Genomic DNA, 53,108 nt, shown 5'->3' with positions numbered 1-53,108 from the left:
AAGTAACTTATCCAGCTTTACACAGCTGGTCAGATGTGAAGCCTTGCCATCTGACACCAAATGAAGAAACTGAAGTTCTGAAATGTTAAAGAAGTTGCCTAAGGTCACACATCCCAAAACTGAACTCATCAATATCTGATGCCAGAAATGTAGCTCTTTCCAAGAGTCCCAACATGCTCCCCTTGGACTTGAAAAGGTGGTACCACCTCTCCTATATCCATGACTCCCAGCAAGTCTTGCCTCAAAGGAAGGCCAGGCAGAAAACTCAAATGGGCTCAGGGATTTCAAGTCATCCCAGGGTGGGGTGAGATACACCCTGGGGTCACTGAAAGGTAGTCGGGATATTGGAGTTACCCTTGAGGTTAGAAATAGTCCTAGAAAAAGGCTACCCTGATTGGTCCTCACTTTTGATCACCCAAAGAACATGTGCTAGTCCTTTCCATCTCACCAGACTGAAAAGTGGCCAGCTGGGCCCAAGCACCAGCAACAACTTCATGGCCCTTTTGGATTATCTCCTCCTGCTTTGGGCTAAATCTGGGACAGAGGGGCCCATGAGCCAAAGGTACCTTCTCCCAGCCCCCAGACCGCAGATTAATGACAGGAAAAGGCCTGGGGAAAGAGCTGCGATTAGAGGGCAGCTGAGCCATGAGTTTACTCTTCCCTAACAAAGCCTACTTCTGGCCCCAGGCCTGCCCTCCTGCTTGCTTTCCAGCCTCACCAGTCCCTGGGGCTTAAGGGGCGACTCTCAGCCTCCTGATCTGCAGATCAGGCTAAAGGGTGGTGAAGGGAAGGTCACAATAGGCCCCATCTGCCTATAAATAGCAGGCCAGCCTGCCCTCCTTGGGCCCAGGCCAGTCTAGTGCCCACCCCTCTCTCTGTTCCCTCTTTTCCATGCACTAAGAGGAGGAAGTTATCCAGGCAGCTGCATCCTACCATACAAGAGGAGGAAATAAATGGAAGGTGGAGGAGAGAGGGGAAAGAAAGGGAGAAAAGGAGGAATGAATAATGGCAGGGGAAAACCTAGGAAGGAGAATAGAGTTAATGTATGAGAACCACAGCAGTCACCCCATGGTCATGTTTCCCCCTCTCTATATCTACTCACAGTCCCCTTTTCTGGGTCCCCAAGGTAGTACAGAGGAGGCTTTCTGACTGAGGCTGCAGATGCCCCACCCATGAGGTCCTGATCCTTCTAGAGTCTGCTTGACCTGACCATTGACCTAGTTTTTGGTCAGTTACCTCTAGAAATGTGTGGTTCCTGATGCTGGATTGTTGGCAGCTTTGGTCAAGACTAGCAAAATACTAGACAGCTATATTCTTGTCCCCAGGAGTTGGGACAAATTGTGGATGTGTTGGGGGGCAGGTGATATTGCCTCTGCCCTAGGGGCTTACCACTGGACACATATACCCTCATTTACTAGGAAAGAGGATGTGAAACCTTTAGTTTTGTGTGGGTTTGGGGCTTTGGTTCCTCAAGTCCTTATCTTGGGTGTCTGCAGTCTATCCCGCGCTATCTGTCTGGCCATCTGTGAACCCCGGTTCCTGTGTATATCTTTTGGTCTTGACTGTTTATCTTGATACAGACTCAGCCTCAACTTCTTGTGTCTATGGCCTGCCCCCCTTACCTGTCTTGCCCTGGTTTCTGGCTGCTATCTTAGCATATTCATGTACATACAGTGAAGAAAGCTCATTTCCTGAAAATAGTCTCATCAACACAATAGGGCATGCCTTAAAGTCCAAATACAAAAGTGTTTGGCAAAAGTCAAGAGTTGCCAGCTCATCACATGAGTGGCTAAGTTTAAAAGCTGAAATGAATAAAGAGAAAAATGGCAGCTTGCTTTAACTAAATTAGCCCCAATCATTTGTGTTCTAAATTTATAGGCACCTTCTATGAGTGAGCTTCTACTGTAGTTTTTCCAGAAAGTCTAATAATAGGTCTTTCTGGCTTCTGGTGGGATGGTCTTGCTCTTCCTGAGACAAGTTCATTGAGCAGGAGGCCAATATGTTTACCCCAATCACTAGGGTTGCAGAGCTGGCTCAGCGTGGGCCCAGGGCATGAAGGCCAGAGCCAATGAGTGTGGGAGGAATTTGCTCTCAGTTAACTTGTGGTAAGGTTCTCATATGTGCTGAGGTACACATTTACTCAAACCCATTCATTCTTTCACTCAGTTATTGGTGGAAAGTTGAGCTTAGTCTGGGGCTTTACTGAGATCTGAGGCTCCTGAGTCAGGAACTTGATCAGTGGCCAGGGATAAGGTGAAGAATAGGATGAAGTCACATAGCTCAAAGGAAGCTTGGCCCTTCACCTCATTAGCCCTGGGCTTTTAGGGCACAGGTGGCTCTGACCAGTAGAGAGAGAGAGAGAGAGAGAGAGAGAGAGAGAGAGAGAAGATATCAGTCCTGGGGCAGCCATTTTAGTGCCACTGATTGCAAAATGTCTGTTTCTTCCAGCTTTCCCTTCAGCGCTCCAGCAGCTTCAAGGATTTTGCCAAATCCAAGCCCAGCTCCCCTGTGGTGAGCGAGAAGGAATTTAATCTGGAAGATAATGTGAGTTTCAGAACTTCCTTGAGGGATCTGTCTAAAACCCCTGGGTGGAGAATAGGGGTGAGAGGGAGGAGAGGGAAAAGGAGATAATAGGATTGTCCAGGCAAAGCCTCCTTTAAAAAAAAAAGTTTAGTTGAAGATGGACACAATGCCTTTATTTTATTTATCTTTTTATGTGGTGCTGAGGATCAAACCCAGTGCTTCACACATGCTAGGCAAGTGCTCTACCACTGAGCTACAACCCCAGCCCTGCAAAGCATCCTTCGACACAGAAGACCTACCTGCCCAACATCAAACTTATGAGCTCCAAGTACCTGCCAGTATTCTTTTCTATAAGAAATTACGTAGCAATAATTGCAAATTAATAGGACTGAGGACAGGGCTGGGGCTAAGGGGGGAAAAGATGGGAGAACCCTATCTCCTTCCCACCTTTACAGTGACCCAAAGTATCTCTTTGTACTCCAAGACCAGGACCCAAAGAGGTCACCTCCTCTTTTATTGTCACAGATTCCAGAAGATGACTCCAGTGTCCCCATCCCAGAGGATGCTGGGAAGAGTGGCAAAAAGCTGGGGAAGAAGTGGAGGGCAGTGATTTCCCGAACCATGAACAGGAAGATGGGCAAGATGATGGTGAAGGCCTTGTCAGAGGAGATGGTGAGCCCTGGGGATCCAAGAGAGGGGAGCCAAAGAGGCTGGCTCTGGCAGGGGGTGACAGCAACTATTCAGGCCTGGAGGAAGGGCACATGGGAGGGAGATCTCACAATCAGCCATGAACAGTGTAGCAATGCAGTCCTCGGGGCTAAGAGGCTGGCTAGGAAAGGGCTAAGGTTTGTGGAGGGATGAAAGGCTAGGTTAGGCATAGAAGCTTCCTGCAAAGGTAGGCCTGTGGGGAGGGGCAGCTGAAAGGGGCATGAGATGACCTGAGGCAAATCCATCTACCTCAAAGCTTTGCTTGGAATTAGTCCCTGGGATTGGAAAGACCTGATTATAGGAGGATATAGAGAAAAATACAGATCTACTTAATTTTTGATGGGGTTACATCCTAATAAACCGTGAGTTGAAAATATCATTAAGTCAAAAATGCATTGAAAACCGGGTTCGTGGTGCACATCTGTAATCTCAGTGGCTCGGGAGAATGAGGCAGGAGGATCACGAGTTCAAAGCCAGCCTCACAATGGCAAGGTGCTAAGTAACTCAATAAGGCCGTGTCTCTAAATAGAATATATTAAAAAGGGCTGGGGATGTGGATCAGTGGTCGAATACCCCTGAGTTCAATCCCTGGAATTAAAAAAAAAAAAAATCAGAGCTTAGCGACACAGTACACAGTCAAGTGTCAGTTGTTTCCCTTCATGATCTCATGGCTGACCGGGAACTGCAGCTCACTGCCACTGCTTAGCATCACCAGAGAGGCTCATACTGCATAGTGCCAGCCTGGGAAAAGATCCAAATTCAAGATTCAAAGTGCAGTTTCCACTGAATGCATAGTGCATTGGTGCCATTGTAAAGTCAAAAGATTGTAAGTCGAACAATCATGAAGTTTGAGACCATTCATAGAGAAAATTGAGAAGGTTGGATTCAGCCCAGGGAGGAAGGTGACACAATGGTGGGGCAGCACAGTCCAAGGAACTTGTAAAAGCTTGTGGCTATTACCAAAGGCACCAAGCAGTGGTGTACTAGAGTTGGCTCAGATTGGCTTGTGAGAGCAGTTGTTCAAATTGTGAGGAATTTTGCAAGCCAGTTGTTAAATTGGATCATTATGAAAAATAATATTATATAAATTTACAATTAAATAAATTCTATTAAAGGCAAGAACAAGGGCTGAGGTCATGGCTCAGTGGTAGAGTGCTTGCCTCACATGTGTGAGGCACTGGGTTCAATTCTCAGCACCACATAGAAATAAATAAAATAAAGGTCCATCAACAACTAAAAAAAAAAATTTAAAAAGCAAGAACAATACCATAAATCTTCAAAATTCAGCACTTCCTAATCGTAACACTACCTGTTACTCTCTCAGTGTTGTTCATATTTGTGTCTATGGTTATCTGTGTAGTGGAAGTAACGTAACTATTTCTTCAAGCAACACATCCAGTGGCATCACAATGGTGGCTTGATGTTGGCCATGGTAGGGAGAATTTACAGTATGGGAATAGACAAATCTTGGGGCTTTTATTCCCAGAGAGCCAGCTGTTAAACAGCACCACAGAGATGTGGTGAGATGGGAGGAGCTCTGGAGTCAGGTCAACATACTTGTGGGTTCCCATGGATCTTGGCAAGGTCACTCTTCATCTGTGAACTCAAGCCAACTATATCACTTATCTTCTAGAGGCACTGTGAGGATAAAATGAAATGGCAGGCAGGCCTGGCTCATAGAAGCACAGGCAAAAGGTTTGCTCTCCAGCACCACTGTTTGCTTGACTGGGCCATAACAATAGTCCTGAGTCCAAGCTTGTTCACCCTTGGCCTTTTCAGCATTACATGAGCACTTGAAGCTGATAAAGCATGTTCACTGGGCACACTGGTGAGCCTCGTCCTGTGAGGTAGGCAGGATAAAGATTGTCATTCCCATTTTTACCAAAGAGGAAACTAGGGCTGGAGAGTGTCACTGAGCCTATAGGTAACATAGCTGGAGTTTGAGCCAAGCCCAGGTCCAGTTCCTCTGCACTTAGGTTGGACCTGTGTGCACCACAGCCAGGTCACTGAGGGCTTTCTGCCTAACATCCCTGCAGGGAGACACGCTGGAAGAGGGCTCAGCCTCCCCTACATCTCCAGACTGCATCCTGGACAGTCCTGGCCCTGAGAAGATGGCTCTGGCCTTTTCTGAGCAGGAAGAACGTGAACTCCCAGTGCTCAGCCGCCAGACATCAACGAGTGAGTAGGGGAGGAGGGAGGACACCTGCCCAACTTGGAAGAAAGAGCTGGGTTAGGGCCAGGCAGATGGGTCTCTGGGAAGGGGAGGTAAGAGAGATGAATGTTTACTGTCTGCCTGTTGGGAACTTCCTCAGCTCTCTTCATATTAAATCTTCACAACCTCATGGGATCACTACTATTATCTGCCACTTTATTGATGTGGAAACTGAGGCTCAGGGAAGTTAAGTGACTCACTCAAGGTAACCCAGTACCGAATTTGGATCTGACCCAGAGAAGATGCCCTGCCTGGAGGAGGGCTGTGAGTTCTGGACTGCAGCTCTCAAGAGACTGCTTTTTTTGCCCTTTAGTCCCATTCCAAGTTTTCTATTCTTTCTGTGCCTCCACAGACACCTTCCTGTCACCCCCTCCAATTGAAAGCCATCTAAAATGCCCATCATTTTACTCTTCCAGGAAGAAAGTAGCCATCTGAGTTTCCATGGGACGTTGTAACTAAATATTTAATCTTATTAAGTAAAGAAAGTAAATTATTAACATAAGGTGTGGCTTCCTGGGTGTAAGAAGCGATGGAATGGAGTGAGATCTGGTGTATAATAGACCCAGTGCTATCAAGTATAAGGTGAGAGGCATTGGGCAGGTCGCTTAGCCCATCTGGCCTCTGGTTTCTTCATCTATTCCTTGAGGTGTTGGCCCAATTGGGCTCCAGAGGCCCTCCCAATTTACCCATTCTTTGGTCTGTGAGTCATTTCTCTTCCTATTGTCAACTCTTCATTATCTGAGGCCCCAGAGGTAAAGCTGTGCTTTTCCAGAGTGGCCAAGGTGATGAGTTCCAAATTACTCCTACAGTGTGAGGATTACTCAGCATGTACCCTTGAGATTTCTAGGATCTCTGGGAGGTACCTGCTGGGCACTGCCCCGGCTCTCCTGGGACAAAGGTGAGCCTCCTCCCTGCCCCATCTCCTGCAGGCAGTGAGCTCTACAGCCCCAGCCCTGGCTCTGGCAGCTTCGGGGAGGAACCATCTGCCCCCCAGTACACAGGGCCCTTCTGTGGTCGGGCACGAGTCCACACCGACTTCACTCCCAGCCCCTATGACCACGACTCACTGAAACTGCAGGTAAGGTTGGCATCCGGGCCCCTTCAGAGCCTAACAGACTGCAGCCATAAAGGAGGCTGGACTGAGTCATGGCAGGACAGTATCAGCAGAGGCCAAAAGACTCCCTCTCCTCTTTCCTGCACTCCTCTCTCCTGTCCTCCTTTCTCCTCTCCCCCCACAGAAAGGAGATGTGATCCAGATCATTGAAAAACCACCTGTGGGCACATGGCTGGGCCTGCTCAATGGCAAGCTGGGCTCTTTCAAATTCATCTACGTGGATGTACTGCCAGAGGAGGCTGTGGGGCCTGCCCGCCCCAGCCGCCGACAGAGCAAGGGCAAGAGGCCCAAGCCTAAGACTCTGCACGAGCTGCTGGAGCGCATTGGCCTGGAGGTTTGAGCTTGGACCTACATTAGTATCTAGGAGCAAGAGAGGCACAGTTGCCCCTGGGATGGAGATCGACAGCCATGTGTAAAGGGGAGGTTCTAGGCTGGGATGGCTTATAAGCAGCAATGTCACTGACCTACCTCTGCCCCCAGGAGCACACATCCACCCTGCTGCTCAATGGCTACCAGACACTGGAGGACTTCAAGGAGCTGCGGGAGACACACCTCAATGAGCTGAACATCATGGACCCACAGCACCGGGCCAAGCTGCTCACGGCTGCAGAGCTGCTGTTGGACTATGACAGTGAGTGGCTTTAGGAATGGGGTGATAGGCACAGTTGCCAGTTGGCATTCTGGAGAGCAAAGGTTTGCCTTAGTTCTGCCCCTGACTATACTCTGCCCTGGAGCTCCCTGCACTAGAAACTTTCCCCACTTGAATTTGAGTTTCAAGGAAAGTTTGTGGGGAAAGGGGTTTTAGGAGTGATTGGACCCAGCTCCCTTTTGGATCAAAGGAAAGACTTAAGGCCAGAGAAGGTAGGGCACTTATACAAAGACTTAAAGCTGAATAATACAGCCAGGATTGAAGCCCAAGTTGCCTGGCTCTAGTTCAGTGCCAAAGACTCATTTGATCTTGATCTCCTGGGCAGAGCAGACCTGGAAAAAAACTGGAAATGGTGAGAAGAGGGGCAGGAGTAGTTGAGGGGGCAGAGGAAGTGCCTACAGGAGACTTCCCATGGTCCCTACCCCCATGAGGGGTCTCCTTGCAGCCTCTGATTCCCCACCTTAGGACTAACCCCTCCTCCCATATTCTGTTTTCCTCCCTTATCCTTGGCAGCTGGCAGCGAGGAGGCAGAAGAGGGCGCCGAGAGCAGCCAGGAACCAGGGGTGCATACAGTGTCAGAACCCAAGGTGGATATCCCACGGGACTCTGGCTGCTTTGAGGGCTCAGAGAGTGGGCGCGATGAGGCAGAGCTGGCAGGCACTGAGGAACAGCTGCACAGCCTCTCCCTCACTGGGGCACCTTGAAGTGGAGGTGGCACAGGCCAAGGCTGGGCCTGAGCTGCAAAGGCCACAGAGATGGACCCAGCCTCCTATATGGCCTGGGCCCAGAGGACTGGTGCCCAGCCTGGCCCTGCTTCCCCAGTCAAAGGCCTGGCCAGGACGCTACAGGATCAATTGGAGTGGATATGGAGCTGCCTAGAGGCAAATCCCTTCTGCCAGCCTCCCTCCCTCCACCAGCGACTGACAGCACAGCCTCTCCTGGTACCACCCCCCCATCAACAGCAAACAGGGCACTAAGGGACCTGCCAATGTCCCTAACCACCAAGGCCCCTAAACCCGCCTCATCCGCACACCATCCATCTTTGTTATGCTGCTCCTAAAAAGGGCACCAAGTCAGAGTTTCAGAAGTCTCAAACTCCTAGAGAAGTTGACTGTTTCAAAGGATCCTAGTTGATCACAGATGAATCCAGAGGTTCCAAAATAAGTTTTGAAGAAAGCTGCAAGTATCATTTCTACTTCCCTTCTCCCTAACCTTCATAGAGGTTTGGCGGCTAAATCAGTATGAGTCTTTTTTATTTGTTCTACTATCTACATGATAGTAGAATGTATTTGGACATATTATACAATATATGGAGTATAACTTCTCATTCTTCTGATTGTACATGATGTAGAATTACATTGTGTAATCATATATGCACATAGGATAGTAATGTCCAGTTCATTCCACTGTCTTTCCTATTCTCATGCCCCTCCCTTCCCTTCTTTCCCCTTTGTCTAATCCAATGAACTTCTATTCTTCCCCTCCCCACCCCACCCCCTTATTGTGAATTAGCATCACATATCACAGAAAACACTTGGCCTTTGTTTTTTTGGGGGGGGATTGGCTTATTTCACTTACTAGACAAAGGCACCACAAACATACACTGGAGGAAAGATAGCCTCTTCAACAATGGTTCTGGGAAAACTAGAAATCCATATGTAGCAAAATGAAATTAAATCCCTATCTCTCATCCTACACAAAACTCAACTAAAAGTGGATCAAGGACTTAGACATTAGAACAGAGACCCTGAGCCTAATAGAAGAAAAAGCAGACCCAAATCACTATGAGTCTTGAACCAAGTGCCTCCTCTCTCCAAGCTTAGAATTGATCAGGGTTAGAATGAGTAGTCACCGAGGGCCTTAAAAACTCTGACATTCAGTGACTTTAAATATCTGCTCTCCTGCTACCTGTGGCTCAGGACACAGTGGAGCTTACCAAGGGGGTTGGAGGGGTCCTGGGGATTTCAAATGAAATCTCCTACTTTATACCTTCCCATGGGACTCAGGCTGAGCTTCAACTTCCTCCAGCTTAGTCCATACCTCATACAGTATGTGTCCCCCTTCTGTTCCTGACCTCCTCAAATAGATTTCCCACAAGGCTGATGGCAGGTGGTCATATCTGACTTCCAAGGGCAAAACTGCCCCTCAGAAGCCAGATGCAAAACTGGGTGTACACACCTGTAGTCCCAGCAACTCAAGAGGCTGAGGCAGGAGGATCACAAATTTGAGGTCAGTCTAGGAAACTTAGCTAGACCCTGTCTCAAAATAAAAAATAAAAAGGGCTGAGAATGTAGCTCAGTGGTAGAGAGCCCATGGGCTCACTTTCCAGCATCAAGAAAAAAAGAAAGAAAAAGAAAAAGAAGCAGCAGCCAGTGCAGGTCTGGGTCCAGACTTGGCCACTTGTATGGGTCCTTCCAAGCAAAGAAAGCACTAAGCTTGACACTGGGAAGTCCACTGTCCCTACATTGCTTCACTAATGATTTTGGTGTGCTCTGAGCCCCAGAAAGTGATAAAAGTATGTTGTTGGGGGCCTCCCTTGTCCCCAGTAGCAAGTCTATGCCTTGAGTCTCACAGAATAGCCCATTCCTGGTGCAAGTCAAACAGTGCCCACTACATCTAGGACTGCCTGCTTAGTGGACGCATTTCTTGACCTATTTCCAGGAACTTTGGCAAAAGTTAGCTTTGGGGAAGGGGTTATGTATAGATTTGAGGGGACAGACAGAAGCAATTTGGTAGCAATAAATGTCGGTCAAACTAAATTACTGTCTCCTCTTGTCTTTCTTATGTTGGGAGGGTAGACCAGTCTCTTTCAAAGCTAGTCTCAACAAAGTGTACCTCTGTGGTCCTTTCAGGGTCATCTTTCCCCTCCATGAGGATGCCCAGTGCCCTTGACTCTGCTAACCTAAAGCTCCATCCAAAGCCTAGCTGGCTCTGTACTTCCCTCCTCAGAACAGGGCTCAGGATCCCATGGCCACAGGCCTTACTGGGGTCTGAGAGTAGTCAGAGAGGAAATTATTTCCTTCTTCATATAACAGCTCATTTAAACAAAGCCCTTAAAGATCTTCACCCCTGCGAAAAAGGGCCTACATTGGGGGGCTGTCCAGGGTACAAGTTAGGGAGAGTAACATCAGCAGGACCTTTCCTCTTGAAGCACTCTTCCTGGGACCTAACCTGGGCCCACTACACTACACCATCTCCTGGGAGGTGGGATGGAATCAGAGACCTCTGGCTTCCTCTCTGCTTCTGCAGCATTAACTGCATTAGGAAGAATACACTAGAATGAAAACCATCACCAGAGTTAGAACAAGATCACGCTGCTTCCAGACTGTTCTCAGCAGCACTCATCCCACTGTGGATAGTGACTGTGAGCATCAGGAAACTGCAAGCATTATTTTCACTCAAGAAACAAGAGCCCTAAGGGGACTGGATAATTGCTTCAAAGTCCCAAGGGGACTGAATAATTGCTGACTTTTGTGAGTGCTGACACTGAGCACTTTACATATATTATCTCATATAATCCTCAGTGTCCCTCTGAGTTAGATACCATCCTCATTCCAATTTACATAGGAGGAAACTGAGGCTCTGAGAAGTTGAAGAGGTAGACTAGGAAGTGATGAGAGCAAGGAGTCTGCCTGACTTCCCAGCCCATATTATTTTATTTATTTTTTTTAGTTGTAGATGGACAAATACCTTTATTTTGTTCATTTATTTTTATGTAGTGCTGAGGATCGAACCCAGGGCCCCACACATGCTAGGCAAATGCTCTACTGCTGAGCCACAACCTCAGCCCCAGAGCCCATAATCTTAACCCCTATACTACATGGCTTCTGAAAGACCTTATCCAATGAGCTTTTCAAAATCTGTGGGCACTTCTCAAGGCAATTTGACCCTTTGACAGCCTTTTCCCTTCCAAGATTTGTCTGTTAGCAAGAGCCACACAAGTTTACAAAGATATATGGACAGAGATGTTAATAACAGCTCTCTCTGTAACAGTAGGAAATTGGAAACAACATAAATGGTGAATTAGGTAGATACATTAGGGTGCATGGGGATACGAGGCAACCATTAAACACAATATTGTGGAAAACTAATGATGGGGACAAGTCTTCATGATTTTTTTTACTCTTAAATTTTAAAATTATATAAATAATGTACAAACATTTTGTTACAAAAGAAGTTCATATAATATCAAGAGGAAAAGCAAGTAATTAGGCATTTTTATAGGGTGATTCTGTTTCTATCCAAGAAAAGGAAAATGTACATGGAGAATACAGTGGAAAGATGCACACCAAATGGTTATAGGTGGTGGTGTTTTGTTTTGTTTTTAAGAGACAGAGAATTTTTTTTAATATTTATTTTTTTTGTTTTCAGCGGACACAACATCTTTGTTTGTATGTAGTGCTGAGGATCGAACCCGGGCCGCACGCATGCCAGGCGAGCGCACTACCACTTGAGCCACATCCCCAGCCCCAGGTGGTGGTGTTTTGAGGGGAGTAGGTAGGACTGTGGCAGTGAGAGCTAGAAGTGTTCACTTTTTACATTCATGTTTCATTAGGATGAAACAATATCTGATTCAAAAATATCTGTTACTTTTGTTATCTATCCCCAGTTCAGAAAAAAAGGAACAATCTTTGAAAAACTAAAGCTAACAAACAAATAGGGCCAAAACCTCTGGTCTCTAATCTAGGGTTGTAGCAAGGGATTCTGGAAAGATGGGGAAGTAGGGTTTAATAATGCCCAAGTGCTTTAAAATCCATACACCTCAAAGGGCACCTATTAGAGAAGATTCTTTGACCTTTTAAAACTCCTGAGTAGGGCTAGGGGTATACTAGGTAGTAAAGTACTTGCCTAGCATGCACAAGGCCCTGGATTTGGTCCCCAACACCACTGGAAAAAAACATGTGGGTAATGTCTATCTAAACTGAGGAAAGTAAAATATTAGGAAAAGAGAAATGCCTGAGAAAATGGTGTTTTGAAATCCTCCCAAGTCCTAGGGAGGGGGTTGGGAAGTAGGAGGATGTCTCTAGCTATGGGGCTCAGTTTGGCCTAGAGGGCAATTACAGGCTTCAGGTAGTTAGCAATACAAGGGCTCCAGTGCTCACAGGAGTTTGAGAGGGGCAGGTGAGGAGGGGCTTCAAGGAAATGAAGACACCAGGCCAGAACCTCAGGGGCAAGAAAGGCACTGCTGAGCAGGGCTACAGATCAGCCTGAAACTCTTCTTCTAGTGAGTAGAATCTCCTCTAGGGCAGGTGAGGCATAGCATTCAGGAGCTCAGGACAATTTGAGTTCAAATCCTCACTGTAACACCTCTAGCTGAGTCACCTTGGACAAGTCACTGAACTCCTTAAATCTCAATTTCCACATCAATAAAAAGGGGATAATAGTACTGGTCCCCAGAGATATTATGAAGAATTACTAATGCCTATACTTAGCACACTGTCCAGCACAAATTCCCAATGAATGGCAATGTCTTATACTTCAATTTGCACCACCCTCCATTTCACTCCCTTCAAAGCATCTCACTTCTGATCACTAGTTAGTACGGTGACCAGGAACAAAGGCTTTGGAGTTGAAATGTTTTCAAATTCTGGCTCCACCACTTACTAATCACATGACTTCAGGCTAGGTTACATGCATACACATTTCTTTTCTGTAAACTACTGTGATCTAACAATACCTACCTCTTGGGGTTGTTAGAGAAATAAATGAGATAGTGTATATTAAGTTTCTAGCATACAGTGGCAATAAGCAGCTGCTATTTGACCTTTCTGTAACCTCCAGGCTACTGTGCTCAATGCTGGGCACACAGGTGATCTCAATATGTGCTTGTCTGCATACTGACTGACATTAGGACCTTCCATAGCTCAAAGACAAACCAATATCCAAGCCCCTAGATGGTGTGGGAATTGTTGAAGGGCTGACCGAGAGTGTCACCTCTGGTGCTCAGAGAGGCTAGTGATGGAGAGAAAGCTGACCTAAAGACCTGGGACAGCCCTGGTTCTACCCATTTCCTAGTAGGATGGTCAACCCTGGGCATTAGACTCCCATTAGACAACTCCCCTTGGACTTCTTTCTGCTAGAAGGAAGAGGAAACAGGCCCGATTCAAGAAGAATTAGGATTCAACCAGCTCATCCCCAGTTCAGAGTGAGAGCCATTTTCACCCCCTCCTTCCCATCAGGGAAAGCAGCTTGGGGTAATGGCATATCCCAGCCAAACTCGCTCCCCTCCCATAACACTACCATAGACCATCCCAGGCAGGTTCCCTCCACGCATTCCCTCTCCTTCCACCCCTTCCCTCTCCTTATACCCCCACTGCCATGGCTATGTGATCTGATACATGGCACTGAGGCTCCAGCCCCTGCCTGTGGCCATCCAACTTCTCACTCATGGAGCTTCCTACTCAGGCTTCTCACAGAAGTGGAGGCTACAGTTGGGCTATCGGTGACCAAAGGCATTAAAACAAAAGCTAACGACTGTTGTTTGTCAGGGGGGAAAAAAAAACCACACTGACCATCATAGTCCCAAAAGGGCCCAACACCTTCCCCCTTCCAAGTCAGGAAATTCAGGATGAAGTATGAGGTTTCCCAGCTGGGAAAAGAAGGGCTCTCCCAGCCCTCCTTCCTTCACAATAGAAGCTCCCTTTGCTTCTCACACAACAGTGGCCACCTTACATATTATTCAGCCAACAACACAATCAAGTGGGAAGGAACTGCCTCCCCTCTAGTCCCAGCCAAGACTCCTCCTCCAGGAAGGACCTAAATAAATGGAATTCTATAGTACTTGATATGTAGGCTTCACCTTTTCCTATAACTTCACAGTGACCAATATAGCATTTGTATACCACTGCCTCTGGGACCTGCCTGGGATAGCGTCAGAAAGTTAAAAAGAGCCCAGGGCAATGGCCCTCACAAAGGGACAGCCAACTTGACTGTGGGAACCTGGCAAAGCAACTTCCTGACTTTCTGTGCTAAAGAAATCCCACCATCAGTTCAATACAAGTGCAGGGTTCTGGAAAGAGATTTACATTTAAAACAAAAACCCAACAACCACCCCCATGTCAGCCCTACTATATATAGTCAGCCTTCTGCATGCCTAAAATGGACATCAACAGATATATTAATCTAAAATGGCAAACAATCCTAAAATCATTGTCGTTCCTCAACTTACTTACAAGATAGCATGGTCAGCAATGCAATTTCTCCTAAAGTTAATACTAGCACATGGTCAACATTCAACAAGTATTTATTGAATATGAAATAAAGAAAAGGATCCTTCCATTAAGATGAAAAATGACATTTGCAGTTATTCAAACTCCTTCGTCTATACCTGCTTGGAAGAGGGGCAATGGGTAACACTGGAGAGCTCTCTAAACTGGAAGTAAGTGCATCTTCATTTTGGTCTTGGCTGTACCAGTAATTCTTTATGTGACCTTGGATAAGTCATTGTACTTAATTTGGAAAGAACACACACACGTGAGCACAAATGAGCTATATGGATTATATGATTGATACATTCCCTTCAGCTTTGTTGTTCAACATAACCTATATTTTATGACAAATAACCATCATGTCTCTTATTTGGACACAAAACTCTAATTATTTCAGCCAAGTTACAACAGCCAAATAGCTGTTGATATATAGCCAAAGAGATAGGCAGTAACTGGCTGAAAAGACAGTGGAAAATGAGGGTTTAAAGAAAGCAAAGGGGCATGGAATGTAAAGAAGATGATTCCACTCCATGTTATAGAGTTGTAAAACCACTTCTAAATTAAGGGTCTCCTCATTCCCTGGCCCATGGTGGAATGTGAGCTCTAAGTTTTAATTTATTAATGGATTAAAAACCACCTAATATCAGAAGAAAAATATTCAAAGGTCTTGGACAGACAATTCATAGAAGAAATAAAAATTGTAATATAGGGCAGAGAAGAGGGGCAGAAAATGTGTAATTTCATGATTAATCAAAGATATATAAACTACATGGCACTAAGATATGTTTACAGCTATCAAATTACTGTACCAAATGTTTGCATGAGATGGACTGAAGCAGGTTCTCTGATACACTGCAGGCAGAACAAACTGCGACAGCCTTTCTGTAAAGCAATTTGACCATATTTACCAAGAGCATTAAAATAGCATTTTTTATTTATTTAAAATAGCATTCTCTTTGACACAATAATTCCACTTCTAGTAATCTATCCTAAGGAAATAATCACAGATATGTCCACATCTAAGGGAGTTCTCACAACATTACTTATAATAATGAAAAACTGGAAACTCCTTAATATCAGATTCCAGGGGGAAGGTTATGACTGTTTTGTGGAGTCATTAAGAAATATTTTCAAATAATTTCTAATGATATGGAAAATACTAAGCAAAAAAGCAGATTTATAAAACTATATTTTATAGTTGAATTCCAGTTATGTTTAAATGTTTACATGCCAAAAAGACTAGAAAGAAACAACCAAAGCATAACAGTGATTACTATATCTTGGTGATAAGTTTATAGATGATTTTTAAAAAATATATTCTTACTTTTCCTGTACTTTTCCAATGTTCAACAACGAGCATATATTACTTTAAAAATTTTTTAAAGCATATTAAAGGTGTGAGGTGAGAGACATGTTCATTTATTTTCTGCTTGGTCTTTATAAATATTTTGAGTGAGAAAGGAATCTCTGAGGGCTGGCAGCATAAGTCACTGGTAGAGTGCTTGCCTAGCATGCACCATGCCCTGGGTTTGATTTCCAGCACCACTTAAAAAAAAAAAAAAAAAGATAATCTGGTCCAATGGTTCTCAATCCTAGCAGTCCAATGCTTCCTTGCTAGTTAATAGTATTTTAAAGCACCTTTTACCCCAGCCCAAAATGAACTTCATTGTTAATATAATCTGATTATACTTATAATTTAAAAAATACCAATGTAATGTATAGTTAGGACAATTGGCCCCATTGTTCCTTCCACATCCCAAGAATACCAAAATCTATAAATGCTGGCATATGGAATAGTATTTGTATAGGAATTAATTATCCACATACTCCTGTATGCTTTAAATCATAGCTAGATTACTTCTGTTACCTAATACAATGTAAATGCTACACAAATCATTGTTATATTGTTTAGGGACTAATGACATGAAAAAAAATGTTTGAATATTTTCCATCCAAGGTTAGTTAATTTAATCTATGGATGTAGAACCCACAGATATACAGGGTTGACTGTACTAAGAAAGTAATTTATAGTAAGATTATATGTATTTTAATATATAAATACCTAGGCAAGACTACACTAAAACATACAATAAAGTGTGAAATTCTCCCATCTATCTGTAGAATCCCTGTTGAATGCAGGTGCTAGAAATGTAGGATCATTCAGATAGGCTGTGCTGGCAACTTAAATACCCACGAATGGCACTACTTATAGTGGCATGGTTTTTGAAAGTCATGAATAACTCATAGTAAAGTTTTGAACAAAGTAAAATACCATCTTCCCCCAATTCATAAGTTTGCATTCCTGGAAATTCTTATATATGTGAATTTTGTGTTTATTTGTGAAACAATTAAGCTCAGGTAGTCATTCCAGTTTTTTCCACCTACATACTTTGTAGGACATTTGAAAGTTTTACAGATGCAGATTTATATCTCCCATTCCCCTTTCATATTTATCCAAAACAAGAAACCCACAAAGAGTCACTTGCGCTCTCTCTCTCTCTGAGTTGGGCTCGCATCCTTTAAAACTAATGATATTCAAAGTTTGAGCCTTTGAGACTATTTCCAAAACCTGTCACCTAACAACAGCAAGAAGTTCCTAGAATGTATTCTCAAAAGTGACACAAATGCCTTTTGAATTATTGAGAATATGACTTTCCTTTAGTAGTACCAAGTCATGAGAACAAATTATCATTTTTTTAAAAACCGCTTACTGTGATCCCTGAGTGATTTTCCCTAGGCTGGCCTCAGCCTCAGGAGTATAAAATGAACTGAGCCGGAAGAAAAGGACTAACAGGGCCAGAACATGGGGAGTGGGGGATCTCAGTTGCTAGGTTACCACTTGAACCAATCCAAATGGTCCCAGAGGGGTATCAGACACAGGCCAGGTTCCTCTCTCTGGCCCACTAAGTTGAGGGCCCTCTCAAAGGAAGGGGGTCAAAAAGTGGGGGAGGGGGTCCCGATCACTCACACTAGACACAAGTAAAGAAATGAGGCAAAAGCACAAAGAAACAGACAGCCCTGTATTTCTAAGACCATTCAAGTCTCCTTCATTAATTGGCTTCCCCCCAAAAGAAAGATTTCTTTATTAAGAAATACCAGAGAGTGAAAAACCCCCAACACATACACATTTGTAGGCTCACACAAAAGTGCAGAGATTTACATATTAAATTGCATTTAAGTTAGAAAATAGATTTAAAAACAAAATACTTCTTTTCCCCAACAAAGTAAAGAGATTTGGTCAGTAGGAAAAGGGGTATTAGGAGTAAAGGCAGGATGGTCAGGATGGGAAGAATGGAATCTAGCTGCTATAGAATTAGAACCCACCTCTAACCCAACCCCACTCCTGGGGGAAAATGTGAACGGGGAGATGATGATCTCAGCCAGGGCCAGGAGGGCTCCAGAGTCAAATGGACATAAGTTCCACCCCACCCCCAGAGGTTTTTGGATCAGTGCCAACCCTCCTGGCCTGGGGAAGTAGGGTGCATAGGAAGCATGAGGAATGGGAAGGAAAGGGGGAGTTGGAGAGAGTGTCAACCATCGAAAAGATCAAATAATATAAGGCCCCTTTCTCCAGGGTAAGATCAATCCTTCAATCTCTCCTCTGATCAGAGCTCAGACTAGGGACAGTCTTGGCTGGTGCATGGTATAAATGGGAAAGATCTTGAGGCCAAGGTCTTAAATACAGATTTATAAAGGAAAATAAAGTGGGCTGGGCATATGAAAAAACAGAAACATTTTTAAAAATCATGTCACACTACAGATAAGACATTTCCACTTGACCCTTCACATCAGAAAGAAAAACTTCTCTGAGTGACCTAAGGGTCAGCAGGAAAGTGGCTGAGGTAAGTTGAGGGAGGAGAGAGATCCATCCTGGCCCAAGAGAGGAGACAGGCTGAGACAGGATGGGCTGAGTACTGACTAGAAAGAGTTAACACGAATGACAGCTTGACTGGAAAAAAAATAATAATTTCCAAACTCTCCAAGCTTGACCTTATTTTGAAATAACTAAAACCTAACTGAAAAAAATAAAATTGAGAGAGCCAGAAAAAGAATGGTAAAATAGAAGCAAATAGGAGAGGGATATGAATTAATCTCTCTCCCATCTCTCTCTCATGCTAAATTCAAATCTTGCTACAAGGAAAATAGGGAGACACAGAGAAAAATCTGGGAGCAGCCAAATTTCACTAATTCCGATTAACTGGGAAGAGTGAGCTAGGAATCAGTAAGGAGTCTTGATTACAGATTATTTGAAAAAAAATATATACCATCACTTGTAAAAGACCACTAAAATGAAATATTTCCAAGGGAAGGCCCTGGTGAGCCTGCTTTAATAACCAAGACTCATTTGCAATAAACAGTGCCCATCTGCTTGCAAACAATATCCTAATGAAGAACTTGTTCTCTTAAGGATAATTTCTCAACCATCCTAATCTTGTTCACACTGTATATTGCTTAGAAGTCCTTTTGTCATAGTCCAGAGTGAGATAAACTTCGGCCCAGAAGGTAGTAGAGATAAATGGAGAGTTTGAGTTTGGGAGCTATCTCTCCAACCCAAGGGTACCCTGGAAAATGGAAGTATGGGTAGTAACAAGCAACCCTTCCAACCCCCACCCCCCACCCAACACACAAACACATTCACATCCCCATGGTGGTTCTTGAAATGGAAGGGGAAGGAAGAGGCAGGCAGTTTGCATTAGACACAGTTTAATCGCCTTCAAATAGATTAAAAGTTCTGGTTTACACTCCCCCCATCCCCATAAATCATCCAGACAGGACCCTGGCTTAGAAAGAGAAAAACACAGGTGCTTTAGGAAATATAGCCACATATAATACATAAATCTTCTTCCCTGAAATAGTGCAGGTCCTGAGCAGAGCTTACTGGGGGCCACAGCCCACCCCCAGGGTGAAGTGGCTCTGGGACTCTGCCAGTGGAAGTGCTGGAAGAGTGGGGCTTGGAGGAAGCCCCTGGTGTGGTTACCATTGCCCAAGGTGGGCTGAGGCCTTGGAGTGGGTTACCCGGGAGGGCAGCAGTTCTGGGCTTTCCCTCACTCAGCCAAGGCTTAATGGAAGTACTGGTTAGCCTTTTTTTTTTTTCTCTCTTTTTTTTTTTCTTTTTCCTTTTTTTTCTTTTTCTAAAGGGGACATAGAGGGAGAGGAGAGGAGAGGAGAGCCTCTCTGTGCCTTGATTTCCCCATTTGTGCATTCAGGGCCTCTGTAGGCCTCACACAGGGAATCTGAGGGGGTAGTGTTTAAGTGAGCACTTGGGTTTCCTCTGAGGAAAAGGAATCACCAAAGTGTAGACTTTTATTACTGCTGTTCCTGCTCCTATTGGGAGCAAGAGTAAAAAGAAAAAAAAATTTAAATGGGCTAATGAGAAAGGAGGAGAGATGAGGCAGAGAGTGTGAGGGGCTATGCCATTGGCATCTTGTCAATTCTTATTGAGAATAGCACAGGTATTAAAAGTTCCTGGAGAATCTATGAGAAATGTAAATTGTTAGCTCTACTAAAACTACTTACATATATCTAATGGGGAAAGAGTGGGACATGGGTGTTAGAGAGTGGATGGGGGACAAAGGAGAAAAGCTACATGAATAAATACAAGAGGAAGGTACCTGCCCCATTCCTAAAAGGATTGGCTGGCAATGCTGGCACTTTGTAGCCAGGAGAATCCTCCAACCTCACTCTCCATCCTTATCAATTCTGAAGGAGAAGAACCCAGTTAGGATTCCCTGGCCAGAGGTTTCTGTGTCTGCTTCTGGACTCAGGACATGCAGCAGCTTGAGGACTTGAGCCAGTCTCAAGAATCGTTAGCCCCATAATGAGACCAATGACCCCAATCAGGAGAGCTGGGATCTGGTGGGGAGAGGAGTCCAAGGAGACCCCATGGCTAGGGCCATGGGAAATAAGTGCCAAGGTCCAAAAGACCCATTTGTCCAGTTGCCAGAGGTGACTGACATCTTCTGCCACTGCCTTGAGTCCAGAAATAAAAAAAAAAAAAGCTTGCAGCAAGAAAATGCCAGTGTGCAATTGTGTATCTAAAGACCAAAGGAAAACAGTAAAAGGGACAGCTTACTTGCTCTCTGTCTCGGGTATATCTTCTCCCCTGAAATCTCTCATAGCCCTAATTAAACACAAACAAAAGTCTCTTCCATAGATAGGCTACTTCTCAGCTTCAGTTGCATCCTGTGGTGGCTCTGGGGGCTCTGGAGGTGGCATCTCTTCCGGAGTGCTGTTGTCCTCCGGCATCTCATTGGAGTTCAGGTGTTCTGTTGGGGCCTGAAAGGGAAAAGATATAAGATTCAACACAAGGCTCTCTCTCAAAATCCAAATGCAGATAATCCAGACCCTGATCTCTTCCTCAAAAGCTCTCCACCACACTGATGCTACAGATATGCAGCCACCATCACTAAACTCAGCCCAAGACCAGGCTACACATTCTCAGCAGATTCAACTGAAGCTTACTTGAGTTCTCTCCTCAACTGGCTATTGTGGACAGATGCTTCCATTAATATTTGTGATAATAATAATGATAAGGACCACAAATAATTAGATGGCTCCTTTCACAACAGAACATTATAATGTACTTGAACAAAAAGTGCTGACCCAATGGTTCTTAACCCTGTTTCTGCCCTTACACAGAACTCACTAGAATACTGACTCCAAATCAAAGAAGGTGGAGTTTCAGATGATCATATATAGTTTAAAAATGTCCCCTAATTATTCTAAAATACTACATTTCACCCATATTCAACTGAAAGTCACCAACTTAAATTGCTATGGTTTGGGACCACACTCATCAGAAAAATGATATTCAAAATGATGACACTAATACATAAATATCAGTATGCTGTACATTAAAATGAAAGACAAAGTAGAGAACAATGACTTACTTTACAAAATCTATTCAAATTAAAATAGGATGCTATTTTAAAATAAAGTCTAAATTGACGAGAAATCTATTAGAACTAATAAATAATTTCAGCAAGATTTCAGGAAACAATAATAATATACAAAGATCAATTTGTGTACTCCCAATATACTCCCAATGAAAAATTCCAGGAAGAAAATTAGGAAAACAATTTAATTTATAGTAACATCAAAAGGAATAAAATACTTATAAACAAATGTAGCAAAAGAAGTGTAAAATTTAGCCAAATATGGTGGAATAAGTCTGTAATCTCAGCAACTAGGGAGGCTGAGGCAAGAGGATCATAACTTCAAGGCTAGCCTCAACAATTAAGGAAGGCCCTATCTGAAAATTTTAAAGAAATAATTAAAAGGACTGGGGATGTAGCTCAGTAGTATAGTTCCCCTGTATTTAATCCCCAGTATTATTAAAATAAAGAATAAAATAAAAATCTTTAAAAAATAAGTGTTCAGGGCTGCAGTTGTGACTCAGTGGTACAGTGCTTGCCTAGCACGTGTGAGGCCCTGGGTTTGATTCTCAGTGCCACATATAAGTAAATAAAATAAAGGTCTATTGACAACTAAAAATATATATAAAAAAGAATAAGTTTTCAACTCTGAAAACTATGAAATATTATTGAAAGAAATCAAAAACCTAAACAAACAAAAAGATAACTCATGTTAGTAACTCAGAAAACTTAATCTTGTTAAGATGGCAATATTCCCCAAATTGACCTATAGATTCAATGCAATCCCTATTAAAATGTCAACTGACTTCTTTGCAGAAATTGATAAGCTGATCCTATGACTCATATGGAAATTCAAAGGACCTAGAATAGTCAAAGCCATCATGAAAAAGAATAATATAGTTGAAGGACTCATATTTCCTAATCTCAAAACATACTACAATGCTAGAGTAACCAAGACAGTGTGGTTTAGGCATAAGAAAAGACATATTGATCAACAGAATAGAATTGAAAGTTCAGAAACAAACTCTAACATTTACAGTTAAATGCTTTTCAACAAGGGTAACGATAATTCTATAGAAAAAAGAATAGTCTTTCCAACAACTGATACAAAGATAACTGAATATCCATAGGCAAAAGAAAGAATGCAGACCCCCTACCTCACACCATATATAAAAATTAACTCAAAATGGATCAAAGAGCTAAAATGTTAAGAGCCAAAAACTATAAAACTCTTACAGGAAATCAGGCATAAATCTTCATGACCTTGGATTAGGCGAAGGTTTCTTAGATATGTCACCAAAAACACAAGCAACAACAACAGAAAAGATAAACTGGACTATATCAAAAGTTAAAACTTTTGTGCTTTAAAGGTGACACATCATCAAGCAAGTGAAAAGACAACCCACAGAATGGGAGATATTTGCAAATCATATATCTCGAAGGGACTTGTATACAGATCATATAAAGAACTCTTATAACTCAATAATAAAAAACACAAATAATTCAATTTTAAAAATGGACAAAGCTTAAAAATAGACTCTTCTCCAAAAATATACAAATAGCCAATACCTACAATGGAAAGACACACAACATCATTAGTCATTACGGAAACACAAATGAAAACCACAATGAGATACCTCTCCACACCAAGATGACTAAAATCCAAACGTCAGATAATAAAGGTTACCAACGATATAGAAAAACTGAAATACTTATACACTGCTAGTGGGGATGTAAAATGGCATACCCACTTTGGAGAACAATGCAGCAATTTCTCAAAAGGTTAAACACAGAATTACTATATTCACCAGTAATTTCATTCCCCATCAAAAGAAATGAAAGCTTGTATTCATGCAAAAATATTGTATAAAATTGTACAAATGTTCACAATAGCATTACTTACAATAAACAAATGGTAGAAACAGCCCAAAAGTACATCAACTAATGAATGGACAAATAAAATATGGTACAGCTAAATAATGGAATATTATTAAGCTATATAAAGGAATGAAGTACTGCTTCCTGCTGCAATATGGGTGAATCTTAAAAATACTGTATTAAGTAAAAGAATCCAGTCACATAGTACCATATATTGTGGAATTCCAATTATGCAAAATGTACAGAATAGGTAAATCTAAAGCAAAAGAAAGTAGATTTCAGTGGCTGTCTTGGGAGGGGACTAAAGGAGTCGGGAGGAAAGAGAGAGTGGCAGCTAATAGTACAAAGTTTTTTGACAGGTAGTTTAATAAAATGCTTTTAAATTAATTGTTTCAAGGATCATACAACTCTGAATATACAATACTAGGGAACTGTACATTTTAAATAGAGATTATATGGTAGGTCAATCATATCTCAATAAAGCTCTTAAATATATATAAACATTACATAAATAAATGGAAGGAAGACCAGAAGAGTGGAAAAAAAGGGAACAGGAGGAAGGAAGAGGGGAGGGAAAAGTGAAGTACGTGGGAATGTATTGGAGCAAATTATGTTATGTGCATATATGAATATGTTACAATGAGCCCCACCACTGTATAACTATAATGCACTAATAAAACATTAAAAACAAAGTTCAAATAATAACTTTTTAGGATATTTTATGAAATATATACTGAGCAGGACTGCTGGGACACTTTCCACATCTACATATTCCAGCAATGAAGTGCCCTCCTACCAAGGTAAGCACATCACCAACTCTAACATAGCCCCCTGACCCCACCTTTGCTTCTGTAACATTTTATGCTTCCTTCATTAAGGTATGTTTCACAACATTGAGCAATGACCTTTTTTGTTATCCCTTGGCCCCCACAGACAATGAGCTCCTTGAAAGCAGGGACATAATTTGCCTTGTTTACTGGTGTGTCCCCAGTACCTAGCATAGTAGCTGGCACACATTAGTTGCTCAATATATGTCAAAAAAATGAATAAACTTTAATCTACCTCAAGGGCACAAAGAGCTAGAGGCAATGTCAAGCAGAAGCAGAGACAGGGTTGCTGGAGAGATAAGGATATGAAATTGCCTAATTGTATCTCTAAGCTATAAAGTTAGTCTACATGCTTTCTATCACAGACTCAACCATAAATCAGGAACACTTACTGGGCTCTGTGGCAAGAGGCTGCTATTGGTCTCTTGAGTACTGGGAGGTCGACTTCCACTTTCCTCCAGTGGCAAAATACCCCTTCGATCCAGCACACTGAAGGAGATGAGAGTTAATCAAGGACTTGGCATTCTCTCCTCCACCCACCCAGGCCACTGAACCCCGTTGTGTATATAGGAAATATAAATCTGTCCTTTGGCAATTTAGCCTGATCCAAGAACACACCTGCTATCTCCCATTCATTTTTTTTTCTTTCACAAACCAGTGAATGCCATAATAAATAAGGAACAAACAAATGAAATGACAATAAAATATGATCTCTTCAAAATAGCCAGCCCATGGTCTATGTTCCATGTAGATATGGCACCAGACCTATTTGACACTGAGAGTTCACATGCAGAAGAATGCACTGGACCAGGTAACAGAATAAGGTTACATTGCTCATCCCAAGAATCTCAGGACATTTTAGTCTCTTGAGTACCTGGGAGGCAAGGGGCCACACAGGACTTCACAGCAGTTCTTCACAATGTTGCCATGGCTGTAGGGATTCTGGACACGATTCTTCCCTGTCCATGATCCTTTGATCTACAAAATAAAAGCCAAGACTTTCATTAAAAACTATGCTGAAGAAATACATGTGGCATGGTATGATGAGAAAGTTCAGGAGGTGGATGGAGGCAGCGGTTGTACAAGGATGTAAATATACTCAATGCCCCTGAACTGTACATTTAAAATGGTGAAGATGGGGCTGGGGTTGTAGTTCAGTGGTTGAGCACTCACCTCAAATTTGGAAGGCACTGGGTTTGATCCTCAGTGCCACATAAAAATAAATAAAGGTATTATGTCCATCTACAACTAAAAAATTTTTTTAAATGGTGAAGATGGCATATCTTGAGTATATTTTATCACAATAAAAAAGAAATACACTGTATAGAGACATGAAAATGTTCATAAAAGAGGAAAAAAGCAGATAAATTATTTTATTGAAAAATACATAATGTATGCATAAACAAACACGAGAATAAGTCCAGACAAGTTTGGAAGACTATAAATCATGACATTAAGAAAATGACAGAAGGTAAAATTACAGGGATTCATTCTCTCCTTTCTGCTCATCTGTATTTTCTGATTTTCTACAATGAATGTGGACTAACTGGCACCTTTTTTAAAGCAAGAATTTATTCACTGGTATTGCCCCTTTCCACTCCAAATCCAGAGGCATCTGGCTAACTTTTAAGGACCTATGAATAGTTAAAGACCTTACACCCACCCAACTCTTTGACCTCTTCTTCCTAATGCCCTACAGGCATTCAGCGCCAAACAAAGCAGTCTGCCTTCCACACATCTGATTTAAGGATCTTCTACATCAGATTTCTGCTCACCTCAATCTTCCAGGCCCTGAAGACTGGTTCTCTAGCAAGTAAAATGAGAATAGGCTTTTGGGAGAATGAGAATATCTGATGAGGAGAAAAAGAAAGTTGACTCACGTCTTCATTGGTTGTCTGATTGAGAGCCACGAGGAAAGTGTGAAATCCAGTCAGTCCCACGACGGACCAGAGTGTGAAGAAGCAAATGAGGACTTCTAGAACAGTGATGTTAGGTTAAGGAATGTTGAAGAAGTCACACCAGGGAAGTTGATACCTCAGATCATATTTATGGTACCAGTCAAACCTCTTTACCTCTTAGAACAAATGTCACAAAAAGCCAAATATCCAGATGAATTCCATAAGGTAAAAGATTTCCCTTCATTCCCTACTGGACAAATCTCTACCATCACTAGTGTATTTAAGTGTTTGCCTGTTTTTTTTGTCTTTCACTCTTTGGAGAGGGCCAAGGCTAAACAATATTGGCCATCGCTGGTAGTGCAAATCTCATCAAAATATAAGCTTTTTAAGTGAAACATTAATGGGAAAGAAACAACATGTGATTTATAGAAATCTACATCTCCTTTTCAGAAACATAGTTACTGTACAAAAGAAGTTTTGATTACAACAGGACGATGGGACTTCCAGTAAGATATTGAGGCAAGTACAATAAGATATTGAGGCAAGTACAACCCACTAAAGGAAAGAGGTCATGTCTGGGAAAAGGAGTTGGGAAAGAGGCAGATGGCAAGGGGATGAGGGAAAGACCTCCCTTTGAGCCCTGGCCATATTCCATTCTGGTTGCTACCACTAAGACTACACTTTTTTAAAAAAAAATTAGGCTTTGGCACTCTCTAATGTCTGAAAACTAGATGGTAGGAGAACTGACAGGAGATGACATGCTGGAAAGTAGTTTAAGAAGGTTTCGCAGGGACATACTGCCAGGGGAGGATATGTTCCAGGAGTTTCTTTCAACGTCTCCAAGAAGCCAATTTTCAGGGATTCTGTGAAATTTGGGAGGAGGAGTAGACAGAAAAATTAGAGACTTTAGTAGTCTGACAAAGTATCCTAGTGCCCACTCATTTCCTTCCCTCCATATCCCATGTTCCACATTGGCAAAAGAGTGGCTCACACTCAAGCAAGGGTGAAGAGTCTCCTTTCCAAGCTGGCACTCTTTTGACTGAGGAGTTCACATTTCCAATGCAGGGCCAGACACAGACTAAAGTTGGGCAGAAGCCAACCATCAAGCTTCCATCCCTTTTCCCAGCCCCCAAATATGGACATGTATGGAGATATTAACAGATGAAAGAAACCAGAAATAGTCAAGAAAAATCCTCTCTCGGGCTGGGGTGGTGGCTCAGTGACAGAGCACTTGCCCAGCATGTGTGAGGCACCAGGTTCGATCCTCAACACCACGTATCAATAAATAAAATAAAGGTCCATTGGCAACTAAAAAAAATTTTAAAAAAAGAAAAATCCTCTCTCCTCACCTATCAGGGTCCCTCCCTTGTGCAAAATCCATCTCAGAGCTCCTATCTTTCCAAAAAGTTGTTTTGATCAAGTTTACTCCCTTAACTCCACATCCCACTTGCCCTTAGATTGTTGGTGTGTGTATATGATGTGGGTGTGTATTTTCTATCTCCAAAGTGAAACCCAAGTTACTAAAAGACATTTCTTGGGTAGAATCCATTCTGCTGCCTAGCACAAGGGGGAAAAAGGATGCAGTGAGCCAAAATACATCCCCAAACTTTGAGATCACTCCCGAAATGCCCAGTACTCTGGATATAGACCAGTAATTATGGCCCTGGTCTTCAATACAGGGTCAGAGAGAAGGCTGAAACACTTGGTAAATAATTATTGATGTGCGCTGAATTCAGCAGCCTGGCTCCAGGGCAAACAGTAGTGCTCATTTCTAATCAGACCTGAGGTGCTTCATAATGGCAAAAGTCTCACCAGAAACCCAACCACCCCCCAAAGCTGTCTTCACCTCTTCTCCCTCCCCACCCCCACTCCAGTAACTGCCCTGCATACTCACTGAGGGCCACATAGACGATGTTGAAGGCGAAGACATAAATTGTGAGGAGGGAGAGAGAAAGGATGAAGAGGTAGAAGTAACGGTAGTTCCTCTTTCCAACACAGTTCCCCACCCAGGGGCAGTGATGGTCAAATCGCTCTGTGGGAAAAAGACAAGAGTCCAACACCAAAGCCTCCAGAACAAAAGCAACCCCACCGTTCACCTAATTCAAAGACTCCAGTCATTACCTTCAATTGTGAAAAACATGTATTTTCAGCCTTTACTTTTTCAAAATATTTTCACAGTCATTTCATTTGATCCCCATAATCACATGGGAAGTTAAAAGAACACTCTTGTTCCCATTTTACAGATGAAGAAACTAAGGCTCTAAGTGGTTAAGTAATCTCTCTCACTCTGCCAGTTAAGAGCTGAGACATTGCTTTTCCAATTAAAAACCTTAACAGGTGGGCCTCCTAAGTTCAGGAAGAATAAATAGTTGAAAATAGTAAAGGAAATTTTGAAAAATTAGTAGTATAGTTTTTCTTGATCTTCATTTATTAAACATATAAAATTATAGTATACTTAAAATAGTGTGGCATAGCTCAGTGGAATGGGAAAAGCCCAGAAACAGATTCTAGAACCTGTAAGAATTTACCATGTGGGGGAGGCATGGGAAAAATGGAAAAACTATGATTGCTCTAAGGGGAGGGAGGGTGGGGAGGGTGCATGGGGGCAGGAAAGACTGTGGAATAAGAAGGACATCATTACCCTAGGTACATGTATGACTGCACGTATGATGGGATGCTACATCGTGTGCAATCACTGAAATGAAAAGTTGTGCTGCAGTTGTGTACAGTGAATCAAAATGCATTCTGCTGTCATATATACCTAATTAAAATTAATAAATTATTTTTAAAAGGATTTACTGTGTAATAAATACTGCATTACTGGGCTGGGGAGGTGGCTCAAGCGGTAACGCGCTCGCCTAGCATGTGTGGGGCGCTGGGTTCGATCCTCAGCACCACATAAATGTAAAATAAAGATATTGTATCCACCTAAAACTTTAAAATAAATATTTTTTAAAAATAAATAAAATAGGGGCTGGGGATGTGGCTCAAGCGGTGGCGCGCTCGCCTGGCATGCGTGCGGCCCGGGTTCGATCCTCAGCACCACATACCAACAAAGATGTTGTGCCTGCCGAGAACTAAAAATAAATAAATAAATAAAATAAAAAAAATAAAAATAAATAAAATAAAATATGTATTAAAGCCAGACATGGTGGTGCATGCCTGTAATCCCAGCATCTCAGGAGAATAAAGCAAGAATATCGTGAGCCCAAAGCCAGCCTCAGCAAGTTAGCTAGGTCCTAAAGCAATTCAGTGAGACCTTGCCTCAAAAATTTAAAAAAAATAAAATGGGCTGGGTATGTGGCTCAGTGGTTTAATGTCTCTGAGTTCAATACCTGGTACCAAAAAAATAAAAAATGAGTTTTGATTTATAGAATCCTATCCTATATATAGATTTCCACCAAATAAAACAAGATACATTTCTCCACACTTTGGCTAATGAATTGGCTAGTCAGAAGAAAGCAAGGACCATAGACACGCTGCATGGCATGTAGAATGTTGGAATTATGACCAATAATAATAATAATAATATAAGCAATGTTACACATGTGCCTATCAATTAGCACATTGCTTGTTTCTGATCCTTCCCAGGGTTTACCACATAGTAGGCAGTGTTTACAAGGAAGCTACATACATATGGATGGAAGCTTAGGTGAATCACGTACACCTACACTGGCCGCACTACAGCAGAAACAGAGAGAAAAATGAGGCCTTTTTTTTTATATCTGTTCCAGCTTCATCTCATGCTAATCACATGAGCTTATACAAAGGTACTTCACTATTTCCTCATCTGTTAAATGGGGATAATACCAACTTTGGGGTGGGGGTATTATAAGTACAGTACCTAGTGCATAGTAGGAACTATATAAATGCTAACCACCTTTCTTCTTGGGAATACTACTGTGACATAGGCCTCCCTTCCTCAATACTGCCCTCCAGTGGACAAGGATGCTCCTCCCTCTATGTAAGGAGGGCCCCACATGACCTGGATCCAGTGGAAGAAATCTAGATTTCAGAAACAGGTAAAGTTTATTTTCCTATTTACCAAAGAGTTTGGGGTTTTCTTTGATTGTTTCCATTTTAGACTAGAGGATTTTAAATTATGATTTGGTCTACACGGGTATAATCGACTTACCATTGTGCAGTAGCTTCTTTCCTATCTAAATCTACCTTGTTTCCCAGCTAAATCTATCTTCTCACCTCCTTTGACTTTTTTTAAAAAAAATATTTTTATTAGTTGTTGATGAATTTTTTAATTTTATTTATTTATTGGTATGTGGTTCTGAGAATCAATCTCAGGGCCTCACACATGCTAGGCAAGCGCTCTAACACTGAGCCACTATCCCAGCCCTCCACTGCCTTTTTCCAAGAACTGGTGATCACCCTGACCCCCTGATTCAATTCAGTTTTCCCCCCAGGCAATATCCTGTTGGTTTTACTCACCCACACAGTTGTCACAAATGCTGCAATGGGAGGCCCGAGGAGGCCGGAAGATCTTACATGTATAACAGTATTTCAGTTTTACAATCTGGTTGTTTATCTGAAAATTCTTGATACGAGGGGGTGGTCGCTGGCCCTGGGGCACTGCACCATTGGTAGCTTCTGTAAATCAGTAAAGACAGTTTAATCTCACTACTAGCCATTACATAAGCACCAAAATCTCACCATCTCTCCAAAATCAGTGAGGATCATCAAAAGTTCCCTAGGTCTACTACCTTCTCCAGGTGACCATTTCTAGACAGAATTTCAACATCACACAGTGTCCCCCTCCACCAAACTTCACTGAGCACCATGAAATTTTGTTATGTACTTGTGAAAAAAGAATTTCCTCAAGTTTTATTGTTGTTGTTGTTGTTGTTGTTTGTGTGTTTGATTACAAAGAAAAACATTCATGGAAGGAAATACAAAAAATATACAAAAACATCCAACTTCACTAATAATCAGATAAATAAAAATCAAAACACAAAGACAACATTTCCACCTGTAATATTAACAAATATCAAAAATAATAAAAATACCTAACATAGGCAAAAGTGGGAAAAAGTCATTTTCATACCTTACCATTGAGCAACATAGAAGCAGCTACCAAATTTTAAATATGTATAATCTTTGACCTAGCAATTCCACTACAAGGAGCTTGTCAAAATTACAAAGACAAATGCAAAAGATGTTCATACAAGATTTGCCAGGCATGATGGCACACACCTGTAATTCTGGCAACTCAGGAGGTTGAGACAGGAGGCTCACAAGTTTGAGGCTTGCCTCAGCAACTCAGCAAGGCTCTAAGCAGCTTAGCAAGACCCTATCTCAAAATTTAAAATAAAAAGGACTGGGTATATGGTTCAGTGGTAAAGTGCCCCTGGGTTCAATCCCTGATACAAAAAAAAAAGATTTTTCTGAGTCCTTTTTGATAGTGAGAAACTAAGTAACATCAGTGTCCCAATAGAAAGTTGGTTAAATAAATAAATGCACAGAATGGTACATTATGCAGCCATTTAAAACAATGTAGATGAATGGTAGCACAAGAAAATATAGTATATTGCAAAATTCTAAAAATCTATAGGATTAAGACACTATCTTACAAAAAAGACACTGTCTTACAAAAATAAAATACATGCATAAAAAGATAGGTAATAGAAAAAAATAATTAGTAAAATAAGAATAATATGTTTTTGAAAAAAATATATATAAGGAAAAATAAAAATTACTGACAGTCTCTCAACTCAGAAATAGTCACACCTTTTGGCATATCTTCTTCTCTTAACAGATAAATAAACATTCATGACTTTTAACAATTTGAGATCATATAAATGCAATCTTGTACTATGAATTACTTACTTAACATTAAACTGGGAGCACTTACCCAGGGTTGTTAATTTTTTCTAAAACAGCATTATTAACAATATTCCATGATATGCATATACTATGATTTATTTACCAATTTCATATTGTTAGGCATTTGTCTCTGAGTTTTTACTATTTAAATGATACTGCAGGCAAAAACAGAACATTGTAGACAAAAGCTTCAATTTTCTTTGATCACTCAATCCTAGTCCCCTTCTTCCTTCCCCAAGAATATATTCATGTGTTAAAATTAATTTCTAAAGCATAAAGGCATGTAGATGTCTGAGCAGTAACATATGAAGTTTCTAGCATTAAAATAGCTATATTCATATTAAAAAGAAAAATGATACACTAAAAGTGTTTCTAAGGTGATTTGTTTAAAATATATGATTATTTCTTCTAGCTAAACCTTTAGCAAACCCTTAATTACCAGGTCAAAGGGTATAAACTCTTAAAGCCTGTGTTACTTATTGCCAAACTGCTTCCCAGACAGATTTATGAATTTTCATGCTGCCCTTCCGCAGCATATGAGAGTCCCTGTCTCGTTGTGCCCTTGCCATGCAGTATAATTCTAAAAACAGAATATTTTTCAATTCACTTTGATTTTAAAAATATCTACCATATGGAACATTTTTCCTTTTTCTGCAGAGTGGGGTAGGTGCTGTAAAATCAAACAATAACAGTGTGTCACAAGTCTTAAAAGGATGGGGACTGCTATTCATTAGGGGATGATACAAGTGCCAGCATGCCACCTTAATATTCCCTTGCATATGCTTTACATGAGGGCACCTGGGAAACAGAGTTCATGGTTCACTCTCCCCAAGAGGCGCTATGAGGAAAAGGACTCACATGAATTCCCCCCCCCCCCCACACACACACACACAGCATACCCAGTACAGGGCTGAATGTAAACTGACAAATACTTGCTAATATAAACATACACATTAACTAAAGAATGCACTCTTCTATCTGGAGAAACATGCTAAATGCAGAGTTCACAACATGACAGCTTGAATCTGGGCCCTCGGCCCAGTGATGGGGCAGAAAAGAGCTATCCTTGTTGCTGACCTGCTGTGAGATGTTAAGAGACAAGTTAAGTTTCTCCATATGTAAATGGAAAGGGGAAATATAGAAGAATGACAAGATGGGGGGTGGGGACAGCACTAATAACTCCTCCTCACTGTCTTACTCTTAACTAATCCCAGTTCTACCCTCTGGTCTCACCAGAACTGCAGCCATGCCAACACACCTCATCTCTGCTTTCTTTCCACTATTCCCACCCTCATCCCAACCCGAGGTAGTTCTAGCTCACATGCACACAAATCAATTTCTCCTTAGCTCAACAAAAGCAGGCTTGATTTTTCAAAAAGGAATCCATTAAGAAGCTGGGGAGAAAACACAGATAAAACAAATAAAATTCTTTTGCATTACACAAAAGAATGGAAGCCTGGAAAGCAGCCTCAAAGAACTAAAGACTAGCCACAAGTAGGCACTCTACTGGCATGGCATAGCTTCTTAGGCTTAAAATCATGGGTCCCTTTCTTCTACTCTATCTGGCTGAGATACTGACTCAAGCTACTGAGGTGCCAAACTTGAGAACCATTTAGATAGTCATCGCTGCTGGTTGCGTGGACTCCCATTACCTCCCCAGTACTTGTATTGCAGACTCCTTTCCCACTGTGAGTTCCCAGGATATCCCCTCTCTAATCCTGGGATGTTCTGCTTCAATTCACAAAACCATTCTGGCTCCTCATGGTGTAGCATTTTAATCTCTTTCCCAAAGATTCTTCATCTAAGCAGCAGACTGCACACTACTGAGCCTGCAATCGCTTCCCTTACCTCTCCTGGAATTCTCAGTGGTTCCTGGCAGTACAGCTGCCCCTTTTCACCTCTGCAAGAATTCCTAAAGTCTCTGTAAGAATTCCTAAAACAGGAATTCTTGATCCAGGATGCTTTGGAAGATCTACGAATCCCCAAAATTACATCCAAAATTATATGTATGTGCATGCATATAAAAATAGTTTAGCCGGGCACAGTGGCACATGCATGTAATCCCAGCAACTCAGGAGATTGAGGCAGGAGAATCAAGAGTTCAAAGCCAGCTTCAGCAACTCAGTGAGGTTCTAAGCAACTTAGCGAGACCCTGTCTCAAAATAAAAAAGTAAAAAGGACTGGGAATGTGGCTCAGTGGTAAAGCACCCCTGGGTACAATACTCAGTAACATAAAAAAATAATAGCTAATGGAGGACGGTTTACAGCATTTGTCAAAAAAAAATAATGCTGGTGACCTCCCCAAGAAAAGTAAAAAATGAGGGCTGGGGTTGTGGCTCAGCAGTAGAGTGCTCACCTAGCATGTGTGATGCCCTGGGTTCAATCCTCAGCATCCCATAAAAATAAATAAACAAAATAAAGGTACTGTGTACAACTAAAAAATAAATATTAAAAAAAGAAAAGTAAAAAATGATCCTCGTCAGCACAATGCAGCCAGACTTTATTAATAAATCCTTCCTGCAATGCAACCCAACATAGGGAAGACAAAGCATGTGACTTTATAATCTTTCTATACCTGCCTTACCAAATTCTCAGGGTGGTCAGGATCTCAGAAAGAAAAGGCTAGAATAGCAGACTGAATCTGCAACCACTATTATGATTCCACCCCTTACTGAATAGGGCCACCCACTGCACAGCAGTTTGCCAGCTGGTTGGGAGACTCACCTATCTCCATTTCTATGAAAGCTGCTTCATCTGGTAGGGCCCGAGGAATCACTCCAGGGTCACTGAAACTGGTCCTCAACAGTGTGGCCATGGAGAAAAGGAAGAGCATAGCAGCAAACACAGGGATGGCAGGAGACAGCTGGACAGCCAGGTAGCGACACCTGAAGAAAGGAAGCAATTCAACATTTAATTATACCTATCTTAAGGTGATTTCCAATTGTAACAAGTATGTCAATCTGGTATCCACAACAAAATCAGCAGTACCTCATGGGCAGGGACCATGCTATTTACTTCTCTTGAATTACTCTAAGCACCTAACACATAGTACGAGTTCAACAAATACTCAATTGATTGATGCTACCTATGGTCTCAAAGGACCTCCCTTATCCCCAAGCTAACCTCTGCCTTCTGTCAACCTACTGAGAGCCACAATTCCTCTGTCTCAGCAAAGGATCACAACCACTAAGGACAGGCAAACAACTGAGCCTGGATTTGCAAGCACCAAAGTTGATCCCACTCTGGGAATGTCCAGGGCTTTTAATGCCCACTCATCTGGCATTAGGGTTAAGCTTGATGAGGAGGGAGAGAAAAGGATCAATCAGGAAGTAAGTTCACAGCGTCAGAGGGTATCTTAGCATGCTTCAAGACCAGTGAAAAGATTCAGGGTGGAGCCGGGGTTGTGGCTCAGTGGTAGAGTGCTTGCCTAGCATGGGTGAAGGGTTCAATCCCCAGCACCACATTTTAAAAAAGGACTCAAGGCTGCTGATGAGCTGAAAATATTCATTCCCTCAATTAGCTCAACTAGTAGCTGATTAATGACCATCAGCAAGTGAAAAAGAAAACTATATGTCCTTAGAAACTCTTCACAAAGGCATATTCACTCCTCTCTTTCCTCATAATATACCTCTTCCTCTCTGGCTATTTCAACCTTTCAGGTCCTAGAGACATTCCTGTCATCATCACAATCACAATTTATGGAGTATTTACCATATGCCAGGCACTACCATTAAGCTCTTTAAATACATATCTCATCCAATTCTCACCCTAAATCTATGAGGTAGATTCCCTTACAACTTATGTGATGGATGAAGAATTTGGAACTTAGAGAAGTCTTCCCTCCTCCAAAAGGCCTATGCTAAGCTTCTCTCTCCCTTCTCTACTCCCTGTACCCTCACTGCCAGAGCACTGTATTATTTCCTAGCCGTTTCTCAGCATGTTGATTACATCTCTCAACTAGACTTCATAAGAGCAAGAAACTAGTCTTACTGGACCAGAAACTCTTGGGTTTGAATCCTAGCTCTACCAGCTCCTACTTGGGTGAGTTAGTTAATTTCAGTCTCCTTTTCAATAAAAGGAGGATAATAACAGTACTTTACTGGGTCACCATGTGGATCAAATGTACTCACATAAAGTGCTTAGAGCTGCACTTGACATATAGTAAATGCTAAATAAATGTCAGCCATTAACATTATCATCATGATTCTATATTTCTCACACTCCAATAAATGTAAGGGAAAAAGAAGCTATCAATAAATACTTGTTGATCTGAACAGAATTTCAAACCAAATGAATGGGAATATCCAATGAGAGTTATCACTGGCCTATTTTTATCCTCCTCCTGAGGCACATTTCTCCTTGAAAAAAAGAGATCTTGACTAGAGGCAGACTATAAGTGGATGAGCAAGGAGCAGAAGGAGAGCAGAGAAAGTAAGCTAAGGAAAAAGCTTAGCTCATCAGCATGGGGAGTAAGCAAGCTGCAGTCCATTCAAGGCAAACATTTAACCCCAGGTTGTACATTTGCTGCAGTTGCTGAACAACTCCCGTGAGATCCTTCTCCTGCCTCCCTGTCACACACAACTGCATGGGGGGAGCAAACCAACTATTATATTAGGCGAGGCAGTTTTTGATGAAGGTGAATGAAAATTGAACCTGGAAGATAATTTTAGTGGCTTTTTTGTTTGTTTGCTTGCTTGTTTGTTTTTAACACAATCCTTGTTCTTATCTTGCTTTTTTTTTTCTTGGTACCAAGGATTGAACCCAGGGGCACTTTACCATTGAGCTACATCCTCAGACCTTTTTTATTTTGAGACAGTGTCTTGATAAGTTGCTTAGGGCCTTGATTAGTTGCTGAGGCTGGCCTTGAACTTGTGATCCTCCTGCCTCAGCCTCCTGAGTCATGGGATTACAGGTGTGTGCCACCATGCCCAGCCTTAGCTTGCTTTTTAATCATTTATATCCTTCTCCTAAAAGCCAAGAGTAGGGGGAAAATTGAGAACTGAAGGATCTAGCAGCTGAATTCAGGGTAACTAAATTCATACATATCACTAGCTTGTGGGTTACTCTCTTTTCCATTGCTCCCCTTCACAGAAACACATAGTCAAAAAGTGAATTCAGAAATGAAGATCACTGCCACTTATTCAAAACCAAAGGATACAGGAGAAGCATAAGGCTTTGTTTCATGAACAAGACAAGTGAAATCACTACACTAACAGAAAATAGCCATCTTCCTAGTCACTGCCCATCCCTAAGAAAACTTCAAAAAAGCAAAGAAGTAATATTTCCAGGACTCAAACTACCCTGAGTATATAGTCTCCAATCAAAATCTTAAAAAAAAAGCAGAAGCTGGGAGCATTAGTGCATACCTGTAATTCCAGTAACTTGAAAAACTGAGGCAGGAGGATTGCAAGTTCAAGACCAGCCTCAACAACTTAGTGAGATCCTATCTCAAAATCAAAACTAAAAAGTGCTGGGTATCTAGCTGAGTGATACAGCACCCCTGGGCTTAATATCCAGTACAAAAAAACAAAAAGTATTGTTATAAACCAGGCATGGTGCTGTAATCCCAGCAATTTAGGAGGCTAAGGCAGGAGGATTTTAAGATGGAGGCCAGACTCAGCAACTTAATGAGATCCTGTCTCAAAATAAAAAATAAAAAGTACTAGGGATGTAGCTCAGAGGTAGAGCACCCCTGGGTTCAATCCCCAGTATCTCTCTCTCTCTCTCTCTCTCTCTCTCTCTCTCTCTCTCTCTCTCTCTCTCTCTCACACACACACACACACACACACACACACACACACACACAGCAGAGCTATCTGATCAGCTACCAAAGGGAGCTTATTTCTTTTTATTAAAGGAAAATGGTATAGAACAAGTTGAACAGCCACCAAAAAAAATTCAAAATTAATGCTGCTCCCTTGCACAGAAGGATCCAAGCTTAACCAAGTACAGTTCCAACACCTGCTTGTAAACCAGACAAAGGACAACTTAGATTTTGAATTATGCTATGCTATCAAGGATAAAGGTCTCTGTAATCTCCACACAGACTATCTTCTGCACCTGCTAAAACAATCCACTCTGTATGTCAACAAGTATACAACAGGCTCATTGTATTGTTCTCCTCCAGAGATGAGGCTACTGGCAGACGGTTGTCTCTAGTGAGTGGGTGTGACTGGGAAAGCAGATGTGGGACCAGTAGGCCTTTCTACTTCCAAGTAAGAGGAAACTTCGAAAATCAGCAGTGATTGTGAATTACAACCGATAGTGTTGGCTTTCAAAAATTTATTATTTAAAAACTCTTCCCTAGCTGGATGCAGTGATACACAACTGTAATCAGTGGCTCAGGAGGCTGAGGCAGGAGGATTGCAAGTTCACAGCCAGCTTCAGCAAGCATGAGGACTAAGCAACTCAGTAAAACTATGACTCTAAATAAAAAATACAAAATAGGGCTAGGGATGTGGCTCAGTAAAAAAAAAAAAAAAAAAAAAAAAAAAAACCTCCCTAAATCCCTAAGCCAGGCATGATAGCATGCACCTGAAGTCCCAGGTATTTGGGAAGCTGAGGTGGGAGGATCACTTGAGCTCATGGGTTCAAGACCAGCCTGGCCAGGGGTAGTGGTGCATACCTATAATCCCAATGACTCAGGAGGCTGAGGCAGAAGAATCACAAGTTCAAAGTCAACCTCAACAAATTAGCGAGATCCTACACTTGGAGAGCTCTTGTCTCAAAATAAAAAATAAAAAGGGCTGGGGATGTGGCTTAGTGATAAGCTCCTTTGGGCTCAATTCCTGGTACCAAAAAATTTTTTTAAAAACCTATGGTGAAAGGATTGAGGGGACATGTTGGTCAAAAAACACAGAATTTCAGTAAGGGAGAATAAGTTTAAGAGATCCAATGCACATCATAGTAACTATAGTTAATAAAATTATTATATATTTTAAAATTGCTAAGAGAGATTTGAAATGTTCTCATCACAAAAAGACAAGTATATGAAATAATGCATATGTTAAATAGCTTGAGTTAGTCATGCACATCAAAACATTGTGTTATCCACCAAGAACATATATAACTTGTATTTGTCAATCAATGCCCCCCTAGGTTAATCCCATGATTGCAGTAAACTGGAGGTTAGCCTCCAGCAGGAATAAACTATGTGAAGATTTGGTGGTAATTCCCAAAAATAAGTAATGTTTGTATATCTTCAAACATCACTAATTTGTCTTAGAGAATGACCAGATTTGTCACCAATGAATTTAAGTTAATTGGTTTTGAAACCCCCTAGTACTTTCTTTCTATATCACTTCTTGGGATAATGATATCCATACACTTCTGGGAACAAAATTTTCTTTGTTTTCCAAGTACCAAGAGGCCTTTCTCCCCTCCAGGGGATTAGAAGTTCCAGTTATCCCTTGTGAATTTTATAAATGCAATCACGTTCCCACTAAGTCTTCATTTCTGCCACCTAAAGAGAAAACATCATTTTAAGTCATCATCTACCAACTTCTTGACCGGCCTCAAGCTTCCATAGCTGGGCTAGACAACTGGATTCCCATATGTCCCTATGGGCTACATGGTGGTACTGATCAGCAGTAACCAGCAGTGCCAGGCTGGGCTGGTACGTCATGTCCCATCCCCCACTCCTAGCATGCTAATTCATTGAAGTGATGATGATAATGACACAGACTTCAATTCACATGAAAAAACTCAAAAGAGATTCATGAGTGGAGCTTGTAAAGAAACCAAACAGATTCCATGGCAGGGCTATGCCTCACAGGCTGGCGGTCTGAATTGGTGTTCTATTCTGCTTCTAAGTCTCCCTAATAGCTTTCTTGCTATGATTTTTATGTTTTGTTTGTTTTTTTATCAGTGCAATCCCTCAGCCAGCAACTTTCTATTGGTCCAACAAGTGAAGAACAAGTGAAATAGGAGTTAATTTTGTTGGGAAAAACATAAACACATGAAACAGCTAAAAAATAAGACCAATAATCAAATGATAGAATAGTGATTCAAACTCAAAGGACTATAAGTGGTCAGAAAAGAGCTGTCTTGGAGAGCTGGGGGCTGCTTCAATAGCTGTTATTAAGGATTGCTTTAAAGAAGAGCTGTGTTTGGAACATCAGGAAAGACCCAAGATCAGAGCCCCATGATGCCCTTTGGTCCAACATGATAGGGATAAGCCTTTGCTTAAGTCCTCCCTGATATGAACAGAGGGCTGTTTTCTTACTTACAATGTACCTGCTCTAGACTGAATGTTCATATCCCCACAAATTTCCTGTTGAAATCTTAACTCCCAATGTAATGGTATTTGGAGGTGGGGTGGGCCTTTGGTAGATGATTCAGTCACCTAAGGCTCCACCCTTACAATTGGGATCAGTGTCCTTTATAAAAATAAAGAGACCCTGGAGGACCCTTCTACCCTTTCTGCAATGTGAGGATACAACAAAAGGAGAGCCATCTATGAACCAGGAATCAGACCCTCACCAGACACCAAATCTACCAGCATTTTGATTTAGAACTTTGCAACTTCCAGAACTATGAGACATAATTTTCTGTTGCTTACAAACCATTCGGTCTATGGTAGTTTGTGACAATGGCCCAACACAGATTAAGACTCTACCTCGAGAGCATAATAAACATGTAGAACCCCTAGAAGACAGTTTCAAAGTTCTTCTTATGACAGAGTCTACTGAGAAGAAAAAAGTTTACTTTAGCACTAAAAACAAAACTTGAAATCAGCCTTATTATGTAATGCTATGTGAAGGCCAGAGGAAAAGGCATAACCCTCTTTTGCTCTGGTAGCAATGGAGAAAATTAACCAAACAGGCATTTTTACTTTTGAGGTGACAAGCTATGTTCTTCACAGAGGAAGTTTTAAATCTGTATCCAAACAAATCTACTCAGTAGTTGCCAAATTTCAGTTATAATAACAAATTTCAATTTTTAATTATATTATACCCCTGCTTAAGAACTAAGAACAATTTCTTCCTTGCTGCCAACAATATTAAGCCCCAAACTCCACAGGCCAGTATTCTAAGGTCATCCATTAACTGGCCTTCTCTAATCATTATCATAAGACCTCTATCTTCTCATTGCTCCATTCCAAAAACATCCCACTAATTACCCTGAATCAGCTAGCTTCTTGCTATTGCAAGAGGCATGAGGTGCCTCATTTGTTCTTAAATAGAATGCTGGCTCTGGCATATCTGAGGAGGAAGATTTAGGATGTCTCTTCCTTCCTTCAATAAACATCTCAACTGATGTTAGCATGCTCGGGGACATCCCTGTTCTTTGTGCTTCCTTTTCCCAAAATAGAGATTCACTATACTCAATTAAGACTCATTCTCAAAAGATGAGAGAGGCATTCAATGGAGATTGACAGTATGAAACTTATTACCACAAAGGTAGAAGAGGCTGAAAATATACACAGGAACTCTTTTTTTTTTTTTTTAACACAGGAACTCTTGAATGAAGGAACCATAAAGAATTGTTAAAGGAAAGCAAACTGCTCAGGAGATCTAAACCAATCCTTCCTCAGGGAGCAGCAGGACCTAGAAACAGCCACAGAGGTGATGATCCCTCATTAACTCACAAAGCTCCTTATATTCTAAGTTCCCATTTAGAGATGGGCCACTGGTTCCTGCAAGACTACCAGAAGGCCATGCTGGAATGCTGTCAGTTTTCCACAAAGATGCTTCCATTTTCTAGGAGCATAAGCTTGGGAGGCCCAAATAACCTAGGTAACACACACACTAGCTAGCAAGAACCCAGAATATGCTGATCTAACATTTGCCACCATGCACAGCTTTAGTAATGTGAATACCTTTAGCATCCCATAGACAAAGGGGGGCCATGAGTTGAAAGATGGTACCCTACAGAGACACTGGTTGGTCAACTGATCCTAATGAAGCAACCTCACTTTTGTGGGCCTGGTTTCCTCACTCACAAAAGAATGCATAGTCTCTCCAAAGCCCTTTCCAACTCTACCATCCCGTAATTCTGTTAAATTCTGTTAATTTTGTTAAATTCTAAGTGCATCCAGAATGTATACATTCAGCAACATTTACTGACCATCTACTCTATGGAAAGCCTAGTGGAGGACACTGAGGAGGATACACAGACATAGGAGATAGTTCCTGACCCTGAAAAAAATCCCCTCTAGCTCTGGGGGACAAGGAAAAAGTATAATCATCACAGAATTCAGAAATATAAGAAATGCCATGTGATTATTTGTTATAATTAAAAGAGTTTGAAAAAGGAGTAGAATTTGAATGGGCTAGAAGAAGTGGGATGATTACTAAGCAGTGTTACAAAGCTTTTTTCGGTTCATCCAGCTCAGTGATTGACTCCTCTGCCAATAAGTACACATCATAAGCATTAATGGGGACCAGTCCAACAGAAACTGGTCTGATGGCACCTTATTATGATTTCCTCCATATATGAGAGCATCAACACTGATCATAGCAGCCAACTGCTTCTAGTTCTGGGGTCAAGAATCATATAGTCATTCTTGCCACAAAAAAAATTCTGGGGACCCTGGCTATATTAGATGTCAGGTTACAAAGTTCAAAGAGAAAGCCAGGCAGCTAATTCTGGAAGACTGTGCTTGGTCCTTTCCCTAGGATTACACTTCTTTTTTTTTTTTTTTTTAAATACCAGGGATTGAACCCAGGGGCACTTAACCTCTGAGCTATATCTCCAGTCCTTGTTTATTTATTATTATTTTTTTTTTGAGACAGATCTTGCTAAGTTGCTTAGGGCCTCACTAAGTTGCTGAGCTGGCCTTGAACTTGTGATCCTCCTACCTCAGCCTCTGGAGTCTAGGATTACAGGCATGCACCATCATGCCTAGCCCAAGGATCATACTTTATCAGAAAGTAAAGTATGACCAAATACTACAATAATTTTTCAGTAGCTGAACAGCTCGCAAGTTGTTGGTATCATTCCACTACAGTGTCCTGATACTCTAGGCCAAATTAATGGCTATGTGTTCACCACACAAGCTAGACAAGGTTTGAAGAGAAAGAACTAAAAATGGTTCCTGTGCTTAAAGCTGAAACTGGCATACACACTCACAATTCCTCAATACCTCACCCCTTGAGAATTAATTAGCAAATCCATCTTCTTCAAGCATTTTACAATTTTCACTCTGCTTTTAAATTTAAATACATTTACCAGGAATACAACTACATTTAAATACAGCTACCTACTGGTAATCTACACTCTACTTTGTGTGTATTTGAATCTTCTAGTCTCCAAGTTATACACAATTTCAGGTTCTCAGAGTTGCAAGAGGGTTAGTGATTATGCAGCCCAATTTCCCTGAGGAATGGCCATCTAGTTTCTTCAGAAATACTTCTAACAATACAGAGCTCACTGGCTCCCAGGTGACCAGCCTTTTTTTCTTGTTTTGTTTTGTTTTATGTATTCAACCTTCTGTCTTTCCATTGAAAATTACAGCTCTCTCCTTTGAAAAGTCAACATTCATACAAGCAAAACCTAAAAATACAGGGCTGGGGTTGTAGCTCAATGGTAGAGCACTTGCTCCCACATGTGAGGCACTGGGTTCAATCCTCAGCACCACATAAAAATAAATAAATTAAAGTATGTGTCCATTTACAACTAAATTTTTTAAACTAAAACTTTGAGGCTATTTACTGGAACTACTAACCAATACTGCACTTTTTTCATTGAAGGGCACCCAGGTGCATAACCAGACTTCTCAAGCCATCTGGCTGATCCAGAGTTGTACCTCAGGCAGCCATAAATCAACTCACACTTTTTCCTAAGCACCTGCTATAAGCAGGACCATGTAACTAAAATGCACATTCAGATATGTTTCAAGACTTGGACTATCTTCCCATAAGGCAAGAATGCAGCAGCTAGAGGATATGGAGTCTATGCTCCTGGACAATTTAAGAATGAAAACAGCCAGCCATTCATCTATTCAAATACCCTCACCTGCCTGAAAGCAGGAGACTAATTCAGCTGATTTCCTGGGATCTCACTGAGTTCTAATACTGACAATGAAATCCATATTCTATCCCCAAAACCCTACCGTCTACTAAGTAGTTAATAGTAAATTATAAACTCAAAGGAAAAGGTCAACCAGAAAGAGACACTTCATTTCTCAGAAGCATGCTAGTGTGCCTGTATAGCCTGTCACTGTACACTGTCACTAAAACATCTGTTTGTCAGGATACGACACACACACACACACACACACACACACACACACACACTCACACAAACACAGATTCTACATTCTCAGTTAAAAGAATTTATCATCAGGATCCTCTCAAATTTGGTCAGATTTATACTTCCCCATTCCCCTTCTCAGCTAACATATTAACTTCCTTCTCTCCTCCCTCTCCCAGCCCTACCTTCAAAATATTTACTCTTTCATGTAGACAGCTGGAACTCAGGACAGTCTTACAAAAAACCACACCCTTCACATGTATAGGAAAAACACAAGAAATAACTTGCAAGCAGTCAGGTGCAGTGGTGCATGCCTATAACCCCAGCAACTCAAGTAGCTGACAGGAGAATCATAAGTTCAAAACCATCCTCAGCAACTTAGTGAGACCCTGACTGAAAATAAAAAATAAAAAGGGCTGGGGATCTAATTCAGTGGTAAAGTACTTTTAAAAAAATTAAAGTTGCAGGTGGACAGCATGCCTTTATTTTTGTTTATTTTTATTTTTATTTTTTTGTGATGCTAAGGATCAAACCCAGTGACTCTCACATACTAGGCAAGCGCTCTGTCACTGAGCAACAGCCCCAGCCCCAGTGGTAAAGCACTTTTGAGTTCAATCCCCAGTACCCAAAAAAATGAAAGAAATAATTTGCAGATGAAAGTTGTTTTGGAAGAAAATTCAACCAGCCTCTGTCAAACAGTAACTTGGCTAATTATAAGCTTCATCCCATAGCAGTTTTCTTCAGAGGCCTGCAGGGGCCTAAGTGGAAGAGATGCAAGTCAGAGTCTCTCACTGGCTCCAAGATACAAAACGGGCCAAAGAGCAATGGCTTCAAATTCTAAGTTCCCCTGGCCAGTCAAACCAGAGCTTTCCTAAACCTAGGGCTACCAATTCATTCAGAGCCTGGAAGCAGGTCTCATCAATTTCATGAATGATTTCACTCATAAAAATGTAGCTACAGAGGTAGGGGGGACAAAAAGAGAGAGAATGACCACAGAGTTCAGTTTTGCCCTTCCAACAAGAAGCAAGGCAGGAATAAGCAAAAGAAACTTGAGAGAATGACGAGAAGAATGAAAACAAATTGTTTCGTGTCATGCATATGCCTGCCCAGCTGCACATGCTCACTTATACCATACACAAGCACGTGGTGCATGCACACGGGCACACACACACTCAGCCATGAAACTCCGACTGGAAAGCAGCTAAAAGCCCTCAGCAACCTGCCTGATTTCACCAAATACTCCACAAAGTCGGCAGCAATACCAGCAGCAGCAACAGCAAAAGGACCTTTAACAAAGAGCTCCTGTGACCTTACTTTGCTAGCCCTGTGTAAACTGGGGCCTCTCTCCCTCCTGCTATTACTCAAGCCAGATATAATCATTAAAAAGTCTGGCAAAACAGTCCCCAAATACTCTGCATGCACTGGGAAAGCCTATAGCCCATAGAGAGGGACAAAATGAGCCCCAAGGGACCAGAACTCATTTTAATTACCCACAAAGCCTGGCCAAGGAGTCCCCTTCCTATATACCCTGACCACACCCCAACATGGGAGCTCCATTTCCAGGTCACCCATGTACAATGAACCACAGCAGGCTTCCATCAGGTATGGCTCTCAGCCTATACATACACCTCCAGTTCCTCAAGGCCTTCCTTACAGTAATCCCAAAACAATTAACACTGCTCTCATCCCTAGAGTGTAGAGCATTCTCAGCACACCCACTAGTCATGCCACAGTGCCCTAGAATCCAACTGGCCACCTCCCTAGAGAAGTGACCTACACAGACTTCAAACAGTAGCTCTAGTACTAGCTATTACAACACAGAAAAAAAATAACTCCAAGGCTGGTGTCAGGCATACAAAGAATAGAGAGTGCACACTGAGTGATTTTGAGGGAAAGAAAGAGTAACTCACTTTTAAGAAGCATCTATGTGCCATGCCCTCAGCTTGTTTGTGGTACTACTGAGCCTGAAACCAATATGCAGTGAATTGGAGATCCCAATTCCATTGGCTTTTCAATTTACCAGCTATCTGAGAGCTAGAGACTAGGAAATGGGACTAGAATAGCAGATTAAGTATTGTTGGGTGGTATTATAATAACAAGAGTACCCCTAGACTTGGGAAGGGTGGAAAGGAGGCCGTTTGTCCCTAATCTCTTGCCACTGAAAGGGGGAGGAATCTCCCTTATTCCCAAATTTGTCAGGGGTAGCCCCAAATCAGTGCTATAAAATTGGTATCAAAGGTCTTAGTCTTTGTAGGAAGCACATACTCTGCTATAACCACAAAGCAATGAATTCAGTTAGTATCAACTACAGACATTGTTTAAGTCATCCGAGAACTAGCAGCAAACTCCCCAGAAAGAAGGCTCTTCCCCCTGGATCAAAGCAATCATAATTAGGCAACTCAATGGAAACTTACTCGAAGGCAAAGAAGAGTGTGCAGGTCCCCAGGATGAGGAAGAGAGTCAAATAGAAGATCCCCTTTTGCCGGGCCATCATGACACGGCCATCACAGCAAAAGGTGTTCCTGCCAGGGAGTTTCTCCCATTTCCGTGTCACCTTCTTTCTCACCACCATCACAGACATGATTGGAATTCCAGGTCCAAAGTGGGCTTTGTGATTACACGAGAGAAGAAACAGAGGCTGAGACCAGCTTCAAAATCACGTTGCCTGCTATTGATGCTGCTGGGTCAAACATCATCAAAAGTCCAATTTCTAACCCTAAGGAAAAGCACAAAAAGGAAAAAAAATGAGGTAAGAATAAGAAAATGCAGATCAACTTTCCTGTCCCAGAGGCAGAAAAGATCACTGCCCAAAGGAATGGGAATGGGGAAATGGGGGAAGTTAATTTCCAGTCTGTTTGTCCTCTAAAAGGAGAAACAACTAAAAGTTCTCCAAAAAAGAAGTGGGCCACCATTTCTTAAACTGTATGCTTCCAAACTAATATTGATGAATTGACAATCACAGAACTTTGGAACAAAAAGGATTTTATAGGTGATAATCCTCATTATTTGTAAATGAGTAAACTGAAGACCATAAAGAGGGAACAACTTATCCAGCATCACAGAAGCAAAGCTCAAAAAAGAAAAAAGGCAATGACTTCCAGTCCAGGACACTTTCTACCATACCACAGTGTTCTTTAATATTCATTAAGAGGACTCTAAAAATGATAGTAGAGTTTCTGTCCTTAAGGAGCTGTTCCCTTCCCTCCTCCACTTCTTCACCTTCTTCAGTTAGCCACTCAAATATGAATCACACCAGGGAATAACTCGCCCTCTGGCAGGGGTAGGAGGTTCTGGACACTCTGTACACATACAACATATTGTATTTACACAAAACAGATTTCCCCTCATCAAACCCTCTACAACTTCCTGAGTCCGGGAAATGAAATAATCTTGCTGGTCTAGCCTAACATTTGTGGGAATCTTAATGAAACCACATTACAGACTATAGGTGAAAGCCTGACTTAAGCAGAAGAGATTCTAGAATGGTTGGCAACTGAGATGGGTGGTTGTGGGGGCAGGCAGCTGAGACAAGTCATAAGGACGCTTTCTGGGACATTTCTTAAATACAATCTCTGCTCAGCATCCTGAATTCCCAGGCCTACCCTTGCTCGGCCACTGCCATCCTCCCCCTCTCAGGTGTGGGGCTGTGGCCTCTATTTACTGACACAACATGCAAGAATGAGGTGGAAGCCTGCAGTCCGACTGACTGAAAGAAACAACCAAGTCGAGATCATTCCCGGACAGGAGAGGGCAAAGGTCCAAGAGGGACCAGGAGCTGAGCCAGGAAATGAGAAGGTGAAGGCTTGAGAAAGGGGAGGGGGCACCAGAGGTGCACAGAACACTTCCTTTGTGTAAAACTAACCTGGAAAACAATCTCCTCCTGATAAACTGGCCCAGCAGGAGGAGAGAGACCAGGAAGGGGAACCCGGCCTGGGAGAACAAAGATCAAAATCCGTCGGGAAGCAGCGACCAACCCACTAGCCGAGCGTCTGAGGCCCGAGTCCTGGGCCGGGCCGCGGGCGCGGCCTCGGGAGGCCCGCCCTGCCTCTGCCACGCAGCGGACCACCGCCCCAGGCAGGTTGGGACGCGCGCCACATCCACACGCACACGCGTCCACACACTCGTACACACTCACACACGCCCCGCCACGTGTAGTCACCCGGGCTAGGGGCTTGGTGGCTGTCGAGTTGAGAAGGGCGGTGCCAATGTCCCCGCGCCTGGGTGCATCTGAAAGGGAGGCAGCCCACCACGCAAGCCGAGTCCAAGAGACCCCCACCCCCACCCCTTGTTACCTGAACGAGAGAGACCGAACTCGGCCAGCTACTGAGGGCAGGAAGTGCACTGTCCCAAGGGACCGCGTCGGCCGCCAAAGGTGGCAGTGAGTTTTTCTCCCCGGACGGGAGACTGCCTCCTCCTGACAAGGGGCCCCAATAGTCGGGGCCCTAAACCAGCTGTGGCAACCGCCCACCGCTGGCCGAATGGAACGCTCCTCACGTCACCAGGTCGCTCCAGTAGTTGCTCGCTCTCCATTGGCTAAACAGCCTCAGCGCCTCCGCCCCTGGCGCCCCTTCTCAGAACTGCCATTGGCTACCCCTGACGCCACTCGACAGTGTCTCCGCCCACTCCCCCACCCATCTCCCTGCTACTTGCCCACCTGCCAAGTCGCTGCCTGCTTCTTTGGGGTCCGAGCGCCAGTATGTGAAGTGTTGACTTCTATTAATATAGTTATGCAAAGACGTAGGGGAAGGGTAGTGCTGATGGGACAGAGAGGCGGGTACCAATCTCCCCCTACTTATACGCATGGTGAGATACTGAAGCCAACACTAGCTCACAGATCCGGATGCTCACCCCAAACTAGGTCCGCCCTGGGCCTCTCCAGTCCTATTCACATTAAAATCAACCATAACTCCGGGTTTTACTCTTCCTCAGCATAAAGATGAGTCTTCTTCCTCCCAAGTCCCATTCAGTAGTCAGTGACCCCACCTCTGTCTCAGGCACCGTGGCCTGCATTTCTAAGGCTTTCAGAACAAAACAAATAAATATAAAAATGAAGTTGAAAGGGATAACTGTCCTCAAGACCACAGAATCATTTTGACAATACCAAAAACAATTCACTGACATTAAGGGACTTAAGAGAAATTCCACTAAGATGACAAATTTTTCCAGGTGAATAATGAAGGTTGCCAAAAATGTTGTAAATTTCTATTAGATTTGAAGAGCTTATGATAATTAAGGTGGAATCCAAGGCAGAATTTCTACCCAACCAACCAGATTGATCCTTTCCTTCTGCCACCCCCATCTGCAGTTACTGCCACCATGAGTGACTGCTACCAATCCTAGTGAGTCACATCCTTTAGAAGTTTGAGATTGGAGTGGGGAAAAGAGTTGAGAACCAAAATATTTATAGTGTAGACTTTACAAAACATCAGGTCTCTTTCCACAAGGATGGTTCTTGCCTTCCAAATGTAAGAGGCAATATAAGAGTCAAGGTGGCCTCTCCTTATCTGCCACACTGTTGAGAGTGCCTATATCACCAGCCTAGGTTTTCCTGACCTTTACAAAAGTTTCTGTAGAGTGATAGTACTTGGAATTAGTACAGAAAATACTGCCAAATCTCTTGTACCCAATGAAGTTTTTTTTTTTTTTGTTGATTTTAATGAAAGACCACATACATGGTCAAGAACTATTTCTCCTTTACAGTATTTGGATCCCATACAGTATGAAGCAAAAAGCTACATGACAATAATTATATTTGACACTTTTGTGACACCTTTCAATAAAAAAAAATTAAAGGATCAAAAAATCACTAGGTAATTCTCTTATGAGAGATGTGCTATAATTAATGTATAGAGGAAATTATTTCGTTATAAAGCTTCTATTGTTCCTGGACACTCATGCTGATTATAATCATTGGTTTATTCCTTATGAAGCATATGATCAGTATTATTGCTTCCCATTCCACCCCTTTGAATTCTGGAGGGTTCTGGGATTGTACACACTTGGTATGGGAGGGAGAGGAACTTCCCTCAGCCCCATCAGCTCTCTGGATTCCCAAGCCTCTGTATATCAGATGCCCTTAGAAATAACATGGTCATCCCAGCTGCCATCCTTCTGACTGTGGAACAGTCAAAACTAAGCCTCTGCAGCTACCCAAACATACTTTGCCCATAGCTCAGGTGCAAGCGAAGCCTGGGAAGTCTTGGAATCTATGTGTCACAGCAACGCATTCCTGAGCTCTGCCCCTCCCTGCTCTAGGTCACATTCCCTCTGGGATTAAATGGCTATGTAAATCAGGATTGGTTTATTACAATCTTTTTCATCATGCACACGACTAAAAGAAAATTAAGGAAATTTTATGTGGAAAACATTCCATAGCACTTCCTTCTATATAATTACATCATTTTATGTAATCCTTAAAGTCTTAATAGATATACATAACTAAATTGTGACTATAAACTGAGATTTTTATTTCTTTTTTTTTCGTTTCTTTTCTCTTTTCAACAAACTTCCCATTATATGCATCCAAATCAGTGTTGGTTCTTTTGAAGGGGAGTTATAATCATACAATGAGCACTAGAAACACCACTAAAATCAAGGTATAACCCACCGTTTTATAAGATTGTTCATGGTATGGCAGTATATATTCTGGAGTGCTTGTTTAAAAATCTGGCTCCATATTTATGGTTCATTTGTGTGTGTGTGTGTGTGTGTGTGTGTGTGTGTGTGTGTAGGTATAAAATGCTGTTGAAGGCCTCAGATCCTGAGTGCCACTAATGGGCTGAAGCTTGCCTGTAAGTGTTGCTCCAGAGACCATTCAGTGCTACAGCCCTGGAGAGACACACAAAATCATTCTCCACCCTGATTTTGAGTTCTTGATGGCTACTTTTCCTCTATTTTCTTTAGCCCAAAATTTCCTATGTCTCCTTGCCGTCGTCTCCACACACGTGCCCCTTCCCATCCCACCTACCTGCCTTATACTCTACTTCCTACTTTCTAACTAGACAAAAAGTATGCATTTGTAGAATGAATTGATGAGCAAAAGAGAGACCCACAGTATGCCCTGCCCATATATGACCAGCCCAGTATTCTTAAGCGACATCTCTTTCTGTGAGACCTGAGCTATTATTGATGGCATAGAAGAGGCAGGATGGTATGTAGCATAGGAAGAGCACAAGTCTTATGGCCATACAGACCTAGCTTCAAATCCTAGATTAAGTTGCAACTTAATACCTTGTGTAACCTTCAGCAAACAATTTATCCATTCTGAGCCTATTTCCCCATCTGTCAAACAAAGCTAATACAGATGGCCCTTTGTATCAATCAACTGCAGATCAAAAATATTTTGAAGAAAATTACACCTGTACTACACATATACAGACTTTCTTTTCTTATCATTATTCCTTAAATGATGCATCATAGCACCTATTTACACAACATTTGCATTGTATTTGGTATTATACATAATCTGGAGATTATTTAAAGTATATGGGAAGATGTATGTAGGTTATATAAAAATACTACATCATTTTATATGAGAGACTTGAGCATTGGTGGATTTTTTAATTCATAGGGGTCCTGGAACCAACCCCATGCAGATACCAAGAGACAATTGTACCTACCACATAGAGTTAGAGTTATAAAGAGGATAAAATGTCTGGCATATAGGAGAAACACAATCAATGAATATTATAATGGCATCTATGCAATGGCCATCTCTCATTTCTCTCCTTCAGCCACACTGCCAAATGGAGATAAAGAAGTAAGAAGAATGAGACCCATTATTTATTTCATAGAGCCTGTGCTGTCCATATTCCACCATGTTTTCAAAGCCTTTAAATTCATCGCTGAATTTAGAGGGAAGAGTCAGACGAGAGATGTGCCAAGAAAGTATCAAATGTTCTGACTGGCTGCTTGGTTTCCCAGTCCCTCACCTCACCCTGTGATTGGAAAAAGCTTGGGCAGTTAAACTACTTCTAGGCAATGGCTGTTCTTTAGCACCATCTTCTCAAGTGAACCCTCCACACTGCTGCCACACTATCTGTATCAACAGGTGAGAGATAAATAGAACAGCTCTCATTAAGCACTTCCTGTGTTCATAGAACTATTCTGGGATTGTTGGCTCTTCTCTGAGGCTAAGTAGTATCTTTAAGATGCCAGGACATGAAAGCCAAATGTAGAAAAAAAGCCAATAAAAACTATCTGGGGTGGCAGGGAAAGTGTCCATCACAATCCAACTGAGACTCTGTTTCAGGTGTCAGAAACCAAGCCCCTGTTTCTCTCTCTCTGACTCCTGGTTTCTCCTGCTTGTGCCCAATTTGGATTTATCTGTGGATTTCTAACTCCACTCAGAAGAGTTTTAGGTATTATGCTTAAACCCTCAATACTAGCCCTAAGACAATCCTCCCACTAAAAAAAAATCATAACAGCAATAGAGGCCATTTATTCAGGACCTTCTCTGAACCAGGGATTGTGCTAAGTGCTTCGTTGGTACAGATAAGGTTCCCAGATTATGGTGTAAACATGATGGCCAAGTGAGAGCATTTGATACTTTCTTGGCACATCCCTCGTCTGACTCTGCCTAGCCCTCTCATTCCAGAAGCTGACCTCAAAACATTGTGTAGTCCAAAAATATAAACCGGTTTATCAGTCAATCATCAAGTACGTATTGAGCACCCACAGTTGCCCAGCCTGTACTAGGCACTATGGGAAATACCAAAGGAGTATATGACATGATCCTAGCCTCCAAGGAAATTAAAATACTCTAAGGGAAAAAAGAACATGTGCTATCATTAAAGATAAATACAAAACAGTTCAGAGTAAAATTCTCAACTATGCATAGCAGAGTCTCTATCTTCTTAAGGAGAGCTTGCCTCAAAAGATTGTACCCTTTTGGGCTGGGAGTGTAGTTCAGTGATAGAGCACTTACCTTGCATGTGCAAGGCCTTGGGTTCAGTTTCCAGAACTGCAATTTTTTTTAAGTGGTTGTACTCTCTTTTTATTAATTTACTCTTCTCTGTTGGTAGAAGAGTAAATTAATTAAAAAAATCTTTCAGTAAGGCTATTTGGCAGTACCTCTTAATGTTTTTACATTATATAACTGTTGACCTAAGAATTTTATATCCCTTAAAAATACTGGCACAAATGTTCAAAAATGTATACTCAAATTTGGTCACTATAGCATTGTTT

At 42.0% G+C, this 53,108-nt stretch overlaps 2 protein-coding genes across 2 annotated transcripts in view; one reads left to right on the top strand and one right to left on the bottom strand.

Moving 5' to 3' along the window:
• The window catches only part of Sash3 (SAM and SH3 domain containing 3), a 14,064-nt gene extending 4,652 nt beyond the window's left edge, over positions 1-9,412 (top strand). The window contains exons 2-8 of the mRNA XM_026413815.2: positions 2,449-2,544; positions 3,049-3,195; positions 5,268-5,409; positions 6,373-6,521; positions 6,682-6,891; positions 7,038-7,188; positions 7,720-9,412. Coding sequence (XP_026269600.1) covers positions 2,449-2,544; positions 3,049-3,195; positions 5,268-5,409; positions 6,373-6,521; positions 6,682-6,891; positions 7,038-7,188; positions 7,720-7,910 — 1,086 coding nt within the window. The 3' untranslated portion in view covers positions 7,911-9,412. The remainder of the gene's footprint in view (positions 1-2,448; positions 2,545-3,048; positions 3,196-5,267; positions 5,410-6,372; positions 6,522-6,681; positions 6,892-7,037; positions 7,189-7,719) is intronic.
• A 9,717-nt stretch (positions 9,413-19,129) lies between these two features.
• On the bottom strand, positions 19,130-48,410 carry Zdhhc9 (zDHHC palmitoyltransferase 9). The gene is made up of 10 exons (XM_077793778.1): positions 48,215-48,410; positions 46,337-46,638; positions 34,452-34,612; positions 30,336-30,494; positions 27,787-27,924; positions 26,709-26,755; positions 25,875-25,979; positions 24,869-24,972; positions 24,387-24,483; positions 19,130-20,690 (listed from the first exon to the last, which is right to left on the bottom strand). The coding sequence occupies exons 2-10, from the start codon at positions 46,501-46,503 to the stop codon at positions 20,574-20,576; spliced, it is 1,095 nt and encodes a 364-aa protein (XP_077649904.1). The 5' UTR covers positions 46,504-46,638; positions 48,215-48,410; the 3' UTR covers positions 19,130-20,573.
• Between the last annotated feature and the right edge of the window lie 4,698 nt (positions 48,411-53,108).

This window comes from Urocitellus parryii, chromosome X (genome assembly GCF_045843805.1).
Source record: "Urocitellus parryii isolate mUroPar1 chromosome X, mUroPar1.hap1, whole genome shotgun sequence".
Lineage (NCBI taxonomy): Eukaryota > Metazoa > Chordata > Mammalia > Rodentia > Sciuridae > Urocitellus > Urocitellus parryii.
This window is presented reverse-complemented; position numbering and strand designations above follow the sequence as displayed.

What these genes read in the sequence shown, in the direction of transcription:
- Zdhhc9 (XM_077793778.1), bottom strand. Translation starts at nt 46,503, where the DNA reads ATGTCTGTGATGGTGGTGAGAAAGAAGGTGACACGGAAATGGGAGAAA. An exon ending in ACACTCTTCTTTGCCTTCGA is followed by an intron (nt 34,613 to 46,336) that starts GTAAGTTTCCAT and finishes TCCTTTCTTCAG; the next exon opens with GTGTCGCTACCTGGCTGTCC. An exon ending in GCCTCTTGCCACAGAGCCCA is followed by an intron (nt 20,691 to 24,386) that starts GTAAGTGTTCCT and finishes TTTCCCTTTCAG; the next exon opens with GCCCCAACAGAACACCTGAA.